A 72,089-nucleotide genomic window follows, 5' to 3' on the forward strand; every position below is an offset into this window, starting at 1 on the left:
TTAAATTGATTTTACAATGCAAAATTTGGAGAAAAAAACATACCACAGGTGTATTTTATTCCAAAATTTGGTACAAATGGCAAGCATAATTAAATGACAGTATATAATATAAAACAATAATTTGAGTTCTGAACTCTTACTATGCTCTTAAAAAAACAGGCAGTTAGAGACCATCTAAGGGAGAAAATAATGCATTCTTTGTCTCTCCTAAAGTGGCATGACTTGTGTTGGGGGCAGGAGAGTAACAGGGCTGTTGTATGCGTCTGTACCCTTCCTGTTCTGTTTTAGGTTCCCCTTCCTGTTCTGTTTTAGGTTCCTATCTTTTTCTTTGCTGGTTTATCATTATCTGAACCCCCTTCCTGTTTGAGATATCCCCAGCCCCTAGTTACAGCTGATGAGGTCCTCCAGAAGACTTTTCCTTCTTCAAAGCTGAGAAGTACATTGGAGAGTGGCATGCCAGCATATGGAAATCTACTCCCATGGTTGTCCCCAGAGACCAGGGAAGTGGTGGAGGACATCGAGGCAGTGATATTTAACCACTAGAGGAAAGGCATGTGTGGTGACCATAATAAGAAGCAACCCCAAAAAGGTAATAAGAAACATCTGACCCCGTTTGGAATAGTCAGTTAATTGTGGGATCTCCAGGAGGAACTAGAAGGGCAGCCTTCTTGAAGTCACACTTGATTTGTGTGAAACCTTATAAGAAAAATCCTTATTTCTTGAAAACAGAGTTTTGAGCCACGACACTGAAGTCACAATCCTCATCTAAACCCATCACCAGAGTCAGATTCACTGAAGCAATCACTGGCCTCAACGGTAATCCTTTGTACGAACGCTAGTAATATTTCTCTCAGCCTCCCGCAAAGGGAACCAAGATGCTTGGAGAGTAACTGTGCATCGAAGAAAGAGGAATATCCAGACCTTCCTGTGTTACCAGGCAGACCTAATACTATATCCTGGGGCCCCTGGGGTGCACTAGTCCAAGACTTAGGGGGCTAGTGATTAATAGGATATTTATCATAATCCAGTGTTGGCCTACGGAGACCACTATACCTACCTGCAATTATTTCCCCAGCATCTAAAAACACAGTTGATATGTATACATTTAGCAGTGAAGAAAAACGCTGCATTGGTATCTGTCCCATAACGTGATGGCTATAAGTTTTTAAAGGACCCTGGAGTTTCTCCTCTTTACCAAAAAAACATGACAGAGTAGTCAATTTTTTTAAAATGACAGTAATGCATTACACTACTAAAGTCATGGATGAAGCATTTCCCCTTTAGTTTGGTGTACAAAGGATAGCTGAGTCTTGAGTCTGGGTTATCATAAGCATAATTAGGTGCTGAGTGCAATTGTAGCTTCTGGTCCAAATTTGAGCACTTACTGGAACAAATTAGCAGAGCTCCAGTTAATAATTTGGTAGTTTTCTACTTTATTGCAATTAGAATAAATTAAAGGGATTTTTCTTTTTACCTGGCAGGGATGAAAATACTCCTTTACCATCTTGCCTCAAAGTTACATTGATTCTCCAGGACTGGAGAATCCACTAGTCATCCTCACCAGCCCCTCAGACATACTGTTGCTCTGTTACAGTGATGACAGCATGATGGTGAGATCTGGAGGTCAGGAAGAAACAGCACCCTGGAGGCCTTAATAATATACATACACTCCACAGGATGGAAGATAAACTCTATAAAAAAATTTAAGGCCATGATAGCTTCAAGCATACCTTTAAACATTCAAGGAAGTCATAATCTCAGTCTTTCACAAAGTATTCCAGTAAATGGAAAAATAAGGGTTGCTCTCAACTCATTTTATGAGACAAGCGTTACTTTGCAAGAAAACCCAACAATGGCAGTGAGAGAAAGGGCTGTTACAGATGCTAACTCATGAATGTAGCTGCAAAAGTCATCCACAGAACAAAAATGAATTCATCAATATATAATACATCATATGGAATAAACATGGTTTATTTCAGGAATGCAAAGTTGGAAAAGCCAACAGTGGTCTTGGATTGTTGTCCCCAGAAGCAGATGCTGAGACCTGAAGCGGATTCAGGTCTAGTTGGTTTGTCTGGGGATTCATGGACCACGAGTAAAGGAGGAGGTAAGACGAGAGAAGGCAGGCTGTGTGTCAAGCCAGCTACCATTCCGGAAACTAATCAAGTGGTGTAAGATGCACCTCAGAGTTACCCTCCTGTGCAGAAGAAGGTGGAGTAGTTAAATACCAGCCCTGCCAGCAATCAGTTGAGGGTGGCCATCCGTGGGGGAGGAAGACGGTAGGGGGGTTCATTTCCAGGCCCTTCAAGCCTGCTTTGCTCACAGACAGAACAGCCATCTGCACCTTCGGAGGCAATTTTCAAGAAAAGGACTGCAGGTGTTGGCAGTGAGAAATGAGCTCGAATACACTGAAATGCTGAGGCTCATTGGATGTGGACCACAGCAGCTTCTGCTGCCACATTAACAAAACAAAAGAGAAACGATGCATTTATCTCAGTAGATGAAAGAAAGGCATCTGATGAAACTCAACATCTGTTCATGATTTAAAACTCTCAGAACACTAGGAATAGAAAGGTCCTTGCTTACCCTGGAAACAGGTATTTTCAAAACTTTTGTAGCAAACACCATGCTCTATTATGACACTGAATACTTTCCCTTTATATTTGGAAATGGGAAGCCCACGATCCCACATGTATCTACCAGATAAGAATGATCTTAGAAGCATTTTAATGATCCATAATTGGGAAGAACACAAATAACCATTAATGGCAGATTATATAAATAAATGTCATGTTCATAAAAGGATATACTGGACAGCAAAGAAAATAAATCAACCAAGGCTATTTACAACATTATGGGTGAATCTTAAAGCCATAATTGATAGTTAATTGATTAAAGACATAAGGGGATACATACAGTAGTATTCCATTCATACAAAATTCAAGAATCAGTAAGATTGAATCAGTGTCTGAAGTGTGCTAGAAAATTCCCTCCAGAATGGCAAGATTTGTCACACCTTGTCCTTCCTAACACTAAGAAAGAGTCCCATGTTTCATGGATTTTGAAAACAACACATTTTACAGCCTTGTATACTGCTCTGATTAATTTACTGAGTGACCTGAAAGTTTTCCAAGTTTGAGTGTAAACCAAAGGAAGAGTAGAATTTTTACCTGGTCCAGGCCATGATGGATGTAGCTTTGCCCATTGACCCTTATAACCCTATAGGTCCCACCATGTTCAAAGTGTCTCGTTAGTTTCAGGACTCTCTTTGAGGCCTACTGAAAATCTTTCTAGGAGAATCATTATGAACATCAACAGACTTTTGTAAGAAAGCCATGCCTTCTCTGACAAGTCACTCATCTCCTTTTAGGAAACCATTTACCACTGTTCCCTGGTAGAGATTAAATAAAGATGGTACACCAGGCAATTAAGCAACCTCTCAGGATTTAGCAATATCTATAAAGTCCAGGATACCACAATAGTGCCATCAAGTAGAAGAAAGTATCTAAGAAGGTTCTGAAAATACAAGTAATTGCATAAAAATGTCACGCCCTTAGTTTCCCTATTCCATCAATCCTCTATCAACCCACATTATAGGGTCATGATGAATTAGTTCTCCATAAGGAAGAAGTTTAAATTCGACTTATGGATAACTTTGAAACCAGAAAATTCTCTTCGTTTAAGATATCTAGAGAACATACAAAATTTGATGTGAAATATCCAACTCAGATCCTTGACAATCAAAATTGTATATATGCTTGTTTTACATATGAGTATATCAGATAGTATATGATAAAGACAACATTCCTAATCAACTGAGAAGAGAGTTCTATAAGCAATCTTGGAGTAATTGTTTAACTCTTTGGGGAAAAAACTCAAGCAAAATAAAGTGAGGAAAGAATAAATTAAAGGGCAGTATGAAACAAAATTTATGTCAGTAAAAATTCAAAATCAAAAGAAGAACTAAGGGAAAAAAGACTTCAACATACATGATATGCCCAAATCAATATCCTTTCCATAATTTTTAATCTTAAATCAGTAAGCAAAAGAAAAATCAGTTTTTTAAAAAGCAAATAACCGAAAATTTTCAAGAATTATAAATAGCCAATATACATGAAAATATTCAATGTCACTAAAAATAAAGTGATAAGAGCAATGCTTTGTAAACATAAATCTGAATTTGAGAAAAATGGATATTTTTTAATGTTTTATTATAAAACAAGTAAGAAATTGTATAAATTATATCCTCAGCCCAAGAAGGTAAAAATTACCATTTGAGTGAACCAGAGGATTGGAAGAAATAATAAACACAAAAATAATGAACAGTATAATAGAAAAACGTTAAAGAGTAGATGTAAGAGAACGTTGTTTGAACAAGTAGTAAAATAGGCAAAATTCTGGGTGATAGACTCAAAAAATGTGGAAGAAAATAAAAGGTTAAGACTTACAACAAAAGATGGGACACTAAACATTACCCAAGAATACAACATATGTGTCCACAATAATCCATAGTAGGTTCAGTGGCATAAAAAGCTTCCAATGACAACTGGTAACCTCAACTTTCAATTCAAGGAAGCCACTGTCTGTCACCTAATGGAGGCATGCCTCCCTCCAGAACCAAAATCGTCAAATGAGCAGAGGTGGAAAGGGATGGGAAACAAAACTCCTGTGAGTGGATAATTATGTATAATAGTATGAGGAGACAATTTCATTCCCAGCCTTGGTTCCTGCACCCATGTATGCTGACTTTGGGAAAATCAGTACCACATATCAGATGCTGATTCAAACCATGTATTATCTTTCTGGGTGTTGATACCAATTAGGGTATAACTGAGTCTCAGTAGACCATATCGTTGTCTACTGCTGCTGCTTCTGGGTAATGAGGTGTGTAGTAACATTGGTGAATTCTATGGGCATGCATCCTCTAGCACACTACTGAGGAATAATTCCTTGATCAAAGGTAGTGTTGGGATGATAGTGCCAAAAGAAGAAAACCCATGTGCAGAATGTTTGTATATTCCACACAGAACAAGTGGTATCCTCTCTGTGATGGAAAGAATCCAATGTAATCAACCAACTACCAAACAGGTCTTCCTGGGAGTGGTGCCATATCAGGGGCTAACCACTGGTTTCCACTATGGGAAAGTTAGTTAGTTAGGTACTTGGCCAGAACAGACTTTGTGTGGGGAACCGCAGCCACTGAGCCCAAGCATATGTGTTAATATAAGATGAAATAGGGTAATATAATAAATATTGTAATATGGCTAAGAAAATAATGATCACCTCTACAGTTAATAAATGATATTTGATAAAGTTCAAAATTCTTTAAAAAAAACTTTGTAAAGTTGAACAGCTAATGTTGTATTATTTCTGATAATATAAAAATAAGAAACAGAATCTGGAAAGAAGACTGTATAAATTGGCAGTAGGGGGGACCTTGAAGATGGCGGAAGAGTAAGACGCGGAGATCGCCTTCCTATAAAAAATTGGCAGTAAATAATTATCTGCTGAAAAAGCATAAGAGGGTAAAGTGACATATTTTAGGGCTAGTAATTGACCATAATACGATAACAGGTAAATGTTAATATGATAAAACAGCATGTACTTTCCTCTATGCCAGTTAGAAAAACCTAATGGAAAAGAAATGCATTCACATTGAGAACACACACAAATAAGAATAATGAATTAAATAAGAATAACAATATCAAGAAAGATGCCAAACCTAAATGAAGAAAACTTGAAAAAAAAAAACAAAACTGAAGGCACAAAAGAAAATTAATCACTGGAAAGCATACCATGTTCCAGAATGATTCTTTATAAAGATGACAATCCTTCCCAAAGCTATGCATTTCCAAATATATCCTAGCTAGGGTTTGGGTGGGGGGTTTTTTTCAGGTGGGGGGATTGGAATTTTGCCAAATTATTTTAAACTTAATCTTGGAGAAGAAAGGAAGGAAAATAGCCAAAGAAAATATTTCAAGAGTAATGAATGCAGAGTTAACCTCCCAGATAATGAAAGCACGATAATTAAAATAATGTGGTTTGGGTCCAAATATTGACAGGAAGATAAATGGAACACAATGAATGTTCCAGAAAGTACTCAAGTGTATATAAAAATAATACATGATAAAGGCGATATGAACAAGCAGCTGGGAAAGTCGAATTATTCAATCAGCAGTTATGATTGAATTCATGAATATTAGACAACTAAATTGTTGATTAGACAATTAAATGGAAAAAAGGAAATAATTGGTAAAAAATGTAAGCATAAAAGATTAGAAAAAACAATTATACAGTCAAGTAATCAATAGATAAAATATATAGAAATATAAAATTTCTGTAATATAACTTTTGAAAAGTAACAACTTGGAAAGAACAACAGGCAAAAAAGAAGCAGATGAGTAGATTATATCCTTAATATTTAAGGAGATCCTAAATATGGAAGGAAGGCAGTAACACCCCAGTTGGAAAATTGGCTAAAGACACAAATAACTATTAGACAAAAGAAAAAAAAATATTAAAATTAATTTTTATTGGAGTATAGTTGATTTATAATATTATGTTAGTTTCTGCTATGCAGCAAAATGAATCCGTAACCTATGCTATACAGTAGGTTCTTATTATCTATTTTATATATAGTAGTGTGAATATGTCAATCCCCATCTCCCAATTTATCCACCCCCCCACTTTCCCCCTTGGTAACCATAAGTTTGTTTTCTACATCTGTGACTCTATTTTTGTTTTGTAAATAAGTTCGTTTGTACCATTTTTTAGATTCCACATATAAGAGATACCACACAGTATTTGTCTTTCTCTAAGGGATGAAATAACTGAGAGGAAATTGAAATTATAAGAGAAGACATTTTTTAAAGCTATGCAACCATGGAAGAAATATAGACATTACATACTCTTTCCATTCACTCAGTATTCTGTATATATTTCTCAGATGATTTTTGGCCTCTGGTATTGTGGAATGTCCAAAGCCAGACCAAATTTTATCTCCAGATTGGTCAACTGCTTTTTCCCCAGAAGCTTTTAGGACTTTAAAAAAAAAAAAATCCTTAATGTTGAATTTGTTGTGAAGATATTTCTTTCTCACCTAAATTATTTCTTCAACCGTAATTCAAATATCATCATTTTTGTTGCTGGAAGATACAAGTTTTGCAATCTTTTGGTCAGAAAAACTGCTTTTAGCTTTAAGTCTGAGCTCATAACAGACCCCAAAGTGTGCAGGAAAATATATAACCATACTGCCAAACTAAAAGGCACCTGTCTGACAACAAACAGTTTGTAGACAGTCCTCTTACCTGTTTTCACAAAAGTTTCCAAAAGTGATTTGCCCAGGTCCTGGCACATAGTACATGAAAAATACATATATCCTTCTATTGTTACTTCTGATGACGAGGTCACTTCAGGGAATGGTTCAGATTTCCATTTCTGTTGTGTCAACCTAAGGTTTATTTTCTGATAAGGAGGTCAATCTACATCTAGGCAAGCACAATACAAATGATAAAAAGGATGACTCAAGTCAACGCAATACTAAAGAAGAACAAAATTGGAGGACTGACACTGCCTGACTTCAAGACTTACTATAGAGCTACAATAATCAAGACAGTGTGGTACTGGCAAAAGAATAGACAAATAGATCAATGGAGCAGAATATAGGACCTAGAAATAGACCCACACAAATATAGTCAATGATCTTTGACAAAAAAGCAATGGAAATTTAATGGATAAAAGCTAGTCTTTTCAATAAATGGTACTGGAACAACTGGACAGACACCTGAAAAACAATAAATACAGGAACTGGTGTTACACCTTTCACAAAAATTAACTCAAAATGTTTCTAAATGTAAGAGCTAAATGTGAAGCACAAAACTATAAAACTCGTAGAAAAAAAAAAAAGAGAAAATAGATGACCATAGATTTGGTGAAGAACTTTTAGATAGAACACCAAAAGCATACTACCTGAAAGAAAAATTGATGTCAAATTTTACTAAAATTTAAAACTTCTATGAAAGATATTTTTTACAAAAGACTGGAAAGATAAGTCGTAGGGACTTCCCTGATGGCGCAGTGGTTAAGAATCCGCCTGCCAAATCAGGGGACATGCGTTTGATCCCTGGTCCAGGAAGATCCCACATGCCACGGAGAAACTGAGCCTGTGCACCATAACTACTGAGCCTGCACTCTAGAGCCTACAAGCCACAACTACTGAGCCCGTAGGCCACAACTACTGAAGCCCATGCACTCTAGGTCCCGTGTGCTGCAACTACTGAATCCCACGCACCTGGAGCCTGTGCTCCGCAACAAGAGAAGCCACTGCAATGAGAAGCCCACATACGAAGAGTAGCCCCACCTCGCCACAACTAGAGAAAGCCTGCGCGCAGCAACAAAGACCTGGCGCAGCCAAAAATAAATAAAATTATATATAAAAAATAAAGATAAGTCATAGACTAGGAGAAAATACTGGTAAAACACATTTCTGACAATGGACTTGTATCCAAAATATACAATAAACTCTTAAAACAATAATAAGAAAACAAGAAACCCATTTTAAAATATACAAAAGATCTGAGTAGACACCTCACCAAAGAAAAATATATTGATGGAAACTAAGCATATGCAAAGGTGCTCAACATCATAAGTCATTGAGGAATTCCAAATTAAAACAATGAGATACCATTACATACCTATTGAACAGATAAAATTCAAAATACTGACTATACCAAATGCTAGTGAGGTTAGGGAGAAACAGAAACTCTCATTCATTGCTGGTGGGAATACAAAATGGCTACAGCCATTTTGGAAGACAGTTTGACAGTTTCTTGCATAGCTAAATATAGTCTTACTACATAATTCAGCAATGGCACTCCTAGCAATTACCCAGATGAGTTGAAAACATATGTCCCCATAAAATCCTGCACATAAATGTTTACAGCAGCTTTGTTTATAACTGTCAAAAACTGGAAGTGACCAAGATGTCCTTTAAAAAGTGAGTTGGGTAAAGAATTGTATATCCAGGGAATGGACTGTAATTCGGTGATAGAAAGAAATTTGTAATCAAGCCATGGAAAGATGTAGAGGAAACTTAGATGCATACTGCTAAGTGAAAAAAAGGCTGCATACTGTATAATTCCAACTCTATGACCTTCCAGAAAGGCAAAACTATGAAGACAGTAAAAGATCAGTGGTTGCCAGGGACTTAGCAGGAGGAAGGAGAGATGGAAGTACAGGGGACTTTTACTGCAGTGAAACTATTCTGTATTATACCGTAGTGCTGGTTAAATGACATTGTGCATTTGTCGAAATCCACAGAACTAATTGTCCAATGCAAAAGTGATCTCTACTATTAAACTATAAACTTCTGTTAATACTAATATATCAATATTAGTTCACCAGTTGTTACAAATATACCACACTAATGGAAGATGTTAATGATATGGGAAACAGTGGGAGAAAGAGAAAGTGTATCTTATCTCTCTGTCCCACCAGCTGAATTTTCTGTAAACCTAAATTGTTTTCTAAAAAATACAATCTTTTAATTTAAAAGAAAAAGTTGACTCAGATGCTTCAAAATATGTCAACACATTTTATTGTCTTTCCAAAAAAAAAAAATCAAGATACTCATTGAGGTCAAAGATTGTGATAGGATAGTAACAATCATTCCACAATTATTTGTATGTCTTTAAAACTGCATGCCAATGTTACTAAGTCATGAGGTCAGTATCTTCAACTAAAAATCAAGCTAAACAACAATTAAATCTTCACACACCAAGATGCAAAATATATATTAAAACCTTACACTACTAAAACTTTTATGGTGAAGATAATTAAGCAAAGAAAACTATAATGCAAGCAATGAGCCCTTAAAGCACAACGTTGTATGTATTTCCACATCATGCAGTTAGGAATTCCTTTGCTATAAAATTTTATTCTGCCTGCATCTCAAATTCAAACGTTTGAAAATGTGAGTCTTAGATCTTCAGGCAGAAGCTAGTAATACATGTCATAAGCCCCCATGAGTTGTATATCTGTATCATTAATAGCTGTATCCTCTTGCCTAGAGTAAAAATGCAATGCTTGCATGTAAACAAAGAGAAAAGGGAAGGAGAAAAGAAAGACAAGAAAGATAAAAAATGAAGATGAATTGATGAGGTCATTAATGCAAATGCCTGAATACATTCTATAAGCTTGATGGGGCTCTGAGTGTTTTAACACCAGCCTTTCGACAGCCCAGGAACCTTGGGGAATCATAATGATAAGTCAGATTCTTCTGTATTTAATTTATACTTCAACTTTCTGAGACTATGCAGAAAGTGTTAGGGACACCATTGTTTGCCTTGGAACTGAGCTCATTTCCACCTCTATCTCATGCAGATTTTTCTTAAAGCATTTGTTTTCTGTATGTATCGCTTCAATTACAGTTATGAATAAGGCTGACATATCTAAAATATTTTAATATACTAAGACAGGAATGTCTTTTTTTTTTTTTTCCATGAGAGCACCGTTTCATTTTTAAATTGGCAAGAACAGTACATTTTCTCATATTCTTCAGCCTGGACACATACCTGTTCCTAGCATGGTTGGATGGTCAGCATTGGCACATTATTTAAATGTTTGTTGTGATGCATGCTTGCATTTTACTACCTATGGTTTAGGGGTAGTGAATGAGAGTGATTTGTACCAGCTTCTAAAATTACACCTAACTGTAGAGATATTAGATATGCTTGTAGATGTGAGTGACACATTTTTCTGTTACATATTATTTTGATCATCCTTCTCCTTACTCTTTCAGGGAGTAAGAGGGGGGAAAGAGAAATTTCATGACCTTGAGAATAATGTGTGTTTGGGCACTCAGAAATAAATTTACAGAAATAAAATTGCAAAGATAAGAGTATGCTGTTGGCATTGGACAACAACAAAGATAGCCTTGGGGGACCAATCTTTATAGGAAGAAATTCAATCAAAAATCTCTAAAAGCAAACTATTAATGACATTCATAGTATGAGAACAAGGAGAGAGAGCATTACTGATGCCAGCACTAAACTTTCAGCAAAATTAGACTCTGAAATAGATACTGATATTCTACTGTTCATTCTAGGTCCTGTGCTGCTCTCTCCACAATCTACAGAAGAGAATATAAAGACTGAATAGCTTCATGCACTGTTGCTACGAGGCGTTAGCTTATATATTTTTTATAATGTCTACATACTTATTGTAAACATCTAATAAATTAAGGAACATGCACACAATTATAATTATATACAAATGATATAGCGTGCATAGTTTGGAATTTTAAAAAGTCACTTACTTTGTTAAATCCAGTTGGAAACCAGTGAATGCATCCGATGAATGCACAGTATGACTTTGTTCAAAACTTTTCAATATCTCTAATTTGCTAGTGGAGCATAAATTATGTAAAAAGGCAGTTGGAAGTCTCTGAGACCTGGATTCAGCCTACCATCTCAGTCCCACCCCACAATGATTCTTCCCAGATAGCCTCTGGTCCAGCCAAAATCATACTCACCACACCCCAATACACTGCAATCCACAAACACATCACTCAAGCCTCAGGGGTACACATCTCAGCCTATTTCTAAAGTATCTCTCCCCAAATGACACCTGCCCACCCTATTCTTTTCCAGAAGTGGAAGGTGCTTTGGGAACATGTTACAATATCCAGGACTATAATGTTCACATGTTCCTCACAACTAAAAATGCTGTAGGTCTGTGATAAATTGCATGCCCAGAGAAGTGTTGCGACAAAGTAAATAAATACAAACACTCATAATAAAATCGCCTTTTCACTCCATTTTCAGCAATTTCATCCCACATCTTGTCACTTTTCCCTGTTTGTTGGTCTGCCTTCCCCACTCTCTGCTCATCTTACTCATTATCTTAAGCTTGTTTGTATGTGAGGTGTTATCGTTATTTGGTGTATTCCATTTTAGGTTTCTCTTTTATACACACAGACTTCAGGGAACCTAAATTATGAGGCCATGACTGTGCAGCTGGGAAAAGACAGGACTCTAAGACACTCTGCTTCCCACACTGGTGTCCTTTCTCCTGTACACGCTCCTTTCAACAAAAATGATGCCTTTCACCAGAGAAGCAGCACGACGGTGATGAGCCACTTAACCTCCCTGGTCTCCAATTTCCTCATCTGTCAGTGGGAATTATGAGTTCTGCCCTGCCTATTTCACATGGCGGCTGCAAGAAGCAAATAAGATAACGTATGTGAAGGAGTTTCTGAAGTGCTAATAAAAAAATTAAAAGTGTCATTTTATTATCTTCACATGGAAGACAGCTGAAGAGCGCTGGGATTCAAAATACCAGATTTAACCACTTACTACCTGTGTTACCCATGACAAAAAATGAAAGCTGGGGCTTCCCTGACGGCACAATGGTTGAGAGTCTACCTGCCGATGCAGGGGACACGAGTTCGTGCCCCGGTCTGGGAAGATCCCACGTGCCGCTGAACGGCTGGGCCCGTGAGCCATGGCCGCTGAGCCTGCGCGTCCAGAGCCTGTGCTCCGCAACGGGAGAGGCCACAACAGTGAGAGGCCCTCGTACAGCAAAAAAAAAAAAAAAAAAAGAAAGAAAGAAAGCTGTTTGGACCTAATGCTTTTTCCAACTATGACACACAAAATGATGAGCTAAATGATCACACAGGTCCCCACTAGGGACTGAATCAAGGTTTGGATTAAACTGATGTCTGGTTCACATTTTCCCAATTTCCAATAGCCTTTAAAATATCAAAAGAAGTATCAAACTTGCAAAAGATTGAGCATTTATGAATTCTTAGAAACATTTTTTCAAGAGCACAATGCCTTAGGATTTTGAGTAAGAAAACCAACTGTGCCTACATTAAACTGCAGTCTCGATAGAAAGTTCCCAAATAGTGCCTTTGAAGAGGAGTGAAAACAAATTCCATTTTCAAAGACCGAGATTGGCAGTTCGTGTAGTGCCAGAATTAGTGAGGATTTCATATTAACTAAAACATCAGCAAAGCTGGATTTAGAATTGCCCTCAAAGGTCCGCCGCACTCACAGACCAACCCTCCAACGTTCCACACTCCCTCCTAGATACAACAGCTGGGCTGTGAGCAGATGACCAGTAGGTCCTCTGCTGACCAGTGGCTGCCATGTGGTGGCTGCAGAACTCTGCTCCCCAAGGCAGAGGACCCTGTCAGGAGGAGATGCACAGAGTTCCGACGTCCTAGTGAAAATAAATAAGGGAAAACCTCATTTACAATGGAGCCAGGAGGCCCTAGAGAGGGGCTCTCACACAGGCAAAACCCACAGAAAGAACAAAGAAGGACTGTGTGTATAGAATTCTTTGTGTAAAATTCTCATCTCAACTTCTTGTCTGTGTTGTTAAGAATGTTACTTTTCTTCTGCTACAAGGAGGACATTTTTCACATGGGAATTTCATCTCCTGCTTTTAAGGAAAGGAAGGAAGGGCCCTCCCTGGCCCAGCAACAATGCACTAACCACCCCTGCAGCCAAGGAGAAACTGCCACAACCTTGAACACTTGTTCTCCTCCAGTGAACTTTATTCAAAACAACCCTCCCTAGGTTCCCCCTAAAACTTAATAAAAGCTTGCCATTCACTTTGTCTCTTCGGACTTGCCTTTGGCTTGCAGGTCCCAAATTGCAGTTCTCTGCTATTCCCAAATAAACCCATTTTGCTGTCTGTAAATAACTGGCTGTTTTCTTTATAAGGTTAACACTAGCAATCTGGGAATTATGGGTTTTCATCTCTGCCATGATCTCTTCAGTGTCAATAAGCAAGCCAGGTGGCAGTGAAGGATGATATCATCTCAATGTAGCAGAACCACACTAGATCAATCCCTGGGCATTTACATAAAGTCTTTGCTTGTCCAGCAGCTGCAGACTGGAGATGGGAATTCATGAAGGACCAGGGTGGATGTCAGAAGGGCTGGGACCAATCCCAGTAAACTGAGAGCAAATCCTACGCCTTGACAGAGCTCAGTTCAAATTTTGCGAAAGGAGAAAAGTCATGTATACAAAGATTAAGAAACAAAAGGACCAGTGAATCAAGATGGTGGAGGAGTAGGACGTGGGGTTCACCTTCACCAACAAAAACATTGAAAATACATCTACAGGTGGAACGATTCACCCAGAACAGCTACTGAGCACTGACAGAAGACCTCAGACTTCCAAAAAGACAAGTAAACCTCCACATAACTGGGTAGTAAAAAAGGAAAAAGAAAAGAAGCAATTTGGGTGGGGCCTGCACCCCAGGGAGGGATCTGTGAAGGAGAAAACATTCCCGCACCTTGGGAAGGCTCCTTACCAGCAGAGAGATTAGACTGGATGGAGGGGGAGTTTGGGAGCCCGAGAGGGGAGAGTAGCAACCAGTTTGTGGAAGGAAAAATGGAGAGTAACATGCACAAAGGGTCAGCACCTCCACCCTGTGCTCCCCAACCTGAGATACTCCTCTGTCAGTGAGGATGGGGGTCAGCTGCTGAAGCTTATACTCTGAAGCTCAGTCCCAGGGAGAGGACCAGGGTTAGGTGAGGAAACAGCCTGAAGAGGTCAGGCCTTGGTAACTGAGGGTGTACTAGGAAGAAGCCTGGGCCCACCAGAGGGGCAAGGCACCATTACTGGGGGGCACATGAGGAGAGGGGCAGGACCACCATAAGAACTTCTTTCCCCTATGAGTGCTCCCAGGCTACAGGGCCCTGCCTACAGGAACTTAAGGGGCAGGCATGAGTCTCCACTGCCATCTTGGGCTCCAGAGGCAGGGACTGGAAGCCTCTTCCAGACCCACGGGCAGATGCCAGGCTCTGCCCTCACTCACTGACCCGGAAGGGCACAGACAGCTCCAGCCACTAGAAATTCCACCAGAGGACACCAGGACCTGCCCCCACTGTCTGAGGAGTGGGCAATGGTTGCTGTAACTGCATGCCCCATATCAAGTGGATAACAGTCAGCACACACTGAGAAAAGAGACAGCAAGCACCCAAACTAAAAGCAGTCCCTTGACTCCAGAAAAGAGAACAGAGTAGAAGGACTTACGCTCATCTCCTCTCATGAAAACACCAAAATCACAACTAACTGCTGAACAACCATCAATAAAAAAAGACTAGAACCTACCAAAAAAGATATTTTACATTCAAAGACAAAGAAGAAGCCACAACAAGATGGCTGGCAGGAAGGCTGTTTTGCAACAATCAAATCCCACGCCCACCGGATGGGAGATCCACAAACTGAAAAATAATCATATTGCAAAGGTTCTCACACAGAGTAAGGGTCCTGTGCCCCACGTCAGGCTCCCCAGACTGAGGGTCTGACATTGAGAGGAGGAATCCCCAAAGCATTTGGCTTTGAAGGCCAATGGGGTTTGAGGGCAGGGGTTCCACAGGAAGGACTGGGGGAAACAAGAGACTCCAATCTTGGAGGGCACACACAAGGTGTCATGTACACTGGAACCCTGTACAAAGCAGTAACTCCATAGGAGCCAGGGCTGGACCTACCTATGAGTCTCGGAGGGTCTCCTGGGGAGGTGAGTGTTGGATGTGGCTCACTGGGGGTGGGGGCAAGGACACTGGTGTCAGAGGCCCCAGAGAATATTGATCAGTGTGAGCTTCACCAGAGGTCGCCAGTTTGGCATCAAGACCCAGCCCTACCCAACAACCTACAGGCTCCAGTGCTGGAATACCCCCAGCCAAAGAATCAACAATATAGGAACATGGACCCACCCATCAGCAGACAGGGTGCCTAAAGCCATCCTGAGATCACAGCCACCCATAAACATGTCCCTTGACATGGCCCTGCCCACCAGAGGGACAAGACCCAGATCCACCCACCAGTGGGCAAGCACCAGTCCCTCCCACCAGGACCCCTGTGCAAGCCTCAGAATCAGCCTCACCCACCAGAGGACAGACACCACAAGCAAGAGGAGCTACAATCCTCCAGCCAGGAGAAAAGAGACCACAAACACAGAAAGTTAGACAAAATGAGACAGCAGAGAAATATGTTTCTGATGAAGGAATAAGACAAAAACCCAGAAGAACAACTAAATAAAGAGGAGATAGGCAATCTACCTGAAAAAGAATTTAGAGTAAAGGTGTTCCAAGATCTCAGAAAAAGAATAGAGGCACAGATTGAGAAGTTACAAGAGATGTTTAACAAAGAGCTAGAAGATTTAAAGAACAAACAAAAAGAGATGAACAATGCAATAACTGGAATGAAAAATACACAAGGAATCAATAGCAGAATCACTGAAACAGAAGAACGAATAAGTGAGATGGAAGACATAATGGTGGAAATCACTGCCAAGGAACAGAATAAAGAAAAAAGAATGAAAAGAAATGAGGACAGTCTCAGAGACCTCTGGGACAACATTAAATGCACCAACATTCACATTATAGGGGTCCCAGAAGGAGAAAAGAGAGAGAAAGGGCCTGAGGAAATATTTGAGGAGATTATAGCCGAAAAAATCCATAACATGAGAAAGAAAACTCCCACTAAAGTCCAGAAAGTTTATGGAGTCCCATACAATATAAACCCAAGGAGGAATATGCTGAGACAAATAATAATCAAACTGACAAAAAATTAAAGAAAAAATATTAAAAGCAGCACGGGAACAGCAACAAATAGCATACAAGGGAACCCCCATAAGATTATCAGCTGATTTTTCAGCAGAAACTCTGCAGGCCAGAAGGGAGTGGCATAATACATTTAGATAAAAGGGTAAAAACTTCAACCAAGAATACTATACCCAGCAAGGTTCTCATTCAGATTTGACAGAGAAATCAAAAGGATTACAGACAAACAAAAGCTAGAGAATGCAGCACCACCACACCAGGTTTACAACAAATGCTAAAGGAATGTCTCTAGGTGGAAAAGGAAAGGTCACAAATAGAATCAAGACAGACACAAATGGGGAAGCTCACCAATAAAGGCAAACATAGAGGACGGAAATCATCCACACACAAATATGATATCAACACCAACAATCATGACAAGAGGAGAGTACAAATGCAGGATATTGGAAAGGCATTTCAAATTAAAAGAGCAGACACTAAAACAATCTTGTTTATATATAGTCTGCTATATCAAAACCTCATGGGAACCACAAACCAAAACTCTACAATAGACACACACACAAAAAAGAAAAAGCAATCCAAACACACCACTAAAGGTAGACATCAAATCACAACAGAGGAGAACAAAAGAGGAAGGGAAGAAAAATGAACTTCAAAAACAAATCCAAAACAATGAACAAAATGGCAATAAAAAGATTCATATCGATAATTACCTTAAATGTAAAGAGATTAAATGCTCCAACCGAAAGACATAGACTGGCTGAATGGTTACAAAAACAAGACCACTATATATGCTGTCTACAAGAGACCCACTTGAGACCTAAGGACACATACAGATGAAAATGATCACTAGCCACCATAAGGGTACAGTGTGACTTACTAAATTATCCTGTCAACTGGAAGTTAGCAATTGACCTGTGGATCCCTTTTTAATAAGAACATCACTGCTGGTATTGATTTATGGAGAGCATTATTTCCTGTTGCAATATGAATAGTAATAATTTTTCCTCAGATGCACCTTATGTTTTTAACAGTTCCTATAACAAATGAGATTTTAACAAGGCAGGAGTGATTTTATGTGATTGGAAGCAGTTTGTCATGCACTGGTGATTTGTTTAATTGAACACGATCTAGAAGGCTCCAATATTATAAATATGCATCAGCAACAACTCTTGAACATGTATCTGAAACCAGAAATGGAGCCTGAGGTGATGGAAACATTGGGGCATTTTTAAACTCATGAATAGAAAAGACACCCAATTTTAATTTGGAGCCATTTAGAACTCCCCAAAACATCTTCAATCACCAAAATACTACTAGAATCTTGCACTTTCCTAGCAAATATTTAACTTATCTGTGGGTCGACTGTCCTGTGTGGACCATCAAGCCAGTGTTAAACTCCTTGACTGAAGCCCTGCTTCCTAACACAACTGTACTTTTCTGCTCTTACTCAATAGCCAGCCTCTTTGCTGTCATTCTGGTTTCCTGATCACTTCATTTTCCTCTAAGAGACAGTCTCATTGAAATGGGTGAAAGCATATTTTCATTCAGGCAGATGCCTTGTAAATCTCAAACTTTCAAAGAGAATATCAACTTTATCCACAAGCCATTATCTGCGGTATCATGAGGACTGGTCCCCATTAGGAAACATGGATTAGGTCCACCCATACTACACATCACGGGCAAACAACCTTGAGCTGGTGGCTACCCAGTACTTATCAGAAGCTTTGCTGAGATAATCCACAATTCAGGGGAAGGACTGCCAACTTCCTCTGAAGATATTTTCCCTCCATCTCTAAGTCAAAGAAAATCTGGGAGCTGCATATTTGGATTGTGTCACACCTGCCACAAGATTTCTTGCTCATTCTAATTCACTTTAGCGCCATAGCATATACATTTAATGTGTGTCAGTATGAAAAATAAAGAAGCTATAAACATATTAATAGAGCTTATATAAATTATTCTGTCAAGGATAATTTTAACTGCATGCAGTGATTATCCCTGCGAGGACGTCCTCATCGGAACTCATACAACACTCGCTGTACATCTTTTGAAAATTTAGTTAACTTTCAGGAAACTGAATTATGTAATTAACAGATTTTCCTTTTGCTTTGCTGAAAAGCTCATGGCTGACCCAGTTCATTCAATTTTGCCTCATTCTTGGCACTATTTTATGTTTTCATGTTCGGTTTATTTTCTTTTTGTCACTTCCAGTTTTAACGTTTATTATTTACTTTGATTTTAGTTTCCTCTGAAGGTGCCATAAATCTCGTACGTGGTATGTGTAAATAAATAGTAGGGCCAGATGACTGCCATCAGAGATCCCACTCTGTCCACCTAAAGCTAGTCACACTGTAAGGACACCTCCTTCTGAGCAATCCAATTAGAAACCACCATCTGCATCCTATTGTGTGATTTAAATTCTTATTAAACAAAACAACAAAAATGAAATTGCATTGATCAAACACGAGACAACTTTGCTGACCATGAAATGGCTTTTTCCTGAGATAAGTAGTCAAATGGGAGTAAACAAATTTTATAGGCAGAAAAGTAACCGATGCCTACTCATCTCCCCCGTTTATATAAATAAAGGTAATTTTTATTTATGAAAAATGGCATCTCTTTAACAATTCCCTAGAGGTACGCGACTTCTAAAGAATTTTTCTTGAAGAGATTCTACATTGGCAAAAACACCTTGAGATGGGGGATTAACTTTATTTTTTTTGGAAGGTATATATTTTATTTTACAAGAAAAGTCCAATTTACTTCATAAAGTGGCTGTACATTCGGAGCAGCATGCCTGAGAATTCCCATTGCTCGCCATCCTTGCTAACATTCAGTATTGTAGTCTTATCAACATTAACATCTTTATTGGAGTATAATTGCTTTACAATGCTGTGTTAGTTTCTGCAGTATAACATAGTGAATAAGCTATATGTATACATATATCCCCATATCCCCTCCCTCTTGAGCCTCCCTCCCACCCTCCCTATCCCACCCCTCTAGGTGGTCACAAAGCACCGAGCTGATCTCCCTGTGCTATGCGGCTGCTTCCCACTAGCTATCTATTTTACATTTGGTAGTGTATATATGTCAATGCTACTCTCTCACTTCGTCCCAGCTTACCCTTCCCCCTCCCCGTGTCCTCAAGTCCGTTCTCTACATCTGCATCTTTATTCCTGTCCTGTCCCTAGGTTCAACAGAACCTTTTTTTTTTTTTTTTAAGATTCCATATATACGTGTTAGTGTACGGTATTTGTTTTTCTCTTTCTAACTGACTTCACTCTGTATGACAGACTCTAGGTCTATCCACCTCACTACAGATAATTCAATAAGTGGGAGATTAACTTTAAATCATTCCCAGAAACCAAGTGAAGAAACTTTTTTCCCCAGCTTTATTGAGATATAATTGACATACAACATTGTATATGTTTAAGACATATACTGTGATGATTTGATATATACATTTGTTGCAAAATGATTTCCCACAATAAGGTTAGTTAACACATCCATCACCTCACATAGTTACCTTTTTATGTAGGTGGTGAGCACATTAAGATTTACTCTCAGCAACTTTCAAGTATACAATATGGTATCATTAACTATAATCACTAAGCTTACATTAGATCCCCATCACTTATTCCTTTTATAGCTGGAAGTATACACCCTTTAAAACAGCAGAGAAGAGCAAGTTGTGTTACTTGCTGCTGTCTCAGGTACAAAGATGAGGAAAGAGAAATTATCATTGTACTTGGAAACTTAAAGTTCATAGATGACCTTGTCAGGTGAGGTTTTGGTGGAAGAGTAGGAGTGCAAGTTTATTGGAATGGGTTCAAGAGAGAATAAGAGAACATGAAATGGAGAAAGGAAGTACAGGAAATGTCTTCCAAACATTTTTCTAAATAAATGAACACAGAAGTGGGACATTGCTGGAGGGAGTAAGTTTTTTTTTTGAAGCATATATATACGACGATGGAGATGGTCCAGTAGTGAGGAAATTATTGATACAAAAAAAGTAGATGTTTCAAGTGCATGCTTGAGTCAGAAAGAGGAAACAGAAATAACTACACAAGTGGAGGAGCCAGTTAGGGGAGCATAGAGCAAGGCAGAACGTGTATATACTAATGCAGGTAGATTGGTGTGGGAACTGTGAATGCTCTCACTTAATGTTTATATTTCTCATAGAAACAAGAAAAAAGTCATCACTTGAGCATGAAGAGAGGGAAAGAGACTTCTGTGAGAGAGGGAGGTCAAAGAGATAAGGGAGATGTGATATGATTGGCAGGAAGCCCCCAAAACTCTTTTAAGTGTACTGGTCATGACTGATGTGAGAACCACTCAGTGTCACTGTATGTTTTTCTCTGGTTACTTTCCCTTCATGGTTGCAGGTATAGTGTTCATGGAGAATTGGAATTAACTAGGTGTGAGATTTTGCCAAGAATGAAAAGAAATAGTGGCAAAGGATCTGGAAGTGATTACAATGATGGACCATGAACTCCAACCTAGGGAAGAAGGGAAGTGAAACATGAGTGGAATCTGAAGGACAAGTTTGTGGGTCAATTTATTGGAGGACCCATTGGGATGAACGTTGTTGAAAATGGAGTGTAGAGAGAGTGAGCTGGAATGATTTAGGGTGGTAGTCAGAAAGTAAAAGACTTAAAATTGAGGTTATGGAGGGGCTTCAGTTATTGCTAATGGCAACATTGAAAGTAAAATCCTGAGGGCTGATACAGAGAGAGGACAGGTGCATTGGACATGGAAATCTCAAAATGAGAGGCCCGGGGGTATTGGAAACATTTCGTATGGGAATACTGACATAGAAAAAAGGTTGACTTGTAAGTTGTTAGGAAAAGAGGTGACAAATTAGCTAAAATATCCCGAGGATGAGGGATAGCAAGAAATAAGAATGGCACGTGATGTACTGAAATAGCATGAGCTTCAAAGAATCTTGGGTTCTGTGAGGAGGAAGCTGGGGTAATGATCTGGAAACAGATATGAGAAACAGTAAGGACCCCTATTAGTTATTTATTGTTGCATAACAAATTAACTCAAAACCTAAAAGAACAGTAATCATTTATTATCCTTCATAGTTTCTGTGAATCAATTCAGACAAGCCATGATGGGGACAGTCAATCTCTACTCTGAACAGTCTGGGGCCCCATCCAGAAACATAAAGCCTAGGGGCTGGAATCCATGACATTTCATTCCCTTCTAGCTGGGACTGTCGGCTGCAGCACCCACACGTGGCTCTCCCAGTGGCCTGGGTTGCCTCACAGCATGATGGTAGGGTTCCCAGGGGAAAGCACCCCCTAAGGGAGAGAGAGCCAGGCAGCAGTGGTATTGCCTTTTATTGTCTCACCAATACCTCTGTCACATTCTAGAGACTGAAGCAGTTACAAAGGTCCATCCACATTCAAGAGGAAAGAACTCAGACCTCACATCCCAATGAAGGAGTGTCAACATCATTACGAACAGCACAGGGATCGGATGTCTAATGATGTGGTCGTCTTTGGAAAATGTAGTCTGCCACAGCCAACCGCCTTAACTCTAGGATCAATTGTAGAAGTATGGAAAGAAAACATCTACCATGTAAGAGGGCTTCAGGGAAAACAGGAAATGTAATTACATCAAGAAGCTAAAAGAGGCAGTTGAATATGTGGAACATTTTGCCGACTCTAGACCCTGAAAGGATTTGTAAGGTTGAGGAACATGAAAGTCTGAATCACAACAGGAGATGTACAGCCATACAGAGGTAAGAGTCTGGGTGATAAAGGATGATCTAGAAGATCTGGGCTTCTTTTGGTAATGGAGATAAGCAGAGATGCAGGGCAGGATGGAATTAATCCTGAGGGTGATGAGTGCTGAAAGGGAGGGAAGAATTGGTCTTGTTGGGGACAGTTGGGGCCCACTGGTGGTTGGTCCAAGCCATGAACAGGCAGTATGAACCCAGCCAGAGGGATGGCAGTACCAAGAGTACTCAAGGCATTAGAAAAACAATTAATATAATCTACCTTATTAACAGATACTATGAGGAAAACAGTATACTGACCATAACAGACACTGGAAAAGCACTGGATAATATGACACTCACTTATGATAAAAAGAAAGCACTTAGCAAACTAGGAATCAAAGTGAATTTTTTGAACCTAATAGTGTATCTACTAGAGATCCTCAGCAATCAGCCTACTTAACGTTAGAGTAGTTGACACTTTCCGCTTAAAGTCAGGAACAAAGTGTTAGCAGGTGTCAGTGAAAGACACCTGCTAACACTGCTTAGTCATCAATAAAAATTTAGGTATGAACATGAATAAGAGGTTTACAATTAAAGGAAGAAAGAAAATTGCTATTTGCAGATAATTACAGATAATTTGATTGATTACAAAGAAAATCAAAGACTCCACAGAAAAATTATTAGAACAGTTACCACTAACTTTGGTAAGTTAAGGATCAATATACAAAATTCAATAGTTTGTCTATGTACGAGCAATAACCCTTTTATAATTTATAAAATGTACTCTTAACAAAATAATTTCCAATAGGAAAAAAATATAAAATGTATAAAGTGTATAAATTATAAAATGTACTCTTAACAAAATAATTTCCAATAGGAAAAAAATATAAAATGTATAAAGTGTATAAATTATAAAATGTACTCTTAACAAAATAATTTCCAATAGGGAAAAAAAAGGAATACCTAGGAACACTGAATACCTAAGAATGTATCTCACAGAAATGCAAAGCTGTTCAAGAGGAAATTATAAAACATTTTGTTGCAAAACATAAAGGAAGATCTTCAAGTGGAGAGATTTATTCTGTGTTCATGGGTGGAGAGACTAAATACGGTAAAGATGGCATCCCAAATTCACCTATTCAGGTTTTCACAGAACTTGGTCAAATTGAAAATGAATGAAAACTGATCCACATTGAAAGATCATGATTTTGGAATTTCAGAACATCAAGGATAAAGAGCAAAGCTTAAAAGCCCCCAGAGAGAAAACTGGTCACTTTGCAAAGGAATGGAATCAGTCTGGCATTTGACTTTTCAGCAGCTCAACAGAAGCCAGGAAACAGTGTAGCAGTGAGTTCAAAGTTGCAAAATCTCACAAAGAAGAGGAAGGAGGAGGGAAAGGGAGGAGGAGGACGAGGAAGAAGAAGACCTCCTGGGACTTCCCTGGTGGTACAGTGGTTTAGACTCTGCACTCCCAATGCAGGGAGCCAGGGTTTGATCCCTGGTCTGGGAACTAGATACCACATGCATGCCACAACTAAGAGTTTGCATGCCACAACTAAGGAGCCCTCAAGCCGCAACTAAGAAGCCAGCGAGCTGCAACTAAGACGGACTCAACCAAATAAATAAATATTTTTTTAAATAATAATAATAATAATAAAAAAACACCTCCTATCTACTCCACCTCAGGAAGATACTGGAGAATATACTTCACTGGAGAAAAGTAGAAAATAGGCCTCCAAAAATGGGAAGACATGGGGAGAGAAGGGAAGGAAAATCCCAGGAAGGCAGCTCTGAGATTTGCCATTAAGTTTTGCTACCAAGAAAGAGCTTCATAACCATTGTGACTAAATCAGTGGTTCTTAAAGAGCAGCCCCCAGTTCACTTGAGAACTTGTTAAAAAGGTAAATTCTCAGGGCTCTTCCCGGACCTACTGGATCAAAATCTCTGGCATTGGGGGTCCAGCCATCCATATTTTATCAAGCCCTCTAAGTGTTTCTAAAGCAACACAAGAGTGAGAACCACTGACCCAGTGTGCGCTAATACTCAGCAGTCTTTCAGATCACAACTGCTTCCCCAAATTCTGCAACAGGCATCAAACATGGATCTTTATTCTTTAGTGAGTTTTATTTTTATTTTGAAAACAGTACATATTCTGTGTTGACATCTTGGAAAATATAGAAAAGGATAAATGAAAAAGAAAAAAATCATCTACCATTCCACAATCCGGAAAAAAAAGTGTAGCAAATTTATATCTATTAATTATATTTATTCTATATAAATACATATATATGCACATTTGGATTATGTGGTAGGTACATTTTACATAGTCTTTTCATTTAATATTATGTAATGAGTGTTTTCCGTGTTATTGAAGTATCTTCCCCAAACCTATTTTACTGACTGCATATTTCATAATACAGTGGTAGTGTGATTTATAAAAATGTGATTCTATCGATGGAAACTGAGGGTTTCTCTAAATCGTTGAAGGAATAAATAACAATGCAGTAAATGTCATCATAGCTCTTTCTGCAGTTTTGTGTCCCATTTACAGGCACAGACCTTGTGTCAGAGATACCTTGCTGTCGCTCCCGGATTTACTACTTGCAGGGACTTCTGCATGTTAATTCACCACTCGGAGTTTCGGTTTCCTCATCTATAAAAATGGGGATATTATTACTCTTCATATAGAACTGCGGTGAGACTTGAGCAGGATGGAATGTGTAAAGCACTTAGTACAGTACCCATCTGAAACTCAGGCTAAACCTGACCCCTAATCCCCACTGGAGGAGATTACAGCCACATGGAAACAGCCCGGCTCTGCTGTCCCACCTGGCTGAACAAGTGCTCTCTCTACACCCAGCAATTCTGCCCCAACTCTGCACCTGCGCACAATGACACGTGTGCAATGGTGTTCCAGGCGGCATTCTTTACAAGAGCAGAAAAACTAAAAACAGCCCACATTCATCAGCTAGACCAGGGGTCCCCAAACCCCGTCGGTGGACCACCACTGGTCTGCAGCCCATTAGGTACCGGACGGCACAGCAGGAGGTGAACGGCCAGGTAGCCAGCGAAGCTTCATCTGCCTCTGGCCATCCCTCGCATTGCTGACTGAACAATCCGCGCCCCCACCATCCGTGGAAAAATTTTCTTCCACAAAACCGGTCCCTGGTGTCAAAAAGGTTGGGGACCGCTGAGCTAGACAACAGATAAACTGGTATTTTGCATAATGGGATGTTGAGCAGTAGTAAAAAGAAATGAATTATAACTAAACATAACCACATAGATGAATATAAGAAACTGAAGAAAAGTGAAGAAAAAAAGGTACTAGGTACTATAAAAAAAAATGCGAAAGGAAAGTGAAGCTGCAGTAGTAGCAGTGGTAATATCAGTGGTAATAATCCTGGTCTTATAAATTCTTAAAACCAAATACACTGGGTCAACACTTGGTTTGGTTAAGTCTTTTGTTTTCCCTTCTAAATTTTTTTTTTTGATTTATCATCTAACCATTGATTTATGAGACTGGTCATCACATCACATCCCTCCCAGCATAGTACATCCACCATGACCATTTAATAGGCGAAAGACACCACAGTGTTTTAATTTGATTTTTTTTAATGTTAACAGTGTTGAGTATTTTTAGTGGGTGTAATCATTCTACTTCTTAGCACTAAATCTGTCCAAATACTTTCGTTACATTTTCAGTAGGTTTGGTAGCTGAGCTGACTTCTGAAAGCAAACTACTAATTTTTCCATGGGAAGCATGTGGGTGGTGAGGTCAGGGTAGGAGGTTCATTCCAGGTAGAATGAGCAGTACAAAAACTACAGAGGTGTTAAATTTGCAGGTTCTGAAAATGGTGATTTCTTTGATATAACCCCAGGGAGTGCAGAATTTTAGGAGACAAGAACGGCCCAAACAATTGAGGGCAGGCTCTTTTTACACTATGGTAAGTATTATAAACTTTGTTTATAAAGTGTTCTATAACAAACTTTGATAAACATGTTTATAAACATTGAAAATTATTTAATCAATTAATTTGCATATCAGATTTTGTTTTAGAATAAAAACTGGTGGTAGTGAAGAGGACAGGTTGGGACATGAAGACAGGAAGTATCAGAGCTGTGAAACCATCTGGTGGAAAGAAGGTATTGGTTGAACAAAGTCAGTGGCCAAGAAGTGAAGGGAGTGAATCCAGGGCCACTTCAGAGGCAGAATTAATAGGACAGTGAGTGATTAGAGTTCAGTGCTCAGTGAATGTTTAGCACTGAAGTTCTCACCTCAGTCAAAAAGAATGGGAATTTCGCCCTAATGATTAGAGAATATAAGAAAGGGAAGAGCAACTCAAGTGTGTATGTGGTTTTTTACAATTTTTGGAGGATTTTTGCTGCCATTTTCCAAGTTTTCCCACTTCTTTCTTACAATCTGTAGTGCTCTTGACAATCTTTTCAAATATTGCTCTATGTCTGAGATTTACTTTTCTCACCCAAAATATGTTTCTTCTTTTCTAGTGCTGGAAACACAGCTCCTATACTTTACGTCTTCCTTTCGCTCCTCTACATCATCTTCATCTTACCTTAGCACCCTGAAATGTGTCCTAGAAGCACATATCAATCAACATATGATCAAAATCACCTTCATCAAGGGGCTTCATCCAGGAGATTCCTTGCTGTCTGTCTTGTAGATGGGCTTTGCCAATAGAGGGCATCATCAGAAGAGGGAAAGAGCAGAGAGGATTGTGGGGGGTTAATTTCCCAGGCTCCCCACCTCCCCCCCAGCCATCTCTATCTCCAGGCTGGTTCTGAGATCCCAGGAACTTCTCTTTCCCCTCCTCCCCTTGCTTCTTCAAGGCTAGAGGTAGGGGTGGAGCCCCCATCACCCACCACTAGCCCAGAGCACTGCACTCTCCCTCTCGGTTTCTCTATTGGATACTCTGCCCACATCTATGAAACTAGTGCCTTGATTAAACTGTTGTCAAATTGCTCAAATTGAGTGTAACATCTGTTTCCTGCTGAGATGTTAACAGATACAGAAATTGGTACTAGAAATAGCTCTAGGAAACAGACCTTCAGCATGAATTCCGGGATTGGGCTCCTCTCCTTGCCCTAGGAAAGTGGGCAAGAGTGAGTACCTGCATCCGGGGAATCGTGATTATTCAAATTAAAGTAGATGCGGTGAAGGGCGAGTGGTTGGAACATCAGTTCGCTGCAGCAATTAGTCTCCATGGAGATAATATGGGTTAAAAAATTGTGCCATTAGTTGGCTTTTTTTCTGATCTAGAACAGAGCTTCCCAATTAGTGGCAGTTTTGTCCCCCGGGGAACCTTTGGCAATGTCTGGAGACAGTTTTGACTGTCACAACTTGGGGTGGGGGCTACTATTGGTATCTAGAGGGTAGAAGCCAGTGATGATGCTAAACATCCTGCCATGCAGAGGAAAGTCCCCATAACAAGGAATTCATCTGGCTCAAAATGTCAGTAATGAAGAGGTTGAGAAACCCTGCCACAGAGAGAAATGGAAAGCAGTGAACATCGGATTGAGAACTTGAGCAGAAATCAGAAAGTCCAGGTGACAGATTAACTGAGATCCTCATCTCCTGGAGTTTTGGGGCAGGTAGGGCTGAAGACCAAGCCAGAGGTCTGATTGTAAGGACTGCAGAGAAATACTCGACCCCGACAAGTCTCATCCATACCAAGGTGAGGGTCCTGCTGAGGAAGCGTGGAGCCCTGAGACATGGGACAGGAATGTTTGTGCCAAAAGAGACATGGCAGGAAACACTGGACTCTCAAATCTTTCTGAAACCTTTGCAAGTGGTGAGTGCCCTTTAACTTCCACAAAAGAAGGAGTCAGTCTCCCCTTGTATAAAAGTTTATGAGTGGCTTCACCTAGGCCAGTAGCCCTACCAACTGATACCAGTTCTCTCCATAGCACACCCTCTACCCCATGTCTTCAGACTTATAATCACAGTTAGGCTCCAATGTGGACAGGACAAAGAAGTACCAGGTCTGCTCTGAAAGCAGATATATACCCCCCAAAACTATAGGATTAAGCAAATCTCTATTGGCAGGAGCCTGGGAGCACATGAAAGGTAGATTCTAAGTGTGTCAGACCAAGAAGGATAAGGTGTAATGTTTGAGCAGGCCCTAGTCAATAAGATGTCTGCTCTCACTGCAGGATTTGGGTTTGATGTGTTTCCTCAAGCACCTGGGGGTGATGTAAGCTGGGTTGGCTTAATTGAAGCTGGAACTCAACAGTGGTTTATGGTTTGTGAGTTCCAAATACTGCAACTTCCCTGGCATGTTCTAGCAGAGATTTTCTCCTTCTATCAGAACGACCTGGGGGACTTAGCAAAATTACAAAAGCCTACTCTCTACTACTCCCCTCTACTGCTCCAGAGCAGCAGTTAAACCTCAGTCTTGTCAGAAGCACCGGGCTTTGAAAATTCACAAAGCCTAGCTCACAACCAGATCTAATGCATCAGAATATCTGTGGGTGGAACTCAGGGCCTATCAGTGCTTTCTGAAGCTTCCCAGGTGAGTCTAATATGCAGGCAAGATTCACAGCCACCAGGTAAAGGATTCTGAAGGTCTGGAGGAGGAGGCTGGGTCTTTTTGAGAAAGGACCCTGCCCTGTGGCTCCAGAAGTATATCATTAATCTTCCCACGCTTTTCAGAGAAATCTCTCAGCCTTAACCAGTATAATTATGCAGTGAGACTAAGAATATTCAAAGGTTTTTACACACTAGCTCTGACTGATTCTGACCCTTGGAGACCTAGAACCTATGGACCAGTGGCTCTGGCCCACTAGCCAGATTGTACAGTGGAGGCTAGATAGATGAAGCCCTGACCTGAGTTCTTCCCACAGTGGGACTGTGGATGTTTCTCCAGGCCCAGAAAATATAGCAAGGTTAGATACACTTAGTCACTGAGAGAATCTCCTTGTCTATTTCCTGACCAATGGAGTAAAGACTATTATAGTAGAAAAGGCCAAATGGAAGCCTCTGGAAATGCCCCCACCCACCCACCACTAACTTCACTGAGAGAGTAAACCACAATCAAATACCTCCTTTCTAGGGAATCTAAGACAAATGCCCCCGCTGTATAGTTTAAAGACACTTGGATCACCTATTACATCCACGTTTACCTCACCCTTTTGGTTGGTACAAAAGGAAGGTGAGTCACAGATCTCCCCTCACCAAAGGGGGGGTCACTGAGCCTCCCATATGACATAGCTCTGTTAGGGTGGCCAACCTGCCACCTGATGGCAAGTTGTCACCTTGGACCCCGTTCATCGTGGAGGGAATAGTGACTTGTCTTCATAGGGAGGGGCACATATTCTTGATAGAAATTAGTCTTGTTCGTCTCCACTTCTGCCAGTGCCACCGTTTATAGACTCAGAGAGTGCCTTATCCATCGTCATGTAAGCTTGCTGATACTGCTTCTGTTCAAGGAACTCATTTTGTGGTGAAGTACGTGAGTGCAATTCTGCTCTTACCTCCTGCCCCTTATCCCAGGAGCTGAAAGTTCAGTTATTACACCAGTTGGGAGACAGTATTCTGCTAGACAAGGTACTGTCTTAAAGGAGGCAGTATCTTCCTTAACCAGTGGCCAGTATGTTTCCATATTATGTACTGTCAGGTCAGGAGCCAAGGCATGGAGGTAGAAGTGGTAACTAGTTACTAATAAAACTCTTGATGAGTCAATCCCAATCTCTTAATTCATCCCACTCTCCCCCTTTCCCCCTTGGTAGCCATGTTTGTTCTCTATGTCTGTGTCTTTATTTCTGTTTTGCAACTAAGATCATCTATACCATTTTTCTAGATTCCACATATATGTGTTAATATATGATATTTGTTTTTCTCTTTCTGCCTTACTTCACTCTGCATGACAGTCTCTAGGGATTGACATATATACACTATTGACACTATGTATCAAATAGATAATGAATGAGAACCTACTGTATAGCTCAGGGAATTCTACTCAGTGCTCTGTGGTGACCTAAATGAAAAGGAAATCCAAAAAAGAGGGAATACATGTATACATATAGCTGATTCACTTTGCTGTACAGTAGAAACTAACACAACATTGTAAAGCAACTATACTCCAATAAAAATTAATTTTAAAAAAACAGATCTCTTGGACAGATTCTTAGTATGACCAATATAGCACTATTGTTTTGAATGTGTATATTCTACAAAACAGACAATAAAATAATTTTTTAAAAAACCCTTGATGAATGTTTGTTTTCATCCCTCACAATCTCAGCCCAACTGGATGTAGAGGGAGGGGTGCTTTCACTGGGGACCAAAGTCATGATTTCATGATTTGGAAGCTGAGGCTCATCCGCGGCCATTTTGGGCCCCTCCTATCACCAAAACAACAGACGGAGAAGGAGGCAGCTCCATTATCAGATGTGATTCATACCAGTGGGAATGCTACTGCACTGTGAGGGTAAGGAGGTTCTCTTTAGAGCTAAGAGATTCCTCATCACTAGAGAACTGTGGCCACCTGATGAAGATAAGACCTCTAAGACCTCCCGGCCCAACAAAGTGAAAATCTGGGGCATCCTACCAGGCAAAGAGGCTACCTAGACCGGGTGCTAAGAGGGTGTAGAGAGAATATGGAATAGATGGGAAGGAAGACAGCAGTGGCTGCCAATGTAGGCCTGTGACAGCTATATAATTGGGGACCATAGCAGTTCATCTTCATATTAACTGTTTATTCCTTCCCTTTTATTCTCAGGCCCCTAGTTTTAGCTAATGGTACAGGCTTCAGGTAGGAGTATGTCTGTCTAGACATCTCTCAATGATGATGTGTTAGCTGTTGGGGTCTTCTGTGTTTCCTATGTTGAGGACATGGGTTTCTCACCTGGATGAAGTACAAGTGTGGAGGCCAAGGGACCAAAGGAATGGACTGAATGGATACCTTCTATCTACCCCTCCAGGCCTCCTGTCCACCTGCCCCTAGGTGCCGGTGCCCTAGGAGGCTGACCAATCGCACCTGAACCTGTGACCGCTGGCTTCCAGCTGAGTTCAGACAACAGGAGGATTGGCAGGAAATCAGAGGGAGGAAAGGAAGTCAGAGAGTGAGGCAGGTATTTACTCTCCTGGTTTCCTCCAACCCCACAGGGATGCATGGACTGGCTTCCCTCGAGGTGAAGGGCCCTCCGCACAGGCTGCCTCGTCTCTGGTTCTGGTTAATTGCTTGTACATTTGCCCCACTAGACCCAGTTCTCCAAGGCAAGGCACCAGCCTCTACCCTGCCCACACATTTCTGACAAGTCTCTCTATTAAACCCACCTCAGGTTACCCAGTTTGAGTGTGCCATCTGTTTTTGCCATGACCCTGACTGATACAGTTCCTCTTTTAATGAGATTTTTCTTTCTGTGTTTTTTCCTAAAAAAAGAAAAAAAATTAGGAATTTTTAATTAAAAGTTTCCAAAAACAAAAAAAAAAACTCATTTTGAATTTTTTTTTTTTTTTATGTTTTGGGGTGATAAAATTCTAAATAGCCCTGATTTGGATTGCAGTCTGCCAAATTACACTTTAAATAGCTTTGATTTGGAATTATATGCCCTAGAATCAAGGTTATTTACAAATCTATTTTGCCAAAATCAGAAACCAGGTTTGAGCTTCCTAGTCCTCTTATTTAAGGGAAATATTGTAACAAACTGAGCATAACTGTAGAAGGAAAGTATAGAAACATTTTTCTTGCCTGTGTAGATCTAATTTGCAAACCACAAACAATATTTAAGCCATTCATGTGCGCACATTTGCTCGGTTACTGCAGTTCCTTCAATCAGAACCATAGTCCGCTCAGTGAGCTTCTGCCCAGCTGGGGATGCTAATTCAGCTCCCTGCTCTTGGTAGCTGAGTCAGACTTTCTAAAGAATCTTTTAACAAGCTAGCCAAAGAAATTAGCACATTTTATTTCCCCTCAAAAATATTCAAGATCTGAATATAGGCAAAAATAAATACATCTCAGGATGGGGTTTATGAAATAAGCATTCAAAAGAATGTGATATTTAATAAGAACAGGACTGAAATTATTTCTGTCATTCTTCCAGGCAGCAGTATACTTCAATAGTTTGTTCTTGGGATTATACACTTATAAAAACTATTGAATTACTGACTATATTTCTTCTTAGTCATAACTTCAAGGGTGTTTTTCAAACATCTGGATATGAAAATGTGATTCTTTTAGACTCAGATTTAAGCCCCAAATTTTAGAACTAGATGTTAGGTGCAAAGTACTTGCACAGCGTCAAGTGAGATAGACACTGAATTCAGAGAAGGAGCTGAGAGAGAGTGGTCAGTAATCAGGGTGAGGACCACTGCGTGCACATGAAGCTGGTAAGGGGGTCGTGAGATGCCCACTCTAACATACTAATACTCATTGCCAAAAGCAAGGGGTATAAGCTTTGCTGCATGTTAGAATCACTGGAGAGCTTTGAAAATTTTCCACCACTGGGTTGCACTCTATACAAATTAATTCAGAATGTCTGGAAGTAGGACCTAGCTGTCAGTGTGGCTTTTTTGTTTGTTTGTTTTAATCCCAGGTGATTCCTCAGTGCAGCAAAATTTGGCAACCACTGCCCTAGGGTTTGAGATAGCATAAGGACCAGATATCACCCATCCTTGACAAGACTAAAGGCAAAATGTTTCATTGCAACTGATTGAATGAAGGGAGGTGATGGGGGGAGGCAAGAGTGCCTGCATTTTCTTCTGGATCAAGCAAAGCCTGCCACCCAGGAAGGGGTCTGCCCGGGGCCCATCTGGAAAAGGATCCAGCCCAACAGGGCTTCCAGCCAGGGTTGAGGCCACCCAGGATAAAGAGGCCTTGCACTGCTGAATGCAGAGCTGAGGGCAGGGCAGCTGAGTGGCTACCAGAGACCTTGTGTCAAGAGGACCACTCAGAGCGTCCTAGGGGTTAGCGAAGGTGCTTCTGCCTCTGATGTCAGATTACAACAGTCCATGTAAGCTGTCCCCATCCCTTTGCCTCTTCTCCCTCTCCACCCCTCTCCCAGTCACCAAATGTCAGCAAGCAATGGAAAAGGTCACAGAAAAGCTGGCAGAGAAGGAAGTTGGCCACCTCCTGCTTCCCACCACGGCAGGATATGAAGCCAATGTGAGTCAGAGTGTGGAGAAACCTGAACTTGAAAGGACATTTGGAGGTTTGATTATTACAGAGATAGAGGTTTCAATTACTGAGAAGGGACTGTTCTTGGAACTAGAGATACAGAAAGGAATTTTATTATCTGAGAGTAACCCAAAGTTTGGAGTTCTTTCCAAGATTTTATCTGAGGGGCAGGGAAAAATGAACCGGAAGCTGGGGGTTGAAAGGCGATGGACAAAGAATAAAGTTTGCTTCTGTTTTGTATCCTTTCAAGCTCAGTTTGTTCAGTAAAATGTTTACCTCCATGAAGTTGCTGGTGCACCAGAAAGAAGGACTATAGGAAGATACTGTGACCCTCCAACCACCTGCTACATCACCAGATTCCAAAATTTAGGCATGTCTCTCTACCACATGGGAGGTACCTGCTCAGAAGGCCAGAGTCCTGATCTCTCTACTCCGCTGCTGCTGTCAGTCACCCACTCAGAAACTGGAACGTGCAGCAAACAACAAAAAGGCTGAAATTGACAAGGGTTCTTTACATCCTAAGAGATATAAGCTCCCCAAGAGGACAGAAACAGAGAGGGGGAGCATTTGCTAAAAGGGCATAGTGTTCATGAGCCTGTCAACCTGGGGCCCTGAAGATTCTACAATAGTGCATCAAAGCCCCACTAAATGAAGGCCTGAATAGACCACTATTCAAACACTAATCACAGAAAATGCATTTAATAAAAGTCAACATTTGCTTCTGTAAAGGAAAATAAAAAAACTTATCAAATGACGGAAAAGGTAAATTTTTAAACCTGATTAGGGATATCTACAAAATACCTACAGCATGCATCATATTTAATTGTGCTATTTAGTGCTGCTATAAACATTGGGGTGCTTGTATCTTTTCCAGTTAAGGGTTTTCTCCAGATATTTGCACAGGAGTGGGATTGCTGAATCATAGCAACTCTATTTTTAGTTTTTTTAAGGAACCTCTGTACTGTTTTCCATAGTGTCTATTATTTTCCTAGAAGGTCTATGGGCCCTTTTTATGTCTTATGGAAAATAATCCTTTTACTGCTATGTATAGAAATATGTTTCTATTATTTTCTTTGATTTTGTTTATTGTTTTTTCCTATCCAGAAACATTTGAGTTTTTGATGAGGTTAAATTTATCATTTTTCCCCTTTATAGCTTTACCAAGTAAGGATTAAATGCACTCACATTTTCTTATGGTAATATGGGGGTTCATTTTGTGATTGAAGTTTTTAACCTGTCTTCAATTTATTTTAATGTAGGAGTCAGTAGGAATCAAAATTATATTTTTTGAATAGAAGTCAACACCAACCATTCTTGATTAATTTACCCCTTTCCCACTCAGGTGCCCAGCTACTACCTTTACTGATATTAACATCATATATATATGCATATACATATGTCTACTTCTGTTTTAATATCACTAGTTCCACCTGTTTCACTTTCTGTCAGTACATTTCTTATTACATATTTATTGGAAACAACTTTTGAATGAGCTTGTGTTCTCATCACACATTTAAAAAAAAAAATACTTTCAGTAACATTAACTTTATAATAAAGTTGACATCTTTGCAAAATAAAGACTTATTTGTAGACTTAAAAGGCATTTGAAAGTTTCTTTCATACAAAACTTACTCATTTCTTATTAATTTCATTTCTAGACTTAAATCTTTTCTGTGGTTACTGGGTGATTTTTTTTCTTTAATTTTTGTCTAAGAATTATTTGATTTGATGGCCTTAATCTTGAATCCATAGGCTTAGAAGACTTCTAAATTGCTTTTACTATTTTTTCAGTTAATTATCTTGGGTTGCATACTGTATGCTAATAAAGATAATTCATATACCTTTTTATAAGTTTATTCACTTATTTCTTTTTCTTATCTGTTTACATATCTTAATAACCAGAATAATTTTAATTCTAAGTGGTGATAATGGATATCATTGTCTCATTGCTCAATTCAACATGAATAGACCTAGAATTTTCAAATAAGCATTATTAGTATATATTTAAATTCTATATCTATATATCTATCTGTTCCTATTTTAATTAGACTTAATTTTTACCAGGAATGGATGTTGAATAAGTTTCAAATGTATTTTCATCATTCATGATGATGGAGATAATCATACGATTCTCTCTTTTGATATATTAAAATGACAGATTATATCAATGTATTTCCTAATATCAAATGCTAATTGCATTACTGTTGTGAACTTCATTTAGTAATGGCATATAACTCTTTTGTCGCACTGCTAATTCTGAATGCTAATATTTTATTTCAAATTTTGTAACAATATCAGACTAACTAGCGGCTTGTCAAATTCTGACATAATCGTTTTTGCTGGGTTTATAAAAACAGCTTGAAAGATTTTTAATACATACACACATTCATACTCTGGATTTTGTAGCATAGTTTATGTAGCACTGATATTTCTAGTTTTTTAAATGTTTGGTCAGTTTCCACAATGAATATATCTCAGACTGTGTACTTGTGGGTGGTGGGCATGGGCGTGTTTTTTGTTTTCTTCTTTGTGTACCCAGACAAGTTTTGGCATCAAGTTCATTCTAATCTCATAAATGGGATGAAAAGTGTTCTCTCTTTGTTCTGTGAAGGAGTTTGGGATTATTTAGTATTTGACTGCTAGAACTTCCCTGGTCCTATTGTCATCTCATTGAAAACTGCTGATTGAATTTCAATTAACTATTGATTAACTCTTTTTAATGGTCATATCATATTACCTATCATTTCTTCCTGAATTGAAATAAACAAAATGCAATCACTTCTCACAGCTCCAGTGCTGCCATCCCATTTAGAGACAGCATCTTCTCTCATCTGGTTACTGCCTTTGTGTCTGTTCACTCTCTTTGTTTCTCCCTGTCTTCCCAGAGCAGTACTGTATCTGTCGTCCAACATGGCACTAGCTAGCCACATTTGGCTGTTGGGCACTTAAACTACGGTTAATGTGATTGGAAAACTGGCTCATTAAAGTTAAACTTAAGTTGCTTTTGTTTGTTTAACATCTTTATTGGAGTATAATTGCTTTGCGATGGTGTGTTAGTTGCTGCTGTATAACAAAGTGAATCAGCTATACATATACATATATCCCCATATCCCCTCCCTCTTGCATCTCCCTCCCACCCTCCCTATCCCACCCCCTAGGTGGTCACAAAGCAGCGGGCTGATCTCCCTGTGCTATGCGGCTGCTCCCCACTAGCTATCTATTTTATATTTGGTAGTATCTATAAGCCCATGCCACTTTCTCACTTAAATTTAAGTAACTGCATGTGTCTGGTGACAATAGAATTGATAGCACAGCCTTAGTGTCTTTCTCAAAAGAGAAGCCAGAATGAGCCTTTACAAATTTAAGTCTAATTAGAGGATGCCACTCTTCTGCTTGTATCTGTCGATGGCTGTGGATTGTAATAGGATTCAAAGCAAAAGGACTTGTGGGGCTTACAGCTTCCTAAGGACCTGGCCTCATCACTGTCTCTGATCACATCTTTCATTAATCTTTACTGGTGTTACTCTTTCATTCTCCTCCCTTTTGCTCCAGCCATACTGGCCTTCTTGCTGCTCCTTGAACAAACTTGCCAGACACAGTCTCACATTAGGGCCTTTTCACTAACCGTTCCCTCCCCCTGGAACACTCTTCACCCCGATGTCTGCCTGGGCAGCACCCTCACCTCTTCAAGTCTTTGCTCCAATATCACATCCTCAATAAAAACTACCCTCACCTATCAGCATCCTTGATCCCTTTCAACTACATCCCTTGTAACTACATTTTCTTCGGTTTTTTAATAGCATTTATAATCTTCAAATGTATCATATAATTTTATGACTTATTGTGTTTGCTTTATTGTCTGTCTTCTCCCATCGATGGTCTGGGATGTAGGCACCTCAAGGTCAGGATTTTTTGCTGTTTTGTTCACTGATCATCTCAAAAATCAAAAAGAGTTTCTGGTAAAATAATAGCTGCTCTAAAAGTATCTGTGGAATAAGTGAGTAAATGAGCATTTTTATAAGCTTTGTTTTCTATGAATTTATCTAATTCAAGCCATTTTGTCATGGGGTAGATTTATTCATGACATCCTAAACTTGTCACCTGCTTAATCCCTGTTGCATCTGCAGTGTGCCTCTTTTTTCATTTCTAGTGGCTTGCTTATTTCTTCCTTCACTCTCTTTTTCCTAAGTTTTCCAGAGGTTTGTCTCTTAATAATCTTTTCAGAAAACCAACTTTTGGCTTTTTCAATACTCCTATTAGATTTCTGCTTTCTGTTTCATTAATTTCTGCTAATATCTTTATGTTTTCATCCTTATAGAGAGTTTTAAATTGAAAGATTAGCTCCTTACGTTTTAGGATTTTTTTCTAAAGTAAGAGTTTACAACAGTAAATTTCTCTCTAACTATATCCTTAGCTGTATCACATGTTTTAATAAAAAGTATTTTGAATATCATTCAGATTTAAGCAATTTCTAATTTTCTGTCTTTTTCTCATAAGATCTTAAGAAGTTCTAGCTGTCAAGAAACTTGAAATTAATCTTTTGGTGGTTGTTTTCCAGACTAATTTCACTACATTCAGGGAATGATTCTATGTTTCCAATCGTTAGAAATGTTTTGAACATAGCTCTTTGGCCTTTATTTTGGTCACATTTCATAAATGCTTTATGGTTTCTTGAAAATAATGTGCATTTTCCAGTTGTCAGGTATAATATCCTATATGTGTCTATTACTAAGCCATATTAACTAGCCTAGTCATATTTCTGTGTCCTTATTGATTTTTGGTTACTTGATAATTTGTCAATTTCTAAGAGACGTATGTTAAAAATCGATTACACTTGTTAGATTAATATCTTCTTGTCATTTTTTTCTATTTACACTTTGTATATTTTAAAGTCACATTATTAGTTACATACATTTACCTTTATTATTAAGTAGTAAACATTTTAATCCCTAGTAATGATTTTTGATCAAACATCTATTTTTATGATATTAAAATAACATCTAGTTTCTCTCATTCATATTTACATGGTATACTATTCCTCAGTCTATAACTCTCAATCTTTTTCCTTATGTTTTAGATGTGTTATTGGGAAATAATATATATAAAGATTTTTTTAAATTGCTTTAACAATTTTTGTATTTTAGCTGGGGATTCTAGTTCACATACATTTAATATCACATTGATGTATTTGGATTACTTTGTTTTATTACATGCCTTGTATTTGTCCCACTTTTTCTACCTTCCCTCTTTTGCCTTTTTTCATTTTGAGAATTTTTGTAATATTATTTCATTATCTCATGTTTTTCCTTTATACCACATAGTTTATTATTCCAGTTCTAATTATTTTCACAATTATCCTAAAGTTAATCAATGGTTTTATCTTCAGTTTTCAAATCCCAGTGTATAAAAGAGGTTTAACTACAATCACCTCCTTTCAACTTATATGCTATGCTGTCCAGTAGATCAGCTATTCATCATTCCCCCACTCTCTAAACTAGTTATTTTATTTTTGTTTAATTAATTTCACCAATGTTTTTACCCATATCTTTGTTCATTATTCTGCTTTGCTTCTTAGACTTTTAGCGAGGCTTTCTCTCTGACGTACATTCCCTAGAATTTCCTTTAACGATGGTCTGATAGTGAACTATCACCTTTTGTCCTGAAAATGTCTTTATTTTACCCCAGTTCTTGAAACACATTTGTATTCAGTGCATAAGTTTGGCACAGTTATTTTCTTTTACATAATAAAGATATAACTTTACTCATTCCTATTTGTGAGCTGTTGGCTGGAAGTGGGTCACTCTTTTGTAGGCAATCTCTATTACTTTTTCAGTTGCTTTTAACATCTTATTTTCCTTTGATATTCTTTCATTTCAATGTCAGGATAGTGATAAGAAGAAGACTTTTCGCTATAAACTCTTTTTTGAAGAGGTTTGAATTCTTTACTTGGACCTTTGTTTTAATTTCAGAAGAAAAAGGAATGGCTTTTAAATTTTATGAGATACCTTTTCAGCATCAGTGGATATGATTGTATTTTTTTCTCCTGTAATTTATGGATATAATGGATTATTTGATTCATACTTTCATATTTAACTACTCTTTTATTTCTGTATTAAAATCTACTTATAGTGTATTTGTTACTTTTTGAATTCATTTCTGGGTTCTTTTGCTAACATTTTATTTTAAATGATCTGTTTGCTACTTATAATTGAGATTTTTTATAATTTACTTTAGATGCTATCATGATAAATTTTTACTATTAAAATTTTACTGGCTTTGTAAAATGAAGCAAAAAGATTTTGTATTTTCTTTATGGTCTAGGATAGTTTCAATAGCATTGTCAGTTTTTAATCGATTACTTAAAGTTCAGCTGTGAAAAGACCTGGTCCAGGTGTCCTCTTCACTGGGACATCTTTTATTACCTCCTGAATTTCTTCTATTCTTATTGGTTCATTAAAATTTTCACTTCCCCTTGGGTAATTTTGGTAATTTGTATCTTCCAGGAAATCATGCTATTTATCTTGGTTTTCAAAGTTGTTACCTTACACATATATATATCAGAGTTTCCAGATTTTTAAAAATTCTCCTTTATGTTACACTGTCTTTCTCATCCCTCATGGAGTTGACATATCTATTTTAAATCCTTTTGCTTCTCCTCAATACACTTGCAAGTGGTGTATTTATTTTATCAGTATTTTCAAAGAAAAATTTGTGATGATTCATTACAAATGAACTGTGTTGTTGTTTGCCATTTCATCAATATTTGATTTTTCTGTACTAATTTCCACATCTTGATTTCTTTTGGTAAATTATGTTGTTCTTTCAAAATTTTTTATTACTTAAATTACTTTATTTTCCTTTTTTTTTCTTTAATAACAAAGGCATTTAACAGCAAGAATTTTCCTGTAACTACAGATTTTACTGTTGCATATAGTTCCATATTAAGTAGCTTCTTTTTATTTGATTCTAAATAGTATGCCCGTGATTAGCATTGTTATCAACCTATCAACCATAATCTTAACTATTAAGAGGTCAGGACTCAGAGTGATTTACAGTTTAAAATGCTTCTATACCAAAAGAAAAAGAAACAACTTTACAGTATACTAATTAAAAATATATATGCTTTAAAAATCTGACCTGCTCTGGTTGGGAGGGACACAGCATAGAAAAATAATGTGCATCAAGTTAATTATCATGTAATAATTTCAGACAAATCTGAATTCTCAAGAGTAAATATCAAACAAAATAAAATGGAGTTTTTTTTTTGTTTGGTTGGTTTTCTTTTTTTGCGGTACGTGGGCCTCTCACTGCTGTGGCCTCTCCCGTTGTGGAGCACAGGCTCCAGACGCGCAGGCTCAGCAGCCATGGCTCACGGGCCCAGCCGCTCCACGGCATGTGGGATCCTTCCGGACCGGGGCACGAACCCGTGTCCCCTGCATTGGCAGGTGGACTCTCAACCACTGCGCCACTAGGGAAGCCCGACAAACTGTTTCTTAATTGATAAATGTTTACCCACCATTAAGAAGAGGTTGAAAATATTTGAATAACTGTATTTAAGTCCAGTTGTAGTAAACTTGTATTACAAAATTTTAGGAAGGAGACAAAATTACCGTAGGACTGTGTCACTAAAACGCACTTCTCAGTCCTTTTCGCTGAATTAATAAAATAAAATAAAGCAAAAAAAAAAAAATCTAGGTATATAAAGAGGATCGTGAAAGTTGCCTAATTTTAGATTTCCCATTAATGCCAGTGTGTGGGAACTGAGTTAGAACCGGTTTTATTTAGAAAAAGTGAAAGAACACGCCATGTTTGTAGTTCTAGTGTAATGGATCAAATTTGTTCTATCTATACTCTTCCTTCCCCATTACATAATCTCATATTGCCACGACATACCTAGGAAAAAGACAATTGTGTTTACTATTAAGCAAAATAGAATAATAACAAATTGCTCTTACTCCTCCAATTAGAAAGTGCAGTGTAGGGGCTTCCCTGGTGGCGCAGTGGTTGAGAGTCCGCCTGCCGATGCAGGAGACGTGGGTTCGTGCCCCGGTCTGGGAGAATCCCACATGCCGCGGAGCGGCTGGGCCCGTAAGCCGTGGCCACTGAGCCTGTGCTCCGCAGTGGGAAAAGCCACGGCAGCGAGAGGCCCGCATACCGAAAAAAAAAAAAGAAAGTGCAATGTCAAAGAAAGTAAGTAGGAGATAATACATGAATAAAAATATAAGCAAGGGAGGGTGGGAGGGAGGGAGGGAGACGCAAGAAGGAAGAGATATGGGAACATACGTATATGTATAACTGATTCACTTTGTTAAAAAGCAGAAACTAACACACCATTGTAAAGCAATTATACTCCAATAAAGATGTTAAATATATATATATAAGCAAAAACATGAAAGTTATTAAAGAAAACAGGTTGAAAAAGGTTATATGACAAATACCTAAAGGTAAACAGATGTTTCAATATTAGAAAACTAACATAATAGTAATATTAGTGTCCATGGAAGCCATGTGTGATTGTCCTTAGAGATGGAGAGATGGTATATGTAGAGGTGAGGGATATAAGAAAATTAAATCTCTCTTAGCAGGAAGGAAGCTGATAAAACTGTAAACTGAATAGGTATGCAAAAGTATGATAGGTATGCTATTTAGGAATATAAAGTTAAATACCAGAAGAAACAGCTACACGTGTTGAATGTAGTTGCCACAGAGGAGCAGGAATCAAGAGTGGGAAGGAATAAATTAGGAGACACCTTTCTTCTTTTATAAGCCTAGTAATTCAGTTTGACTTTTAAAAAATATGTACAAGTATTGCAGTATTAAAAATTAAATGAAAAGACTCAAAAGACATATGGAGCATAACTTCAATTATGTATTTATGTGTATACACACACACGCACACTCATGCATTAAAAATGCTATCAGATAAATGATGACATGCTCACAGTTTTATCACAGAATAGTGGAATTACGGAAAATATATTTTATTCCTTTTACTTTTTGTATTTTGAAAATGTTCTCCACTGCTTAAAGACATGTTTATATCTAGAAAAAAATGTTTTAAATTAAATCTGCCCAATACATGCACGCACCGTATTAAGTGCTAGGGATGCTAGGCTGTATAAGAGGCAAACAACCACCAGTGAAGATGGTACCTAGATTGATGTCTCCAGATGATTGAGAGGCAATTCAACTGCTCGCCGCCTCTCACCAGCCTTTCAATCCATTTACCGTCTTGCCTTATTTCTTTGTACTATGTTACTCCGAGGGTGAGTGGAGGAGGTCACCAACTGTGTCAGTACTAGATTAAGGGAGCGAAGGCAGAAAGTTCTTGAGAATCGTTGTGTGTTACACACTTTCAAATTGTTCATATTTCTACCCATAAAGCTGTGCTGGCTACTCATATTCTAAGGCAAGAAGAACGCCTCTACCACAATGCATTATTTATATAGGAAGATATTTTGTGGTAATATTAATTTTATATGAACTTCCCATGTTTTAATCATTTTATTCTTAAATATATGTTCATCCAAATGATTGCTTTCATGTGAGATGCTCATTGTATTTGCTTTTATTTCTTATTGGGTGTAAGATACTTTTAGGTAAATATCATGAAAATCAAATCCTTACATTATAAGAAAAAAGGAGTGTAACAGAGAAACAGATGGCTAATGGGCTGTGACTCGTCACAAATGGGTTCCAAGTTGCAAAACAAAAAGCTATCAGCAAATAGGAAAATGTACCTGGACAAAGGCCAATTGCCTGGAGTTAGTACACAGGCTGATTTTAGACCATTTCAATTCTTTTTTTCCTGAATGACATGAACAATATGATAGAGTCACTTTGCTGAAAACAATTGAACAAGACTCACAGATGCATAATACTTCAGACCATGAAATCCAACTTGGTCCAATCACAGATGAATTTATCATGGCTACAGAGAGGTTATTGTAGCTACAAGTCCTGTTCTCCCCTCTGTGATAACTAGTGAATGGAAGAGGGCCAGGTTTGCAGTGTAATCTACTCAAGCATGTGTTTTCAGATAATTTTTTTGAATTAGAGGATTCTTCTATAATTTAATTTCTTTTCCTTTTCATACTCTTGACAAATGCCTTTACAAAATCTCTTGACAAGTGATTCTATGCATTGTTTTGAAGTGTTTCTGCTATGATAGTGAATAGTTGTATAGCAATAAGAAACACAAGCGGTCCACCCAGTGGGCAGGGTAAAATGAGCTATAATCCTGGCTTGGTAACAGTAGCACCACTGTGTATCAAGTATGAACTAATCCCCTGAAGAATGTGCTCTGAAAGGTGTGGGTCAGATAGAGAATTTACATATGGAGGCTGAGAGCCATTTCAGGGCAGCTTCAGAAGCCTGAGACTAAGTTGAGAAAATGAGTCAAGAAACAGTGTGTAGTTGGAAATCACAGATGTGATCATGGACTCTACAGAAAAGTGAGTGAGTCCAGGTAAACAGTCAGCTTTACCCACTCCCCAGATAGTTTGTGTCCAGTTGAAATGTATAGGTCTTCCTCTTTCCCCTAACAAAGCTCGTTAGTCACTGAAAACGGAACTTGGCTTCGTAGCTGGGTCTTTTCTCCCATCCTCCATCTTTCTCAAAGCAACTTGTGCCTGGAGGGGGCAAAATGGATGGGAAAACCTGCAAGGTTTGCTGTCACTAATTCTGAGTGAGGGGGAGGAAGCTAGGAGGAGTGCGGATTGGGCCCTTGCCGGGACAAGCACATAGAGACAATAGGCCCCTCAAGATGTAACTCCCAGGTGGCCAGAAACCCCTGGGTTCCAAGGACACCAATGATGGGGGGAGAGAGGAAAGGATTTGTGAAAGGTCTCCATGTCCTTGGAGGCCAGCTGGTTTGAACAGTCACCCCCGGAAATTTTCCCAAGTTTATGATTTTATTATTGTCGTTATTGTTTCATTATTTTCCTACAATAGTAACAGGTTAACAGTTGAAAATGTAGATTTATTTTAAAAGTATTAAAAAGGCTGTAATTGCCATTAATAAATCCCCAACCTGGATGTGATCTTGTCACTGACGTCCCTGTTCCTGAGAAAGAACAGGCTGTCATGATCCAAGGTCTGGCGCCCAGCTTGGCAAGAGGCCACAGCCCCTCCTCCCCAAACACAGGTGCCCCCACCAGGAGCCCAGGACCTGGCTAGAATGCACCACTTCCAGGTCTAATATTTCTACTTTGAGAAGAGTTGGAGTTGTGACCCCCTATTGAATAGCCTTTATTTAAAATGCATACTTAGAGGAGTGATCTTTGGAGGAGCCATAGTCCTGTGAAGCCCAGAGCTGAGGGATGCAGCTGGAACAACGTAACCATACTGGTTGGGCAAGTTTTTCCATCTGATCCTTTCTCCCTGTCTCTGGTACAGATGGGGCTTTTAAATGCCAGACAAAACAAGTAAAGGACAATTCTAAACCACAGGTCATTTACTTTGGCAAATCCTGCACGCTTGTCACACCTGTAAGTGGAGATGATTCCTAATAATCATAGTTATTATGTACTGAGTGTCTTACATGAGGCAGGCAGAGTTTTACATGCCTTCACTCCTTAACCTTCACAACAGTCCTATGAAATAGGAGTTGTTATTAACACTGCTCCACAGATGGAGAGAGAGAGGGGTACAGAAGATGAACTCGCGCAAGGTCACATAGGTGGTATGTGTTAAACGTGGGACTCAGTTCCTGACAATTCACTTTAAGAGCCCAAGCTCATAACCATTATAGTGTATACCTCATTTTCAGCCAAAATGTTCTGAGCACCCTCACACTTAAGAAATTTAGAGTCTTGTTTGTTGTTTTGCTCCTGTGATTAGCAATTAAGGAATTACCTTTCAACACATTGACCTAATCTCTAAATTATTAAGACAATATTCTTTTTTACTTTACAGCAAAAAATTGTATCTCAGATTGATAGTTTCTTCTCATCCAAGGAAATGACATGTTCTCTTTTTTACTACCAATTTCAATTTTTTGTTTCTGCATGGTTTGTTGTTCAATTAACTATTAGGATCTTACTGGTTTACTTCTCTTTTTGCATAAACTCTTTATAAATTATTATATAGTTATTAACTCTTCACAGCATTTGAGGGAAATATTTTTCCAAATAATTCTTTGCCTTCAACGTTTGGATGGTTTCAGGTACAGACAATTTTAGTATTTTATTTAGTCAAAACAATCTTTCCCATAGTAATTTCTTCCTTTGTTCTATGAGTCTTTCTAAATTGGATAAAGAGAGAATTATTAGACCAGACTATTCAAAGTGTGGTCTGCTGACCAATGTCAGTTTAAGAACTGGTGGTTACCTGCCAGTAGCAGAAATTGAGAACCATTTAGAAACTTCTATAGCAATATGACAGAGTGGTTTTATGTCTACTGAGTCTATAGGGTTTATATTTTTTGTGTTTTTAAATTCCGTTTTTCTAATAACTCATTTTAACACATTTTTAAAATAATTGTCCATGACATATTGGAGGAAGTGTGATGATGATTGATCTATATTTTCTCCCATTTTTAGCACTTGAAGAAGGAAGGCAGCATAAAAAAGGTTTGTTTTTATTCTTACTTTTGTTTTATTTATGTACATACATAATTTAAATACATAGGAAAATTTATTTTATATATGTTATAGCATATATTTAAACATTATTAAAAAAATTTCAGAGCAGCAAAATGGTGGACTGGGACACTCCAAGCTCTTACTTGCTGACAGAAACATCAAAAAAACAACCAGAAGTTGTCAGAACAAACTTTGTAGAACCTCTAGAAAACAGTCAAAGGTTCACATCCAACAAGCAAGTGCCCAACCAAGAAAAAGCCATCTTCAAAATGGCAGGAAAGTTTTGTGACATTTTTACTCATCTTTGTACCACCTCCTTTCCAGTGCAGTGGTGACCTTTGTCTTGTTCAGACGGCAGCCTAGTTCCCAGATCCACACCACTGAACCAGAGGCAGCAGATCAGACTTTATTTGCAAATTATTGTGTACATCTGTTCTAACTTTTCTGGAGAATACTTGAAGGAATGACATAAAATACTCATCTCTGCTTTGCATGACTTGAACTGTAAGCAGGAAAAGTAAAGGGCACTGTCTCTAAAAGTTACAAGGTAGTCATCACAATCTCACAGGCATCTGGGCAAGTGATAGTGGGTGGAGATATACAATAGGCCATCAAAGGCCCAGAAATGAAGCTGGGGCAGATGGTTTGGAAAATTTAGGACACTCAAAAGCAGCCATGTATACAGAGGAATGTTTAAAACCACATGATCAGAGAAGACATATGCTCAGAAAATTACAGCAAAGACCTTAAGCTTTCCCTTTGGGATAATGTCTATCTAAGCTCAGAGCAAGCTTACCTAAGTGATTAAGAAGTGTCCCAGCATGGAGTCAACCTTCAAAGACTGGAGAGGTGACCATTCTTTGTAGCTTTTAATTTTTTGACATCTTTGTTGATTTGTCTCAGCACATGGCATTAAAGAAAACCTCTGTCAAACATGAACATGAGCTAAAGGAATAGAGATCTCAATGGTCAGTCATGACAAGAAATAGCCATTGTAAAAATAGTTTGGATAAGTCTCAAGAGGACTAGTACAGCCTTCAATAATCAAAAACAATCAAATAAGCAAATCCTGGGGAATGGGGAGAATCTGATTTCCAGAGTTACCACATTATAATAGTGTGAAATAAAATTCATATTTTATGGCAAGACAAGAAGAATTTAAACATAAAAATTTTTCTCTGCCCTTTAGCTTCCTCTCTCCCCTCTACTATGCGTTGCATATCTGCATTATGCATCTACCAAAACTCCCCCATCACCAGAAATACTTGGTCAATAATAAAGAGCAACATTCTGGCACCAAGACAACACTTAAAGAGATAACATTCCTTCTTAATCTTGTAAGGGGTCATGATGACCCATGCTCCACTACTCACTAGACTGTATAAACTATAAGTAATACATTATTTAATGTATAGCCCTCTGTCTCAAAAATTTATATAACTGTGCTTTGACTTCTAATGAGAACAGTTCTCAGAGCTTTCTGAGAGGCTCTTCCTGGGTTATATCTTCAATTTGGCTCGAATAAAATTTTCCCTTCCTTTCTTAGATCAACTGATTTAATTTTTTCATTCACAACAGCCAAATGTCCAATTTTTAACTAAAAAAATCACAAGACATACATTGAAAAAGGAAAAGATGACTCATTTAAAATTTCAAAATAAATTCAAAGTAACCATGCCAAAGGAAGACTAGATGTCATATACACTAGACAAAGACTTCACAACAACTATCTTAAATATGCTCAAAGAGCTGAGATAGAATGTGGACAGAGAAACAGAGGAAATCAAGAAAACAATTTGTGAACCAACTGAGAATATAAACAAAGAGATACAAATTATTACAAAAACAAGCCAAAGAAAAATTGTGGAGCTGAAAAGTATAATAACTAAAATTAAAAATTTACTGTAGGGATTCAACAGCAGATTTGAGAATGCAGAAGAAAAAAAGTTTACTTGAAGATAGGACAACTGAAATTATCAAGTTTGAGAAACAGAAAGAAAACACAGACTAAAGAAAAGTGAACAGAGCCAAGGGGACTTGTGGGACCCTGTAAGTAGATCAACATGCACATTATGGTAGTCCCAGAAGAAGAAGAAGAAAAAGAGAAAAGGGCAGAAAGACTATTTGAAAACATATGGATGAAAAATTTTCCAAATTTGATCAAAAATATAAATCTACAAATCTAGGAAGTTTAGTGAACTCCAAGCAGATGAACCCATAGAGACTCACACTGAGAAACAATATAATCAACATATCAAAAGACAAAGAGAGAATTCTAAAAACAACAAGAAAGAAGTCATCTGTAATGTACAAGGAGTCCTCAATAAAATTACCATCTGATTTCTCATCAGAAATCCTGAAGGTCAAAAGCAGGGGAATGGTGTATGTAAAGTGATGGGAAAAAAAGGTCATTCAAGAATTGTAAATCTGACAAAATTTTCCTTCAAAAATGATGGATAGATAAATTAAGACATTCCCAGATAAACAAAAGTTGAGCATGTTTATTACACTAAAAGACCAGTACAGGGGTTACTTCAGGTTAAAATAATAAAGGGGGTACTTCAGGTTAAAAATGAAAAAAGGCTGGCAGTAACTTGAAGGTATATAAAAATATAAATATCCTCAGTAAAGGTAAATACATAGGCAGTGTAAAAGTGAGTAATATTGTAATTTTGGTTCATAACTCTACTTTTTACTTTGTATGAAACTTAAAAGACACATGCATAAAGATAATTGTAAATCTATGGATTTGGACACACAATGTATAAAGATTATTTTTGATATCAATAAAATAAAAGGAGAGGAATGGAGCTATATAAGAGAATTTTTATATGCAGTTGAAGTTAAGTTGGTATTAATTCAACTTAGATTCATATTTTAGAATGCTATATGTAATCCCCATATTAACCACAAAGAAAATATTCACACAAAAGAAAATGAGAAGGAAATCAAAACATGCCACTACAAAACTCAACTAAACAGAAAAGAAGGCAGGAATGGAGGCAATGATGAATAAAATGACTGAAGACATACATAAAACAACAATATAGCAGAAGTCCTTGTCAGGAATTACTTTAAATGTAAATGTATTAAACTCTCCTATCTAAAGGCACAGATTGGGGAAAAAAAGATTTAAAAAATTATTATCCAACTATATGCTGTCTATGACAGAATCTAGGTTTAAAGCTGAATGTGAAAAGGTGGAAAAAGATATTCCATGCAAATAGTATCCAAAACAGTACTGAAGAGGCTATACTAATATCAGACAAAAGAGACTTAAGCCAAGAACTGTTAAAAGAGACAACTAGGTTATTATATATTTATATAAGGGGTCAATTCACCAAGAAGACATATCAATTACTAGTTTGTGTGTGTGTGTGTGTATATATATATATATATATATATATACACACACAGCAAAAAATGTACGAAGCAAGCACTGACTGATGAGAGAAATAAACAGCTCTACAATACCAGTTGGAGACTTTACTATCCCACTTACAATATTGGATAGAACAACCAGACAAGTAATCAATAAGGAAGTAGAGAACTTGAATAACACTACAAATCAATTGGACCCAACAAACAAATATAGAACACTTTCTCAACAATAGTGGAATATACATTTTTCTCAAATGCACATGTTAGGCCACAAAACAAGTCTTAATAAATAAAAAAAGATTGAAATCATACAAAGTTATCTTTTCACATCACAGTGGAGATCAGTAAGAGGAGAAATATAGGACAATTCACAAACATTTGGAAATTAAACAACACATTATTAAACAAACAGTGGGTCAAAGAAGAAATCACAAGGGAAATTAGAAAATACCTTGGAGAAATGAAAATGAAAGCACAAAATGCCAAAACTTATGAAATGCAGTGAAAGTAGTGCTAAGATAGAAATGTATAACTTAATCTTGTACATTACAGAGGAAGCAATGTCAAATCAATAACCAAACTTTACACTTTAAGAAACTAGAAAAAGTAGAGCAAACTAAACACAAAGCCAAGAGAAGGAAAATAAAGATTAGAGTGGTGATAAATACAATGGGTAATAGAAGAACAATAGAGAAAATTAATGAAACCAAAAGTTGATTCTTCAAAAAGATCAAAAACATTTTAAAAACTTTAGGGGCTACCCTGGTGGCACAGTGGTTGGGAATCTGCCTGCCAATGCAGGGGACGCAGGTTCAAGCCCTGGTCTGGGAGTATCCCACATGCTGTGGAGCAACTAAGCCTGTGCACCACAACTACTGAGCCTGTGCTCTAGAGCCCGCGAGCCACAACTACTGAGCCCACGTGCCACAACTACTGAAGCCCGTGTGCCTAGAGCCCGTGCTCCACAACAAGAGAAGCCACTGCAATAAGAAGCCCACGCACCGCAACAAAGAAGAGTAGCCCCGGCTCACCGCAACTAGAGAAAGCCCCTGCACAGCAACAAAAGCCCCAACACAGCCAGCATAAATAAATAAATAATTTTTTAAATTTTAAAAATTAAAAAAAAAAACATTTATAAGACTTTAGCTAGATGGACTAAGAAGAAAAGGGAGAAGGCTCAAATTCAGAAATGGAAGTGGGGACATTACTACCAATTTTACAGAAATAAAGAGTATAAGAGTTCTGTAAACAACTGTACACCAACAAATTGGATAATCTATATAAAATGGACACAATCTGCCACAATTGAATTATGAAAACAAAGAAAATCTGAATAGACATATAACTAGTTAGGAGATTGAATCAGAATCAAAAAAAGTCTTTATGAAGAAAAGTTTTGGACCAGATGGCTTCAATGGTAAATTCTACCAAACACTTAATGAAGAGCTAAAACCAATCCTTCTCAAAATCTTCCAAAAAACTGAAGAGGAAGGAGCACTTCCAAACTCATTCTATGAGCCAACATTAGCCTGACACTAATACTACCATACCAAATTCAGCAACATATTAAAACAATTATAAACTGTGACCAAGAGGGTTTATTACTAGCATGTAAGGATGGTTCCATATATAAAAATCATTCAACGATTTATTTTTTTACCACATTAATAGAATGAAGGGAAAAAACTCCTTTATTCTAGGAGTTTTGATTGCTGGCTCACATGGCAAGAGTAAGCTTAGTTTTGTAATAAAGAATCACGCAGTATTCCAAAGTGGCTATACTATTGTGCATTTCTTTAAATGTTTGGTAGAATTCGCCAGTGAACGCATCTGAGCCTGATGCTTTCTGTTTTGGATGGTTGTTAACTATTGATTCAATTTATTTAATAGATATAGTTCTATTCAGATTATTTCTTCTTGTGTTTTGACAAAATGTGTCTTTCAAGGAACTGGTTCATTTCATCTAAGTTATCAAATTTGTGGGCATAGAGTTTTTCATAGTATTCCTTTATTATCCTTTTAACATCCATAGGATCTGTAATGATGTCCCTCTTCCAGTTATTTTATTAGTAATTTGTGTTATCACCCTTTTTTTCTTAATTAGCATGGCTAGAGTCTTATCCATTTTATGATCTTTTCATAAAAACATCGTTTGATTTCATTGATTTTCTCTATCGATTTCCTCTAGTCCATTGATTTCTGCTCTAATTCTTTTTTTTTCCAAGCCAACCCAAAATGGAATTTTATTTTAAATGCTTTGTAATAGAAACAATTTTCAGAAAAGATGTCTTGTTAAGCCAGTATCTGGTTAATGCTACATGCAATTTCTACCACCATCTATATGTAGTGCCATGCTTAGTAGAAATAATACATTTATGTGTTTCTGTTTTTCTAGGATTAGAAGGTACAAAAATGTAGTTCTCCATCTTTCACATTTTACTTCACCCAAATATTCTATCAAATAACCAAGATTCAAAATTGTTGCAAACAAAATGAACAATGTTTCCATGGCATTTATGGTAACTATCAATCTATCACCATATTAATATTTACAGGAAGTCTGAGAATCTAACTTCATGCTTTAACTGGCAAAGATTTATATTTCCATTTTGCAAAAAATTATCAGGTTTAAAAATACAATTTATTCATGATCCTTTTCGCACAATACAGCATGCATTCCTAATTATAAAGGAAACTTGAAAATAATGTGATACTTTATTTTCCAAATCTAAATATTTTTTTAAAAAGTCTTTGCATCAGTTTGAATATATGAACACTGAGGAACTTATGAAATAAAAATCTGATAATTGTTAGCACAATTATATACAACTATCTTAAAAAACATTACATAAAATATTTTTATTTAGAAATACAACATTTGTTTTCCTTTCTCACCTTGTATTAAACAATTTTATCTAGGCTCTTGACTTGCAGTACTGGCATCAATCATATAGCCAATTTTTGCATCATCTAACGCAGGTTTTGCATTTTAAAATATACATATAGCTCTGTTTCCTTATGATGCTTTCACAAAGAAATCAAATCCTAAATCACATATCTAAATGTTACTAAAATTTATACCAGTTACCCAAGCCTCCCAGTACTTAGTTGGCATGTGTTTGGTACATACACATCAGTTTGTTGCTTTTAAAGGTGAAATTTTACAGACTTGTTTACCATCATATAGAGACAATTACAATTGTAAACTTTATGTTAAATGTTTTATCTAATGTGTTTCCATCAGCTGAGTCATCTAATCAAAGATATGTTGGGAAATATTTAAAACAGACTCTGGCAGTGACAGGAAGTTCAAATCCTGATTTGTACTATTTTCCAATTTCCATAGTGTAAATACTCCTACTCTGGTTAATTTTAAGCTACCAACGTGAAGTCAACTGTCTTGCAAACTTCCTGAAATTTTAACAGTGGGCCCTCCTGAGCCAGCGTGAGCCAAACCCACAACACCAATAAAAAAAACCACAAACATCTTTCTACCTACAAATCTGGTTCTTTTCCACTTAGCACTCCCAGGTGCTTGTCTTTAATCTGGGTTACTCCACAGTCTCCATCTTTACTGGCTGCTTCTCTTCAATACAAACTCACTTATATTTACTAAAATCTCTCACTCAGTCCCAGCTTAGCCTCATTTTAACAAAAATAATTTTCATAATATTGACATTGACAATATTCAACCTCATGTTAATTCCAAAGCTTAGTGAGTTTTGTTCTAATCATTTACATTGCTTTCCGGTCACTAATTACCATTCCATGGCCAAATTTGAAGGTTCCTTTGCAGTTTTCCCAACTCATTTTATGAGACCAGTATTATCCTGACACCAGACAGTACAAAAAACAAACCGACCCCTCTGCAAAAAACCACTATGCAAAGTTGATTTAACATTTGAAAATCAAATTAAATTCATGATTCCAACATGCTAAAGAAAATTATTTGAGAAAATCCAACACAATAAAAACTCTCAGAAAGTTACAGAGGAATTACCTCAACTTGATAAAGAAAATCTACAAAAAAACCTCTAAAACCAACACCCTACTTAATAGCAAAAGACACAAAGCTTTCCCTCTAAAACTGGAAACAAGGCAAGGAAGCGCTCTCACTACTCTCATTCTCCTCACTACAGGAAATTCCAGCTACTACAATAAGCAAAAAAAGACATAAAAGGCACAAAGATAGCAAAGGAAAAAATAAAACTCTCTCTTTGCAGGTGTCCATGATTATCTATGTAGACCAACCCAAGTAATCACCAAAAGAAAAAAACAAGAACAAGCGAGCTCTGAGGTCACACAATACAAGATAAACACAAAAATCAATCGCATTTCTATATATTAACATAAAACAATGAAGAAAATAACGTTCTTATATTTTAGAGATAAGTACTGATATATTTACAAACAAAATAACAATTTCTGATATTCATTTCAAAACAATGTGCTGAGGAGGACGGGGTAGGGATACACATAAAGCAAGATTGGTCCTAGGTTGCTAGTAGCTTTAGTTGGATAATATAGAAATCTTTATAAGCACTAACCTCTCTTGTTCCGCTCTTCTCTAAGCTTGGTCCTTACCCCGGCAGCACCGTCCTCCCTCCGGAACTTGTTAGAAGAGTAAATGCTCCGCCCCCAACCTATTTACTTTGAATCAAAGGCTCTGCACGTGAGGCCCATTACTCTGGGACTTAACAAGCCCTTCAGGTGATTCTGATCCAGGCTAATGATTCCAAACCGCGGCATGTCAACTGCTCTCACCTGAAGATATTACCGAACCAAACTTGGGTCCGCTTGCCCACGCGCTGTAAAGCCTATCTACTGACACTGGATTCTGGTGAAGGAAAGTGCAGCGTTCACTGAAGGGCATCAAGCAAGGAGGCCAGGACAGCTAGTGCTTAAAAGACCCAAATTTCCCGAAGGCTTTCAGGGAAAAGTTTTTAAAGACAGGGTGAGGGAGGGGGGTTGGGGGTATGTGATCCGCTCACGGACATTCTTCTGAGAGGCTGGTGGTGAGGTAATCAGGAGTCAAGAGCATCAAACTTTAGGTTCCAACCGGTCTGGGGTCTCCGTGCTTGTGGGCAGCAGACAGTTAACCTCTTCCACCTGGTGGGGGTTTCAGTCTCATGTGACAGAAAGACTGCTTGTTGCTGGATGTGTCATCAAATGAAGCTGGATGTCTGCCATCATAAAACTTGGCCGCAGTAAGTTTGGTGGTCATCAGAGATATGTCTATATAGGAATGCTTCATAATTGTGTAAATCTCCTATAATGGAAGAACTTAAAGAATACTTTATTGTTGGGCTTCCCTGGTGGCACAGTGGTTGTTTGAGAGTCCGCCTACCGATCCCGAGGACACGGGTTCGTGCCCCGGTCCGGGAAGATTCCCACATTTCGCTGAGCGGCTGGGCCCGTGAGCCATGGCCGGTGGGCCTGCGCGTCCGGAGCCTGATGTAGATTCATGTAGTGTCTCTCTCTTCCTCTTCTTTTTCTTACCCTTTCAAAAGAGAGTGGTGTTGGGCTTCCCTGGTGGCGCAGTGGTTGGGAGTCCGCCTGCCAAGGCAGGCGACAACGGTTCGTGCCCGGTTCGGGAAGATCCCACATGCCGCAGAGCGGCTGGGCCCGTGAGCCATGGCCGCTGAGCCTGCGCGTCCGGAGCCTGTGCTCCGCAACAGGAGAGGCCGCAACAGTGAGAGGCCCGCCTACCACAAAAAAAAAAAAAGAGCGTGGTGTGTGTGGTGAGTCTGGCCTCCAGCCGCTGGGCCCAACGCTGACGCCCCTGTTTGTACTCCTCTGCTCTAATTCTTAAGAAAAAAAAGGTACAAGCTTAGATATGATTTTAGATCTTTTTTCTTTTGTAATGTATGCACTCATCACAGAATCAGTATTAATAATAGCCAAAAAGTAGAAACAATCAAAATATCCATCAACAGATTAGTATATAAACAAAATGTGATAAATACTTACAATGGAATATTATTCTGACTTGAAAAGGAATGAAATTCTGATATATAATAAAACATGGGTGAACCTTGGAAACATTAAGCTCAGTGAAATAAACCAGACACAAAAGGACAAATATTGTGATTCCATTTATATAAGTTTTGTGTCAGTCTCAGCCTATTGACCATGATGTTTATTGGGTAAGAATGCTCGAGGGACTCACCTGGGAGCATGCTACTTGTGAGGAGCCTGCATAGACCTTTCCCTGACCAAAGAACCAGCTGGACTGGCCCTTGTGGTTTTATTATGATTGCAGGACACAGCCATCAGGGAGCTTTGAAAAACAAGATTTATTACTCACAAGTCCTGGAGGATACACAGCACACCCAAGGGCCACACAGCAAGGTCGTGGGTAGAGAAGAAGAAGAGGGTATAGATGAGGGGCTCTGCCTTTATTAGGGTCTGAGTGTGGGATGCCTAAGATTTCATGGGTTCACTCTATTGGTGAGAGAGGAATGAGGAGCTATTATTGAATTGGTAGAACGTTTCTGTTTGGTGTGATGAAGTTCTAGAAATGGATAGTCATGATGGTTACACAACACTGTGAATGTACTTCATGCCACTTAATGCACACCTACAAATGGCTAAAATGGTAATTTTTATGTAATATATATTTTACTGCAATAAAAAAGAATAAAAAATTTTCGAAGCCAAGTAGTGATTTGATTAATCTTGTCCAGACTAATCTGCAATTGTCCTTTGTCATATATTATTCCTGTATTGATTATCTCCCAATTTTAAGCTCTTTTGACCCCTGATTCTTATTGTCCATTGTGGCACCAGTGTTACAATCTTTTCTTTTATGATAGCTTTTTTCTCATGGAGATAATTATTCTTCAACATGACTTTCATGGCTACTATAGTATTCAATTATATAGATGTAGCATAATATACTTATTTCTTCCACGTAGATCATTTAGGTTATTTATAATTATTAATATCATACATAATGTAGTGAATATTCATAGTCCATGATTTTTTGAACATATATAATTATTTCCTTAGTATAATTTTATATGAATTTCAACATTCAAAGAGTTGAAAAATTACATCTATATCTATTTATTGTCTATCATAATAGGGGAAGAGAGAGAGAGACAGAAAAGTTGGCTGATTTGTACTAGAAGCAGTTCATGGAGGTACAAATTTCCCAGGACTATTAACAAAACTAGGTAAGGTCATATTAAAAAAAATCTAACTTGGAAAGTCTTAATTTGCATTTGATAAGATGGAAATATTTTCATATTTTTTCTAGACACTGGTATTTTACACATTTAATTACCTATCCATGTGTTTTATCCATTCTTCTATTAAAGAGTTGGTCTTTTAGAAACTGATTTGCAGAATTATTTTAAAATATAAGTTGTGTATTGTGCAGAAAAGATTTGAGAGCAGATTTGAGACTGCTATTCTTAGAAAGGCCTGCTTACATGGTAGGCTTGGCCGGCACCTGGCAGCTTATATTTTGGGAGTGTTCTCACCATTCCCTAATTAATGAGAGTGTCTTACTGCACTTAAAGTGTTTGAACAAACAATGTGATTTATGCTAGACATCTGCTTTCCTTGGAGTCTGGAATTTGGGTACATACTAGGTAGAGGGTGTCTTCAGGATCAGAACCAATATAATCCTTGGACACTGAGTCTCCAATAAGCTTCCCAGATTGACAACATTTCACATACGTTGTCACAATTTGATAATTTGATACTGTTTGGAATTGAACATGTCCTCTGTGACTTCACTGGGAGAAGAGTCTTGAAAGCTTGCACCCGGTTTCCTCTGGTCTTCACTCATGCACCTTTCCCTTTGTCCACTGAGTTCCGTCTTTTCTCTGTAATAATCTCAGCCATAGTGTGACTATAAGTAGAGTGCTGTGAATCATCCCAGAGAGTCACCCAGCCTAGGAGCAGTCTAGAGGACCCCGACAGTGTTAATCTTTAATATAGAATTCACGCACATATTACTTCTAAGATTTACTTTCCCTTTTTATTTTATTTATATTGGAAGGAGGTTGGATGTGTGCAAATTAAAAAGCTTAGTCCCCAGATTCTTTCCTCCCCAAACACTCCCTGCTCAAGTTCGTACTCCTGGCTTCATATTCAACCATGATTTCATTCTGCTCTGCCTATGTGACAATCCCGGTAAAAAGTCGCAGATAGGCTGGAAGAAAATTATTAATAGGGACGTTTTCTTAAATAGTTCCTGTCCTATTGCCTAAGTTTCTAAACATTATGTATTTTTCAGTCTCTGAACCTGTGAAGAAGACAAATTCTTAAAGTTGCTCAGGCATGAAGTATTTGTCAAGATCGGATACTGACTGTGAGTTCCAACTCCACTCCATATGCCTTTTATATGGTGTAAATTTCTCCTAGTCCCTTGAAATATTTTACTACTTTTACTTTTCAATATTATGAATTTTCATTTTTTCCTAGTTTTTCTAAGGTTTTTAAGTGAGGGATGGGAAAAGTAAAGCATAGGCTGCAAGCCAGACATGGATTTTTAAATGGCAAATATTTTAATATATTTCCTAGCAGTTATTTTTTCCATGCAAAATCTTTAACAGAAATCTTTAACAAAATATTTTTTATATTAAGGTATAGTTGATTTACAATGTGTTAATTTCTACTGTATAGCAAAGTGATTCAGTTATATATATATATTCTTTTTCATATTCTTTTCCATTATGGTTGTTTTTTTACATCTTTATTGGAGTATAATTGCTTTACAATGGTGTGTTAGTTTCTGCTTTATAACAAAGTGAATCAGCTATATGTATACATATAGTCCCATATCTCCTCCCTCTTGAGCCTCCCTCCCACCCTCCTTATCCCACCCCCTAGGTCATCACAAAGCACCAAGCTGATCTCCTTGTGCTATGTGGCTGCTTCCCACTAGCTATCTATTTTACATTTGGTAGTGTATGTATGTCAATGCTACATTCTCACTTCATCCCAGCTTCAGAGAATGTAAGTTCTATATTGTAACTCTATTAATATAGGGCTATTCATACACCTTAGAGGGAAAAAGATATAAAGAAGGGTTTTTGGAAGACATTGTCACATTTTTTTAAAAAGTGACTCATGTAATATAAACTCTTAAAGGCAAGAAAAAAATTATTCAAGTTAATTAGAAGTAAAAATGGCTTTTATATTTTTTTATGTAATTCTGCTCAGCAGAGTAAAGTTAAATATCTTTATAAAATTAAGTCCCTTGGTACAAGCTGCCAACTATGCAAATAATTTTGTCATTTTTAGAATATTCTGAAAAAGAACACCATCTTTTGTATTAAATGGACAAGAAATGACTTCAGGACCGACAAGTGATGGTCATGACAGGAAAAATAGAATCCAGTGTTCCAGGAAAGGAGCAAAATCAACAGAGGAATAAAAACTGTATAAAAGAAGCACTAGAGAGACATATTTGTTCATCAGCCACAACAAAGCAAAAATGCCCCAGAAAAATAACCCAGGAGACAGACCACACTAACAATTAAACTTCTGAATCTGATTTTCAAACTTGGACAAGAAAGATCTACAAGTCTATTTATTTCATGACTTTTCTGTTCTTAACTTCTAAATTTTGACATCTCTTTTGCCTGAAACATGTTATATGTTAAACAATGATACATAGTCTGTTTATTTTCTGAATCCTTTGTCAGATATGTCTTCCTGTTCATGCTCAAATGTCTTTGAAAATTTAGCTTGTTATAAATTCTTGCTTCACAGTTCTTCTTTCCAGCATGATAGAATATGGAGTTCAACATATCCTCTGTCCTAAAAAGTTACTCTTCAAGTGGGACAAAACTGTCAGAAACATCACTTTCAACACTGGAAATTGACCAAAGACATACACCAAACTAAGCACAATCTATTCATGAAAACTACTCAAACTTAGGTTAGAACAATATGAGTCTCTGGCATCCTTGCCTAGAGATGCTCCCATCTGTTTCCCAGCAGCTCTGTCAGTGGTTGTTCGACCAGGACAGGGCAGACTGAAACCAGCCTTTTGATGCCACTGCTGGGGGAGCCTCACTTGGCTGGGAGCACAGTTACAGCTAGCCTCTCCATGGCAAGCAGACAGGGAGATCCAGCAGCTTGCCTGAGGGAGAGGTTCTCTTTGGAGCCAGAGACAGCCCAGAATATTAGCTGGGGATTTAATGAGAAGTTTTATTGACTGATTGATTGATTGATTGATTGCCACACTGCACAGCTTGAGGGATCTTAGTTCCCCGACAAGGGATTGAACCTGGGCCACGGCAGTGAAACCGTCGAGTCCTAACAGACTGGAGGCTTGCATGTGCACAGTAGAGAGGGCAGAGAACCCAAGCCATCCAAACAGCCTTGGCCAGTGAAGCCTGGGCATTGACGTTTACGGGCAAGATACAAGAGAGTCCGGTGGAAAATAAGAGCTGGGGGCAATTTGAAAATAGTTGGGTATGAGCCTCACCTCTCACAAATTAAGCTCTGTAAACACAGGGGCACACCCTGGAAAAGCAATCATAAAAATATAATCAAGGGAAATAAAGTAAGCAGAGATATGAGGATGCACATGTGGATGGGGAGAAACACAGTCTGTATAATTTAGTACAGGCCAGTTATCAAACAAACAAAAAACAATAACTGCCAGGGGGAACAATGTGTGTATATGGGTTGTGACAATATATTATCTAACACAACCACTATTCAACCAAACATTATGAGACATGCAAAGAAACGAAAGTATGCCAAATAAGCATCAATAGGAAATGTCTTTTTAAATTAATTTTTATTGGAGTATAGTCGCTTTACAATGTTGTGTTAGTTTCTACTGTACAGCAAAATGAATCAGCTATACATACACACATATCCCCTCTTTTTTGGATTTCGTTCCATTTAGGTCACCACAGTGGACTAAATAGAGTTCACTGTGCTATATACTATGCTCTCATTAGTTGTCTATTTTATACATAGTATCAATAGTGTATACATGTCAATCCCAATCTCCCAGTTCTTCCCACTCCCCCTTTCGCCCTTGGTATCCATACATTTTTTTCTCTACGTCTGTGTCTCTATTTCTGCGTTGCAAATAAGATCATCTACACAATTTTTCTAGATTCCACATATATGCATTAATATCTGATATTTGTTTTTCTCTTTCTGAATTACTTCACTCCATATGACACTCTCTAGGTCCATCCATGTCTCTACAAATGACCAAATTTCATTCTTTTTAATGGCTGAGTAATATTCCATTGTATACATGATGGACATTTAGGTTGCTTCCATGTCCTGGCTCTTGTAGATAATGCTGCAATGAACAATGGGGTGCATGTGTCTTTTTAAATTATGGTTTTCTCAGGGTATATGCCCAGTAGTGGGATTGCTGGGTCATATGGTAGTTCTATTTTTAGTTTTTTAAGGAACCTCCAGATTGTTCTCCATAGTGGCTGTATCAATTTACATTCCTACCAGCAGTGCGTGAGGGTTCCCTTTTCTCCACACCCTCTCCAGCATTTATTATTTGTAGATTTTTTGATGATGGCCATTCTGACTGGTGTGAGGTGATACCTCATTATAGTTTTGATTTGCATTTCTCTAATAATTAGTGATATTGAGCATCTTTTTATATGTTTGTTGCCCATCTGTATGTCTTCTTTGAAGAAATGTCTATTTAGGTCTTCCACACCTTCTTTGATTGGGTTTTTTGTTTCTTTGATATTCAGCTGCATGAGCTGCTTGTATATTTTGGAGATTAATCATTTGTCAGTTGCTTCATTCACAAATATTCTCTCCCAGTCTGAGTGTTGTCTTTTCATCTTGTGTATGGTTTCCTTTGTTGTATAAAAGCTTTTAATTAGGGCCCATTTGTTTATTTTTGTTTTTATTTCCATTTCTCTAGGAGGTGTATAAAAAAGGATCTTGCTGTGATTCATGTCATAGAGGGTTCTGCCTATGTTTTCCTCTAAGAGTTTGATAGTGTCTGGCCTTACATTTAGGTCTTTAATCCATTTTGAGTTTATTTTTGTATATGGTGTTAGGGAGTGTTCTACTTTCAATCTTTTACATGTAGCTGTCTAGTTTTCCCAGCACCACTTATTGAAGAGGCTGTCTTTTCTCCATTATATATTTTTGCCTCCTTTGTCATAGATTAGGTGACCATTAGGTGCGTGGGTTTGTCTCTGGACAGTCTACCTGTTCCATATTTCGGTTTTTGTGACAGTACCATACTGTCTTGATTACTGTAGCTTTGTAGGGTAGTCTGAAGTCAGGGAGCCTGATTCCTCCAGCTCTGTTTCTCTTTTTCGAGGTTGCTTTCACTATTTGGGGTCTTTTGTGTTTCCATAAACATTGTACAATTTTTTGTTCTAATTCTGTGAAGAATGCCACTGGTAATTTGATAGGGATTGCATTGAATCTATAGATTGCTTTGGGTAATATAGTCATTTTCACAACATTGATTCTTCCAATCCAAGAACATGATATATTTCTCCATCTGTTTGTGTCATCTTTGATTTATTTCATCAGTGTTTTATAGTTTTCTGAATACAGGTCTTTTGCCTACTTTGGTAGGCTTATTCCTAAGTATTTTATTCTTTTTGTTGCAATAGTAAATGGGATTGTTTCCTTAATTTCCCTTTCTGATCTTTTGTTGTTAGTATATAGGAATGTGAGAGATTTCTGTGCATTAATTTTGCATCCTGCAACTTTACCAAATTCATTGATTAGCTCTAGCAGTTTTCTGGTGGCATCTTTAGGATCTTCTATGTATAGTATCATGTCATCTGCAAACAGTGATACTTCTTCTTTTCCAATTTGGATTCCTTTGTTTCTTTTTCTTCTCTGATTGCTGTGGCTAGGTCTTCCAAAACTATGTTGAATAAGAGTGGCCCAAGTGGACATCCTTGTCTTGTTCCTGATCTTAGAGGAAATGCTTTCAGTTTTTCACCATTGAGAATAATGTTTGCTTTGGGTTTGTCACATATGACCTTTATTATATTGAGTTAGGTTCCCTCTATGCCCAGTATTTGGAAAGTTTCTTTATCATAAATGGGTGTTGAATTTTGTTAAAAGCTTTTTCTGCATCTATTGAAATGATCATATGTTTTTTATTCTTCAGTTTGTTAATATGGTGTATCACATTGATTGATTTGCATATACTGAAGAATCCTTGCATCCCTGGGATAAACTCTGCTTGATCACTTTTAATGTGTTGTTGGATTCGGTTTGCTACTATCTTGTTGAGGATTTTTGCATCTATGCTCATCGGTGATATTGGCTTTAATTTTCTTCTTTGGTGATATCTTTGGTTTTGGTATCAGGGTGATGGTGGCCTTGTAGAGTGAGTTTGGGAGTGTTCCATCCTCTGCAATTGTTTGGAAGAGTTTGAGAAGAATAAGTATTAGCTCTTTTATAAATTTTTGATAGAATCTGCCTGTGAAAACATCTGGTCCTGGACTTTTGTTTGTTTGGAAATTTTTAATCACAGTTTCAATTCAAGTACTTGTGATTCATTGGTTCATATTTTCTATTACTACCTGGTTCAGTCTTGGAAGTTTGTACTTTTCTAAGAATTTGTCCATTTCTTCCAAGTTGTCCATTTTATTGGCATAGAGTTTCTTGTAGTAGTCTCTTATGATCCTTTGTATTTCTGTGGTGTCCATTGTTTCTTCACCATTTTCATTTCTAATTGTATTGATTTGAGTCCTCTCCCTTTTTTTCTTGATGAGTCTGGCTAAAGGTTCATCAATTTTGTTTATCTTCTCAGAGAAGCAGCTTTTAGTTTTATTGATCTTGCTATTGTTTTCTTCATTTCTATTTCATTTATTTCTGCTCTGATCTTTATGATTTCTTCCTTCTACTAACTTTGGGTTTTGTTTGTTCCTCTTTCTCTAGTTGCTTTAGGTGTAAGGTTAGGTTGTTTATTTGAGATTTTTCTTCTTTCCTGAGTTATATTGTACTTCTATAAACTTCCCTCTTAGAACTGCTTTTGCTGCATCCCATACATTTTGGATCATCATGTTTTCATTGTCATTTGTCTCTAGGTATTTTTATTTCCTCTTTGATTTCTTCAGTGATCTCTTGGTTATTTAGTAACATATTGTTTAGCCTCCATGTGTTTGTGTTTTTTACAATTTTCCCCTGTAGTTTATTTCTAATCTCATAGCACTGTGGTCAAAAAAGATGCTTGATGTGATTTCAGTTTTCTTAAATTTACCAAGGCTTGATTTGTGACCCAAGATGTGATCTATCCTGGAGAATGTTCTGTGTGCATTTGAGAAGAAAGTTTAATCTGTTGTATTTGGATGGAATGCCCTGTAACTACTAATTAAATCTATCAGGTCTATTGTGTCATTTAAAGTTTGTGTTTCCTTATTAATTTTCTGTCTGGATGATCTGTCTATTGGTGTAAGTGAGGTGTTAAAGACCCCCACTACTATTGTGTTACTGTCAATTTCCTCTTTTATAGCTGTTAGCATTTGCCTTAGGTATTGTTGTGCTCCTATGTTGGGTGCATATATATTTACAATTGTTATATCTTCTTCTTGGATTGATCCCTTGATCATTATGTAGTGTCCTTCCTTGTGTGTCATAACATTCTTTATTTTAAAGTCTATTTTTTCTGATATGAGTATTGCTACTCCAGCTTTCTTCTGATTCCCATTTGCATGGAATATCTTTTCCATCCCCTCACTTTCAGTCTGTATGTGTCCCTAGGTCTGAAGTGGGTCTCTTGTAGACAGCATATATATGGGTCTTATTTTTGTATGCATTCAACAAGCCTGTGTCTTTTTGTTGGAACATTTAATCCATTCAATTTAAGGTAATTTTGATATGTATGTTCCTATTACCATTTTCTTAATTGTTTTGGGTTTGTTACTGTAGGTCCTTTTCTTCTCTTGTGTTTCCCACCTAGAGAAGTTCCTTTAGCATTTGTTGTAGAGCCTTTTTCGTGGTGTTGAATTCTCTTAGCTTTTGCTTGTCTGTAAAGCTTTTGATTTCTCTGTTGAATCTGAATGAGATCCTTGCCGGGTAGAGTAATCTTGGTTGTAGGTTCTTCCCTTTCATCATTTTAAATATATCATGCCACTCCCTTCTGGCTTGCAGAGTTTCTGCTGAGAAATCAGCTGCTAACCTTATGGGAGTTCCCTTGTATGTTATTTGTCATTTTTCCCTTGTTGCTTTTAATAATTTTTCTTTGTCTTTGATTTTTGTCAGTTTGATTACTATGTACCTCAGCGTGTTTCTCCTTGGGTTTGTCCTGCCTGGGACTCTCTGAACTTCCTGGACTTGGGTGGCTATTTCATTTCCCATATTAGGGAAGTTTTTGACTATAATCTCTTCAAATATTTTCTCAGGTCCTTTCTCTCTCTCTTCTCCTTCTGGGACTGCTATAATGTGAATGTTGGTGAGTTTAATGTTGTCCCAGAGCTCTCTTAGGCTATCCTCATTTTTTTTCTTTCTTTTTTCTTTATTCTGTTCTGTGGCAGTGAGTTCTACCATTCTGTCTTCCAGGTCATTTATCCGTTCTTCTGCCACAGTTATTCTGCTATTGATTCCTTCTAGTGTAATTTTCATTTCAGTTATTTTTGTTTGTTTTTTTCTTTAATTCTTTTAGGTCTTTGTTAAACATTTCTTTCATCTTCTTGATGCTTCCCTCCATTCTTTTTCTGAGGTCCTGGATAATCTTCACTATTATTATTCTGAATTCTTTTTTCTTAAGGTTGCCTATCTCCACTTCATTTAGTTGTTTTTCTGGGGTTTTACTTTTTCCTTCCTCTGGGACATAGTCTTATGCCTTTTTATTTTGTCTATCTTTCTGTGGATGTGTTTTTCATTCCACAGGCTGCAGAATTGTAATTCTTCTTGCTTCTGCTGTCTGCTCTCTGGCAGATGAGGCTATCTAAGTGCCTTGGGCAAGCTTCCTGATGGGGGGGACTGGTGGTGGGTAGATCTGGATGTTACTCTGGTGGGCAGAGCTCAGTAAAACTTTAATCTGCTTCTCTGCTGATGGGTGGGGCTGAGTTCCCTCCCTGTTGGTTGTTTGGCCTGGGGTGACCCAGCACTGGAGCCTACTGGCTCTTTGGTGGGGCTGTGGTGGACTCTGGGAGGGCTCACGCCAATGAGTACTTCCTAGAACTTCTGCTGCCAGTGTCCATGTCCCCATGGTGAACCACAGCCACCCCCACCTCTGCAGAAGACCCTCCAACACTAGCAAATAGGTCTGGTTCAGTCTTCTTTGGGGTCACTGCTCCTTCCCCCTGGGTCCTGGAATGCACAATACTTTGTGTGTGCCCTTCAAGAGTGGAGTCTCTTTCTCCCCCAGTCCTGTCGAAGTCTCCCAGTCAAATCCTTCTGGTCTTCAAAGCCTGATTCTCTGGGGATTCCTCCTCCAGTTGCTGGACCCCCAGGTTGCGAAGCCTGACATGGGACTCAGTACCTTCACTCCAGTAGTATATAATTGTTCTTCAGTTTGTGAGTCACCCACCCAGAGGTTATGGGTTTTGATTTTATCGTGATTGCACCCCTCCTACCATCTCATTGTATCTTCTCCTTTGTCTTTGGATGTTGGGTATCTTTTTTGGTGAGCTCCAGTGTCTTCCTGTCAATGATTGTTCAGCAGTTAGTTGTGATTCCAGTGCTCTCATCCTTCTACTCTGCCATCTTGAACAAATCTCCATTATTTTTTCAAATAGGTTTTTTTGTACTTCTCTCTTCTCCTTCTGGTACAACTATTTTTCAAATATTAGTATACATGATGTTGTCCCAGAGTTCCCTTAAACTATGCTCATATTTTTGTTTCTGTTTTCTCTTTGCTGCTCTGATTGGGTGATTTCCAATAGCCTGTCTTCCAGATTGCTGATCATTTCTTCTGCATTATCTAATCTGCTGTTTATGCCCTCTGGTGTATTTTTCATTTTCGTTATTGTATTCTTCAGATCTGATTGGCTCTTTTTTATGTATGGTATTTTCTATCTCTTTGTTGAAGTTCTCACTCTTCAGGTCATTCTCAGAGATAGTTTCTTTATGTGTACTCAGTGAGCCTGGGATCTTCCTACGCTACCATCTTGTCTTTCCCTCCGGAGGTTTATTTTTATTGCCTATGGATGTCCACTTGCTCTAGTATCATTTGTTGAAAAAAATATCTAGGGCTTCCCTGGTGGCGCAGTTGTTGAGATTCCACCTGCCGATGCAGGGGACACGGGTTCATGCCCCAGTCCGGGAAGATCCCACATGCCACGGAGTGGCTAGGCCCATGAGCCATGGCCACTGAGCCTGCACATCCAGAGCCTGTGATCCACAACAGGAGAGGCCACAACAGTGAATCTCCACTTAATTTCTTTTGCACCTTTATCAAAAGTCAGTTGGGAATATTTGTGTACAGTTATTTTGGGGTTCTCTATTCTGGTCAATTACCCTGTGTCTCTCTCTCCACCAGTATGACACAGTCTGAATGCTGTGACAATATTCTTGAAATTAAGTAGACTGATTCCTCCTATTTTATTCTTCTTTTTCAAAATTGGTTAGCAATTCTAATTATTTTGGGTTTTCATATAAATTTTAGAATAATCTTATCTATGTCTACCAAAAAATTGTTGTGATTTTGATAGGAATTGGATTAAACTTGCATATCTAGTTAGGGAAAATTGACATCTTTATGATGTTGAGTCTTATAAACCATGAAAATGATATGTCTCTCCCTTATTTAAATCTTTTTTCCTTTGTTTCAAAGGAGTGTATGTGTGTAGAGAGTGGATAAACGTCTCAGGTCCCCACACAGACTTCTCTGACACCAACTCAGAGGGAACTAGCAGGAGGGTGACATTACAGCCTGGGAGGGTGGAAGTCTAGGTGCACCACTTGGCTTTTTTGATGTGGATAGAGACGGGACCATAGTTCCCCACCCCTCACGTGGTGTTTAGCTGGAGTTAGAGATATTACTGGCAAAATGTTTTCTCTTATTTGGCTGTCTTTTTCCTGGTCCTTTAACTAGGGAAAGCAAACTTTTGTTGGAGCTTTTTATGTCTGTACATGTATGCATTTCTGGGCTGCCTGCTCTTCAGCTTCAAGTCTCAAATATACAAGATGAAAAGAAAATCTAGGAAACTCAACAGTGTGACATTTCTTGGGTCCCCATGTCACCTGCAGTCTGCCTTTCTCTCTCCACCTCTTAAAGTTTCTTATGTTTCTTTTATATAAGATGTCCAAGAGTTTTAGTTGTACTAAGCAGGAGAAATAGGGGAAAGTACATCTGCTCTATCTTCCCATGAGTGAAACATGAAATCTTAATGCAGTATCAACTTAATCATTGTTTTATGTAACAGTAATAATTTCCATGTCCCATTTAACAAGCCTCTCTCTTCCTAAGATTCTTAATAATAGTTTCCTGCATTAATTTTCTATTATTGCATAAGAAATTAACACAAATTAATTGACTTAAAGCAACACATATTATTTTTTCCATTTGCAGGGCAGGAATCTTGGCACAGCTTAGTTGTGTCCTCTGCTCAGTTTCACAAAGCTGAAATGTAAGGGTGAGCCCCGCTGGGTTCTCACTTGCACCTTGGAGTTCCCTTCCAGGTTCATTTAGGTTGTCAACAGAACCCATTTCCTTTCAGCTGTAGGACTGAGGCTGCTGGGTCCAGAGGCTGCCCCTCTACATAGACAGTTCACACATGGCTGTCTGCCTCTTAAAGACCAGCAGAAAGAGGGTGTCTATGTTTTGAATCTCTCCCTTCAGGAAACATTTGGGCCTTCTTTTAAACAGCTCACCTGATTAGGTGAGGCCTACACAGGATAATCTTTTTGATTAACACAAGTCAACTCATTAGGAAATTTAATTAAGCCTACAAAAGTCAACTCATTAGGAAATTTAATTAAGCCTACAAAAATCTCTCACCCTTGCCATATCAGGTAACCTAATCACAAGAGTAAAATCATACACACAGGTCCCACCCATAGTCAAGGAGACAGGATTATGCCAGGGAGGAGGGAAGGAATCTTGTCAGCCAATGCAGAATTCTTCCTGTCACATTTCCTCTATTCTCTTTAAAGTTCACAATCAGACTTGGATCAGAAAATGATATTTATATGTGATACAATGTGGGATATGACTTCATTCCCCTCGTAGGACAGCTGTGCCTGCTCCATCTACTGAACAGTTCATTCTATCCGCAGTTGTCTGTAGTGCCACACCTGAGATAGAGCAAATGTAATAAGGATGTATGTATCTATTTATATGGCCTATTTATTCCATGGGTCAGTTTGTCTTTACCTGTACCAAGGCTGCATTATCTTAATTTCTACATCTATATAAACTCTGATAATCTGGAAAAACAACTGTCTTTTGTAACTTGAGGAATACTCTGGCTATTTTCAGTTCTTTGATTTTTTTCATATTAATTTTAGGATCAGCCTGTCAAGTGACTTGAAAAACTCTTTGAGGTCTTTCATTGGAGGTATATTTTATCTGTAGATTATCCTGAGAAAAATTAAATCTTTACATTAATGCATCTTCTTATTATAAATATTGTAAACAACTCCATTTACTTAAACCTTCTTTAATCTTAAATTAACTAATATAATTTGCTCCTCGAGGCAGCTTCAAGATGGCGGAGGGGTGACTTGGAGATTACCTTCTTCCCCACAAATACATCAGAAATACAACCACATGTGGAACAACTCCCACAAAACACCTACTGAACACTGGCAGAAGACCTCAGACTTCCCAAAAGGCAAGAAACTTCCCACATACCTGGGTAGGGCAAAAGAAAAAACAAAGACAAAAGAATAGGGATAGGACCTGCACCTCTGGGAGAGACCTGTGAAGCAGGAAACGTTTTCACACCCTAGGAAGCCCCTTTACTGGTGGAGATGGGGGGTAGGCTAGAGGGGAAGATTCAGAGCCACAGAGGAGAGCGCAGCAACAGGGGTGCAGAGGGCAAAGCAGAGAGAATTTTGCACAGAGGATGGGTGCCATCTAACACTCACCAGCCCAAGAGGCTTATCTGCTCACCTGCCAGCCGGGACAAGTGGGGTCTGGAAGCTGAGGCTTCAGCTTTGGAGGTCAAATCCCAGGGAGAGGACTGGGGCTGGCTGTGTGAACACAGCCTGAAGGGAGCTAGTGCACCACAGCTAGCCGGGAGGGAGTCTGGGAAAAAGTGTGGACCTGCCTAAGAAGCAAGAGACCATTGTTTCGGGGTACACGAGGAGAGGGGATACAAAGCACTGCTTAAATGAGCTCCAGAGATGGGCACGAGCCATGGCTATCACCATGGACAACAGAGACGGACATGAAATGCTAAGGCTGCTGCTGTTGCCACCAAGAAACCTGTGTGCAAGTGCAGGTCACTATCCACACCTCCCTTCCCAGGAGCCTGTGCAGCCCGCCACTGCCAGGGTCCCTTGATCCAGGGACAACTTCCCCGGGAGAATATACAGCGCACCTCAGGCTGTTGCAACGTCATTCTGGCCTCTGCCACCACAGGCTGGTGCTGCATTCCATACTCTTCCCTCCCCCTGGCCGAAGTGAGCCAGAGACCCCTAATCAGCTGCTCCTTTAACCCCGTCCTGTCTGGAGGGGGAAGAGATGCCCTCAGGCGACCTACACACAGAGTCAGGGCCAAATCCAAAGCTGAACCCCAGGAGCTGTGCAAAAAAAGAGAAAGGGAAATCTCTCCCAGCAGCCTCAGGAGCAGTGGATTAAATCTCCACAATCAACTTGATGTACCTGCATCTGTGGATTACCTGAATAGAAAATGAATTATCCCAAAATTGAGGCAGTGGACTTCGGGATCAAAAAAATATTTTTTTTTCCTTTTTCGCTTTTAGTGAGTGTGTATGTTATGCCTCTTTGTGTGATTTTGTCTGTATGGCTTTGCTTTTACAATTTGTCCTAGGGTTCTGTCTGTCCGTTTTTATTTATTTTTTATTTCATTTATTTTTTAGTATAGTTTTTAGTGCTTGTTATTATTGATGGATTTGTTTCTGGGTTTGGTTGCTCTCTTCTTTCTTTTTTATTTTTTTATTATTTTTTAATTTTTAATTTTTAATAATTATATATATTTTATTAACTTTAATTTCTTTCTTTCTTTCTTTCTTCTTTCTTTCTTTCTTTCCTTCCTTCTTTCTTTCTTTCTTTTTTTCTCCCTTTTCTTCTGAGCCGTGTGGCTGACAGGGTCTTGGTGTTCCGGCCAGGTATCAGGCCTGTGTCTCTGAGGTGGGAGAGCCAAGTTCAGGACATTGGTCCACCAGAGACCTCCTGGCTCTGCATAATATCAAAAGGCAAAAGCTCTTCCGGAGATCTCCAACTCAATACTAAGACCCAGCTCCACTCAATGCCCAGCAAGCTACAGTGCTGGACACCCTATGCCAAACAACTAACAAGAAAGGAATGCAACACCACCCATTAGCAGAGAGGCTACCTAAAATCATAATAAGGTCACAGACACCCAAAAACACACCACGAGATGCAGTCCTGCCCACCAGAAAGACAAGATCCAGCCTCATCCTCCAGAACACAGGCACTAGTCCCCTCCACAAGGAAGCCTACACAACTCACTGAATCAACCTTACCCACTGGGGGCAGACACCAAAAACAACGGGAACTATGAACGTGCAGCTTGTGAAAAGGAGACCCCAAACACGGTAAGTTAAAGAAAATGAGAAGACCGAGAAACACACAGCAGATGAAGGAGCAAGGAAAAAACCCACCAGACCAAACAAATGAAGAGGAAATACGCAGTCTACCTGAAAAAGAATTCAGAGTAATGATAATAAAGATGATCAAAAATCATGGAAATAGAATGGAGAAAATACAAGAAATGTTTAACAAGGACCTAGAAGAACTAAAGAGCAAACAAGCAATGATGACCAAAACAATAAATGAAATTTAAAATTCTCTGGAAGGAATTAATAGCAAAATAACTGAGGCAGAAGAATGGATAAGTGACCTGGAAGATAAAATAGTGGAAATAACTACCACACACCAGAAAAAAATTAAAAAGAATGAAAAGAATTGAGGGTAGCCTCAGAGACTTCTGGGACAACATTAAATGCACCAACATTTGAATTATAGGGGTCCCAGAAGAAGAAGAGAAAAAGAAAGGGACTGAGAAAATATTTGAAGAGATTATAGATGAAAACTTCCCTAATATGGGAAAGGAGATAGTTAATCAAGTCCAGGAAGTGCAGAGAGTCCCATATAGGATAAATCCAGGAAGAAACATGCCAAAACACATATTAATCAAACTATCAAAAACTAAATACAAAGAAAAAATATTAAAAGAAGCAAGGAAAAAACAACAAATAACATACAAGGGAATCCCATAAGGTTAACAGCTGCTCTTTCAGCAGAAACTCTGCAAGCCAGAAGGGAGTGGCAGGACATATTTAAAGTGATGAAAGGGAAAAACCTACAACCAAGATTACTCTACCCAGCAAGGATCTCATTCAGATTGGACAGAGAAATTAAAACATTTACAGACAAGCAAAAGCTAAGAGAATTCAGCATCACCAAACCAGCTTTACAACAAATGCTAAAGGAACTTCTCTAGGCAGGGAACACAAGAGAAGGAAAAGACCTACAATAACAAACCCAAAACGATTAAGAAAATGGTAATATGAACATACATATCGATAACTACCTTAAATGTAAATGGATTTAATGGTCCAACCAAAAGACATAGACTGGCTGAATGGAT

This window comes from Neophocaena asiaeorientalis, unplaced genomic scaffold (assembly GCF_003031525.2).
Source record: "Neophocaena asiaeorientalis asiaeorientalis breed wild unplaced genomic scaffold, Neophocaena_asiaeorientalis_V1.1 scaffold191, whole genome shotgun sequence".
Classification (NCBI taxonomy): domain Eukaryota; kingdom Metazoa; phylum Chordata; class Mammalia; order Artiodactyla; family Phocoenidae; genus Neophocaena; species Neophocaena asiaeorientalis.